We start from the raw sequence: 72089 nt of genomic DNA on the forward strand, positions 1-72089 counted from the left end.
GAATCTCATGAAATTTCATTTCAATTTAATTTGTATGATATTTAGAAGACTTTTGAAAAAGCAGGGGAAAGTCAATTTAATATCCCAGTAAAGTAGTTCAGAAATAAAAATCTGACATTTTTTGGTCATGAGGCAAGAAGCTTATTTAATCGACTAATTAGTTTGTTGGGGAGGGTAGGTTATGTAACACTTATGTCCTGGGTGCCTGTTATGGGGTTGGAGTTGGAGTCCTGGGTCTGCCACTTATCAGCTTTGTGACCTTGGAAAGTTGCTTCACTTAGTTTTCTTACGTGTAAAATATAGGGAGAATAATAATACTTGCCTCGTGAGGTTATTGTGAGTATTTAGAGAAAAAAAAATATATATATATAAAGGACTTAAAGTTGTGCCTAGTACATCAGATGCTCTCTATAAGAGTTTTTCCTCCTCCTTCCTTCCTCCTCCTTCCTTTCTTCCGTTCCCAAGTGATATTTTCATAACTTAATTCTAAGGTAAAACTAACAATGTTAAGCAAAATTGTATTCATCATATGTGAGAAAAAGCTCTGAAGGAACCAAGCAGAGCAATTTTAATTTGCAGCTTTAGTCTGAATTTTATTCACTGCAAAATGGGAGTTTTACAATTTCATGATTGTGCCTGAATTCTCTGTGAAATGGAGTGATTATAGAAATGAAGAGCCCTAAGATTTTTCTTGTAAGGGGGCTTGGTCAGTTATCATTTTAGCTGTCTTCAAAGATGTTATTCATTTTGGCATTAAATGAAATATTAGAGATTTCTATCTCTAGGTTTTAAATTTTTTTTGATGAAGGACATAATATATCGTTTTGGAGTTTGTTCAAGGCTGAAATAGAACTAGTAATATGTTGATCAGTTTGAATTTGAGATAAGCTAGATTTGAGAGATAATTGTTATGTAATTTTTTTAAAGTTCAACTTAGAATGAAAATTAAATTGAAGAGACTTTATCAACTCTCCATTATTTCTGCAATCAGTGTTTTGGGATTAACAGATGTAACATTTTGTAGTGAAATGAACATTTGTAATCAAACCTTACTTTTTAAAAAAAATTATTTTATTGAGGTCATATTGGCTTATAATATTGTGCAAATTTCAGATGTAGTTTATTATGTGGGGCCAGCCCAGAGGTGTAGTGGTTAAGTTTGTGTGCTCTGTGGCCTGGGTTTCATAGGTTTGGATCCCAGGTGTGGACCTACACACCACTGTAGCAGCCTCCCATGTACAAAATAGAGGAAGATTGACACAGATATTAGATCAGGTGCAATCTTTCTCTCACACACACACACACAAATACATTATTATATATCAGTTTCTATATAGACTGCATCATGTATACCACCAATAGTCTAGTTTTTATCTGTCACCACACATATGTGTCCATTTACCCCTTTCACCCTCCCCGAATCCCCTTCTCTGGTAACCTCCAATCTGTTATCCTTATCCATGCGTCACACCTTACTTTTCATTCTGGCGTTAGCATGCTCCACATGAGCCTGTTTTTATTTTTATTTTTTCCTATAAAGGGTGATAGTCATGCCTACTGTGTAAATCACACCTCCTTATTATAAGGATACATTTATATTGCTTAAATGGATGATGAAGATGATAATTAATATTAATTGATAATGATAGTAAAGGAGAACCCTTCTATCATACTATATACTATACCTCATTCTAAGTGCTCTACTTACATTTACAATCCTAAATATGGGCCAGCAACCCCTTGTTAGTAACTTCAGTCCATATCTCTCTTCTAAACTCTAGACTAGTACATTCATCTACCTATTTGATATCTCTACTTGGATGTCTCACAGACATCTGGGACGTACTGTCTCCAGAAACGAACTCCTGATCTTTCCTTCTAAACTGTTTCCATCTGAACAAAAAGTCCCACCTTCCACCCATTTGCTAAAGCCAGAAAACTCGGAGTCATTTTTGATACCTGGCTTCCCCTCATAATCTATATCCAGTCAATTCGCGAGTCTTGTATGGTCTTTTCTTTATCTCCCCTGCCACCATCCTATGTCAAGCCATGTTATTTTTCCTCTTTTCTTCCTTTTCTACTCTAAGATTAATTATGCTCTCTACTTCTACACTAGCTCTCCTTCATTTACTCTTCAAAAAGTAATAATGGTATTTTTAAATTTTTAATTTAAAAAATTTCATTATGGAGAATTTCAACATATTCAAAATGAAAGAGAGCTGATAAACTCCAAAGTACCCAGCTGCAACAATTACCGTAATTCTGCCGTCTTCTATCTATATTTCCATCCACTCTCTGTTCCCCATATGGTTATCTTCATACAGTTCTTTTTTTTTTTTTGAGGAAGAACATACAATATTAAAATGCACAAATCTTAACTCTACAATGTTGACAGTGGGTACACTGGTGTAGCCTGCATCCTCCTTGATATATAGAACACTTCCATTGCCCCTTTGTGCTCTTTTTCTGGTTTCTAAAGGTGGAAGCTTAAGTCATTTATTTGAGACTGCTGTAGATTTCTTTTTAAGCACTGCTTTAGCTGCATCCCACAAATTTTGATATGTTGTTTGTTTATTTTTATTCAATTCAATATCCTTTATAACTTCCCTTATGATTTCCTTTTTGACCCATAGGTCATTTAGATGTTTGCTGCTTAATTCCAAATATTTGCAATTTTTCCAGTTATCTTTTTGTTATTTATCTGTACTTTAATTCTGCTATGGCTTGAAAACATAATTTATAGGATTTCTATTCTTTTAAATTTGTTAAAGTTTGTTTTATGGCCAAGAATATGGTCTACGTTGGTGAATGTTTTATGTGCACTTAAAAAGAATGTATATTCTGCTCTTGTGGGTGGAGTATTCTATAAACTTCCATTAGGTCAAGTTGGTTGATAGTGTTGTTTGGGTCTTCTATAACTTTTCTGATTATCTGTCTACTTATTCTACGATTACTGAGAGAAGAGTATGGAAATCTCCAACTATAATTGTGGATTTGTTTACTTCTCTTTTCAGTTCTATTTGTTTTACTTCATATATTATGAAACTCTGTAGTAAGATGGATACAAATTTAGGATTATTTAGGATTCTCTTCTTGGAGAATTTACCCCTTTCTCATTATATAATATCTCTCTTTGTTTCTGACAATATTCCTGGTTCTGAAGTCTCCTCTGTTTAGTGTTAAGATCACTATTCCAGTTTTGTTTTGGTTAGTATTTATGTGGTATATCTTTTTCCATCTATTTACATCTATTTACTATCTGAGTCTTTAGTTTTTTTGAGGATGGCATAGAGTTGGTACTTTTGTCCAAGCTGACAATTTTTGTCTTTTAATTGATGAGTTTATATCATTGATTTATTTGGTTGGATCAAAATCTACCATTTTGCTAATTATTTTCTATTTGTTTCATCTGCTCTTTTCTTCTCTTTTTCTTTCTTAGGTTATTTTTTATGGTGCCATTTTATCTCCATTATTGATTTATTTATACCTTTTTGAAAAAACTTTTTAATGGTTTCCCTAGTGTTTACAATATACGTCTTTATTTGATCCAAGCCTACTTTCAAATAATATTATATTGCTTCACATGAGGTGTAAGGATCTTATAACAGTATATTCCCAATTTCTTTCTCTCATGCTTTGTGATGTCATTGTCATATATTTTACCTTTATGGAATAATAAACACATAGTACTTTGCTACTATTTTTGCTTCAGTCATTTACTGTTTAAAGCATTTAAAAATAAAAAAATGAATATTTTAATCTTTCATTCCATTTTTAGCACTTTTCATTGCTTTTTATAGATTCAGGTTTTTGTCTGGTATCATATTCTTTCTGCCTAAACAACTTTCTTTGACATGTGTAAGTTTGTTGGCAATGAATTTTCTAGTTTTGTTTGCCTGATAATGTCATTATTTATTATTTATTTTTGAAAGGTATTTTTGCTGGATATGCAATTCTGGGTTGACTTTTTTTTCTTCTGGTATTTCAAAGATGTCACTCCATTTTCTTCTAGCTTGTGTGGTTTCTGATGAGAAGTCTGCTATAATTGTTTTGATTCCTCTTTATATAATGTGTCTTTTTTCCCTCTCATTGTTTTCAGGATTTTTTTCTTTGTCTTTTGCTTTTTTAGCAGTTTGTTTTAGCAGTTTTTAGCAGATGTGCCCAGGTGTGTGTTTGTGTATGTGGGGGCAGGGTAGAGAAGAGGGAAGTTATGCTGTTTGATGTTCTCTGAGCTTCTTGGATCTGTAGTTTGGTGCCTGTCTTTAGTTTTGAAAAATTCTTAGTCGTTATTTCTTCAGATATTTCTTCTGCTCCATTCCCTCTTTTGTCCTCTGTTATTACAGAATTACATTGTAGTAGCCAGCCTCCAAGATCACCCCAATGATCTCTGCCTCTTAGTATTAAAGCCTATGTGTAGTCCCCTCCTCCACCATACCAGGCTCAGTTGACTGCATAATAAAGAGCAGGCATCAGAACTGATAATGTTACTTCTGCGATTAGGTTATAAAAGACTGGGACTTCCTTCTTGGTCACTCTCTTTCTTCCTCTCTCTCTTGGATCACTTCTTCTGGGGAAGCAGGCTGCCATGATGTGAGCAGCCCTCTGGAGAGGCCCACATAGTGAGAAACTGAAGCCTCCAGCCAAGAACCAGTGAGGGCCTGAGGCCTGCCAACAGCCACATGAATGAGTGCCAACTAACCTTGAAATGGCTGCAACCCTAGGCAATACCATGCTCCTGCCTTGTGAGAGAACTTGAGCCAGAACCATCCAGTCAGCTTGCTCCTAGATTCCTGACTCTTAGGAGCTGTGAGAGAATAAATGCTTGTTTTAAGTTGCTAAGTTTTGGGATAACTTGTTACACAGCAGTAGATAACTAATACATGTGTGTATGTTAGACTGTTTGATGTTGTCCCACAGCTCTGGGTTTTTTTTTAACCTTTTAGTCTCTTTTTGTTTCAGTTTGGGTAATTTCTGTTGACTTGTCTTCAAATTTGTTTTTCTTTCCTCACGTATTTCAAGTCTGCTGAGGAGCCTGTCAAAGGCATTCTTCATTTCTGATAACTGCTTTTTTTTTAATTGCTAGCCACTTCCATTTGATTCTTATAATTTTCATCTGTGCGGAAACTGCCCATTTGATTTTGCATGCTATTTACCTTTTCCATTAACTTTTCCATATCCTTTAGCATATTAATCAAAATTATTTTAAATTCCCAATCAGATACCTTCAACATCTGTGTCATATCAGAATCTGGTTCTGTTGATTGCTTCATCTCTTGGCAGTGTGTTGTTTTTTCTAGGCAGAATTTATGTGCAGCTTTTAGGGCTCACCTACTCTGTGGTTTCCTCCCTTCTTCAGTTTCGCCTTTAACTTTCTATCTGCCCTGGCCAGTCCTGAACATTGTCTTCTGACATTTCAAGCCACTAAGACTGTGGCTTTCTGTCATAAGCCGTTGATGAATTGGGGAATGCCCTCAGGCGAAAAGATAGAAACTTCTTGTTTTCACCAGTGTAGTGTCTGTCTTGAGGGTAGACCCTCTTCTAGCTTCTGCCTACATTTTAGTGCTCTCGAGAGCCTTCAGATAGTTTTCTGTTGTTGTTCAGATTTTCTAATTCTCATCTGTGGGAAAGTTAGTCTGATCAAGCTGTTCTGCCATTAACAAAAGCCGGAAGCCTGCTGGACTCCAGAATAACAATTTAACAGACACAGATGTGATCATGTCACTTCCCCATTGAAGCCCTTAAAAATGTCTTTGCATTTGTTAAGGTCCTTGCCTTTCTCTCTAGCCACGTAAATTGGTCTCCTGCACTATGCTCTAATTATACCGACTTCTTTCTGCAAATAGCAAATTTACACCATTTGTCTTATGCTCCCTCAGACTAAATTTGTAATTGCCTGCCCTGTGTAAATTATTTCTCTTACTGTGGCTCTCTATTTATTTCTTTTTGGATGATCGTATTCTTGTGTTCAAATCTGGCTTCCACGTACCAGGTATAACTTTGGACAAGTTACTTAAACTTTTTACACCTCAGGTTCTCATCTGTGAAATGGCGATAAGATTAGTACCACTCCCACCTAGGAGGTTTGTTGTGAGAATTAAATGGATTGATATGTGTAAAGTGCTTAGAACAGTGCCTGGTACCAGGAAAACTTTTGATATATAATAATTATTATTATCCTCAAAAACTCATATGATGTGCCTCTGCTATGTGTTAATTCCTTTATCTTTTCTGTTAAAAAAATTGCTATCCTTTGTTAATATGTATGCTGAGAATCACCAACCTCTGATTAGATCCCATGTATTTTGAGTTGCTGTGTGATTTATCTTACAAAAAATAAAATATTTTTTACTCCTAACCTCAACCTTAGGTATGATAGAAATTTAAGAAACAAAGGCCTAATAAGTGGTGTGAAGTCACTCAGTAAAGAATAATTGAGTGCAGAGTTGTTAAACTTATCTCTGAACACAGATGTATGTCATCAGCCCTGTATATCTAAGCAACAATTGAAAGCAGGTAGTATTCTTACTACAAATAATTAGAAATATATCTTATTTTATATACTAAGATTATTGATAACAATTGGAATTAATAGTAAATTTTCATCTTGTACATTTAAAATAACATTGTTTGGAATATTTGCTGGCACATAAATGGTAGAAATAAATGAATGCTATAATGGTAATCCAAAAGAAAACATAATTAACATTATTGCCTTCTACATACACTTTTACAAATTAATTTGAATTTTTGTCTGCACACTCACATTTTTACATATTTATAATCACTGTATGCATGCTATTTTGTACCTTGAAGAGTATGGCTTTTAAATTAATAGTAGCTACAGGAAATATTCATTTGAGGTGGAGAGAATTTTTTTGTTTCTTTCTACAATTAGCCTTATATTCATAACCTTCTATTAATACAGTAAAAACTCAGTAATAGAGAAACTTGAGGGACTCTAGTAATAATTATTTTTTAATTTTAAACTAATACTTAAAAAAGCTAAAGGCCATACTGTTGTTTAATCTCTTTTTCTTGACCAGAATAATCTGTTCTATAGCTTGTTATTTGATGGTATATTATATTAAATCTGACATAATTTAAAAATACATCCCACCTTTTTCCTCTGTGGGGAGTGTAATTATTGAAATCTCTAATATTGTATGTACCTTTTACATATAATTATAGAAAAATTCATATGTACACATGCTACTTTTTTGACCTTTTTGGTAATAAAATTTCTTTTGTCATAAAATTCAAAATGGCATTTATTAGAGGTAACAGGATATTCCAGTGTATGGTTTTTCAGGGGTCACATACTTTCAGTTTGCCCATTATATGACTGTCATTTTTAATCCTTAGTTTGTATGTCTAGAGATAAACCACTTAATATTTTGAATTTTCCAATAAAGAAATTGCAGTTCTTTTCAGGTATCAAAATAGTAATGTTAATGAAATGATATTAATTAAAATAATAAAAGCTCATTTTAAAAGGAGAGGGTGTAAAGGCAGTTAAGCTGGAGATTTTGGTGCTTTCATAACATATTTCATCCTTCTTGATGTGAGCAGCAATTGGAAAAATATACTATTTTTGGAAGCAAAACATTTTGATCCATAGTTCTTGGTTTTCTATTATAAATATATGTAAAGCATTTTTTGAATTTTTCCTTTTTTGGAAAATAAAAATAAAATTGTAGTTAAAATATCACACTCATTTCTTAAATTTCTATTTTAGTAAAAATATTTAGTTGCCTTTTGTCATAAAGATAAAGCATTGGCTAACATAGTATATTTATCTTGCATCTAAAACAAGTATACTAGAGATACATGTTTCTAAAGAAAGTATTGGTTTGTTTTCCAAGTAATTCAAATACTAATTATATACATAAAGTATTTATTAATTATGGCTTAATACTAACTGTATATGTGAAATGTTTACTATTCGTGTCCTAAATAAAGCCTGTAACTGGTTTTTTTAAAGAAGCAGCACCTTTGGAAGAGAGCTATGAGGAAGAATCTACAAATTCTGGACTACTCATTCTACTTGAAAGCATCATATCTGACCTTGAAAAATCTCTTGGAACAACTTTATCTTCAATATTAGAAACAGAAATGAAAATTGCTTTTGGAAACCTTTGGATGGAGGTGATTATTTCAACCCTAATAGTTGAAAATTTCTCTTTTATTGCTAAAGATTTGTTACCTTACTTTAAGAAATATTTCTTGTATAAAATGTGTAAGCTTCATTGTACTAATCTATATAATATTATGGTTTTTTTTTGAAGTTTTTGAAAATACTTTTTGAAAATTAATTGATGGACATTTCCTAAAGACCAGGACTATATTTTATTCATTTTTTCAGTGAACAAATATTTATTGTGAATCTCCTAGTGTCAAACACCTTGCCTCATGGAGCTGAAGTTGAATTCAGAAAAATTTCTCTCATATGTGAGTCAAAATGTCTTGTATAGGGAATTCCCCTAGCAATATGTATTCAAAGAAGTATATATTTTGGCTTATGTCATGTAAATATGAGAATCAGAGTATAAATTTGATCTTATTAGCAAGATATCTTGAATTTTCTTTAGACTCACATCTTTTCTGCAATCAGTAAAACACAGCATTTGGCAATAGTGGCCTTTTTAGTTTAGTTTAAGGTTTGTTTGCTGTTGACATTTATAGCTGGGAGAAACATTATTCCCCATCAACTATAGACTGTATCTATTCCAGATGTTCACGGAGATGCTAATGTTTGCCAATATGATGTGTTTGCTGCTTGGTTATTATCAAGTGTTGAACCAAGATGAAGAATGATCAGATGCTTCTAGGAGGGTTGACATAAATTAGATATTTCCTAATAGAGTCTAGGAAAATCATTGCATGTGAATGCTTCCAAAAAGGCCATGCTGACGTCTTGAGGTACTAAGTGATCAATCTTTTTTTTTTTTGAAAGATTTTATTTTTTTCCTTTTTCTCCCCAAAGTCCCCCAATACATAGTTGTATATTCTTAGTTTTGGGTCCTTCTAGTTGTGGCACGTGGGATTCCGCCTCAGCGTGGCTTGATGAGCAGTGCCATGTCCGCGCCCAGGATTCGAACTCACGAAACACTGGGCTGCCTGCAGCGGAGCGGGAGAACTTAACCACTTGGCCACGGGGCCAGCCCCTCAGTCTCTTTTTATACATGTCTTTGCAAGAGTGTAGCAAGTGTCGAGCATAGTTGACAACTTTTTCTATATAGATTTTTTCCAATTATATGAAATAACTAGACTGATTTCCTCAAAGAAATGACTGTGTTGAAAAGTAGATTGATGCCCTTTGCTGGTTAAAACTATGCTTTTTCCAATTAGAACTGTGCTTGCTTTTCACACATATAGTTTCTGAAACTATAAGGACTAATACAAATATGAATTTTACAAAAGCAATTTGCAATGGAATTAGCCTTTAAGATTATGATTGGCTTTAATAAAACATCTTTTTAGTTTAAAAAGAATTTAACTATATTTTGCCCAAAAATGTATGTAGGAATTCCTGAATAGGTACTTTTTAATAATAGGAATAATAAATAAATCAATAGATGCTATTTTTTTCTAAATACTTTTTAGATGCTGTACTTGAAACCACCATGGACTCTAATACATTTGTTACAGTGCTTTAGAAAACATTGGTTGGCTATATTTGGATTAGTTATGGAAAAGAACTTGCTTTTAACCATTGAGAGCCTATATGAAAATCTCTACAAAGGTATGAATCTTTTATTTTGTATTTAGCAGTGTTGTGTTAAAGTGAGACTAGGAGATATATTCCATGGGATGTGAAGATGAATTAATAAAAAATTTGTCATTTACTTCTTAATTATTCATTTTTAATTCTAATTTCAAATAGGAATTTGTGACAGCTGGTTGAACAGAGCTTATGACTCTTAATGGTATCATTGTTGATGTTACTGGATGTTGTGAATATATAATTTTTAATAATGTTTAAAACTTTTTAAACCATATTTTACAGTTTATTCAGATATACAAATAGAATTATTTAGATTTTTTTTAATTTCTCATTAGGTTTAACATGCAAACTCTGACCACATTTCATGTACTAATTTTAAAAATAATGTATCAAGGTTTCTATCTAAGCTGTAGGGATAAGGAATAGGAAAGCTTTGGCTGTGGTGCGTAGTGAATTTTAGAACCACCAAAGACTATATTCCAGCACTTAGTTGGTGGCTTTTAAAGTACGTGGTACAGAACCTCTTGCAGCACCTCTGGAGTTGCCACAGACTGGAGGAGGAAAGGTTGGTGAATGGGGAGCCTGGTAAGTGGCCTCTGGCCCTCAACTCCGACTTTAGTCATGCAGCTTCCTTTTATCTGTTTATCTTTGGAAATTCCATGTAAGATTTGAAAAAGAAAGTTTCTCTGCTAAGAAGAAAAAGATGTGAAAAGCACTGATCTAATGTTATTAAAGCCCATTGTTGTATGATGAAGAAAACTAGCCCTGAGAGGGTAAGTGATTTATCCAGAGTCAAACAGGTATGTATTGCTGTACCTTTAAAAAGCAAAGTGTAGGGGCCAGCCCCGTGGCGTGGCGCAGTGGTTAAGTTCACAAGTTCCACTTTGGCCACCCGGGCTTTGCCAGTTCAGATTCCAGGTGCCGGTTCAGATCCCGGGTACAGACATGGCACCGCTTGGCAAGCCATGCTGTGGCAGGCATCCCACATGTAAAGTGGAGGAAGATGGACACGGATCTTAGCTCAGGGCCAGTCTTCCTCAGCAAAAAGAGGAGGATTGGCAGCAGATGTTAGCTCAGGGCTAATCTTCCTCAAAAAACAAACAAATAAAAAGCAAAGTGTAACCATTACTAGGATGTTCAGTTCTTGATTTTTTTGAACTCCTAACATGAAGTGATCTATTTATTCTATGTATTACTTTATTTATTACTTATATCCTGTCAACTTTTAAAAAGTAACTGTGAGTATGAGGGCTATTAAATAACAATCTGATTACAAGAGGGTTTAAGTTAGGTTTAAAGGCACAAGAGCCAGGTAATAAAGAATCAGAAAGATAGCTTTACCGTAAAACATATGCAAACAATTATTGCATCACTTGAATACAGATTTGAACACTCAGCTTCCTGGAAGCTAAGACAGAACAAAAGCAAAAACGTATTCTATAGTAGGTATACCAGTTCTCTCTCTCTTTCCCCTGAAGTGTAAACTCTTTGAAAATTTTTATATTTTTAAAAATTCCTCCAGGGGATTTAAAGCTCCTAATTAGCGACTTATGACTTATACGTGGTAGATGTTGCATGAATGTCTCTTTTTAAAAGTTACCAATTTTTAAAATAAAGATACTTTCCAGGCATTGTCTTTAACTTATGGAACTTATTTATTAGGGGTATTATTATTTAAGGGACATGGAACAACCTACTGGACATGTCTTCAAAGCAGTTTTACAAGATATATAGAAACACTTTTCATATCTTTTACTAGGGGCATAATTTAGTGGAGTCTCTCAAAAGAGAAAATCCATAAACCGTGTATGATCTTGAACGAGATTTGGTTTCAAACAGAGGGTATTTGGTTGCCATCTTCTATCTGTCTGTTTTCCAGCGGTGGGCCGTGTTTCACTCTTACACGCAGCTCAGAGGTAGTGGGCAGCAGCTCTAACTGGCAGTAGGGAGAGAAGTGAAAAGATGGTGACTTTTGCTTCTGCTAAAAAGTCATTTTTGGAATCATTGTGTGTGTAATTTATTGACCCTTGGTCTAGAAGAATCTGATGCCTAATGTTTACTGACTTGTGAAGAATACATAATAGAAGTACAAAAGTGCCTTCTGCTCCAAAATAATTTTGAATTGGAAAAACCACAGTTTATGATTTTGTTTAATATCTTTTTTTTTCTTTAAAGATTTTATTTTTTCCTTTTTCTCCCCAAAGCCCCCCGGTACATAGTTGTGTATTCTTCGTTGTGGGTTCTTCTAGTTGTGGCATGTGGGACGCTGCCTCAGTGTGGTCTGATGAGCAGTGCCATGTCCGCGCCCAGGATTCGAACCAACGAAACACCGGGCCGCCTGCTGCGGAGTGCGCAAACTTAACCACTCCGCCACGGGGCCAGCCCCTTGTTTAATATCTTTTAATAGTATCCTCAGCTGTTGAGTTATGCATATGTGTTTAACTTCAGTATAGCAAACTCGTATCCTTAGATCCATTCATAGAAAATTGTATGGAAAATGACTAATAGTTTTTTCTGGCTTTGTTATCTATATTTACTTTAATCTAAATAATTATTGACCTATATAAGCATTAAACTGTTTAAACCGTGTAGATTTCTTTACGTTGTGTCTAAGTACTGAATTTATGTTTATTTCCCTTTTGCCCAAATCTTAGTAAAGGATTTTTGTATGACAGAAGTCAAATGATTGATTCAAGAATGTAAGCCCTCCTGAACACTGACTGCCTTGGAGAAGCACCCTTAAAAGAAGTTGTGTCCAGTTTCTCCTCCTCAGGAGACTTACTGGATTCATCTAGTCTACATGCTGTCCTATGTGTAGCATCTCTCATCTCTCTTTTCCCACAGGAATTTAAACTCATTGATTTAAAAAATAACTAAAAATGTGTTTTTGGTTTTTTTTTTGAGGAAGATTAGCCCTGAGCTAACTACTGCCAGTCCTCCTCTTTTTACTGAGGAAGCCTGGCCCTGAGCTAACATCTGTACCCATCTTCCTCTACTTTATATGTGGGACGCCTGCCACAGCATGGCTTGCCAAGCAGTGCCCTGTCCGCACCCGGGATCCGAACCGGCGAACCCCGGGCCGCCAAGGAGCAGAACATGCGAACTTAACTGCTGTGCCACTGGGCCAGCCCCCAACTAAAAGTGTTTTGTAAGGAAATAATAGTGTTTGTTTGATAAAGGAGAAGCCAGAAGCTTGGCTATAACCATCAGATTAGATTAGAATTTCTGAATGTTGTATAATTAAGTATTAAAATCTTTTTATTTTCATTTCATCTTTCAGTATTTCATAAACAAATGCTTCTTGTGTAAGTGATACAGAGGAACTCTGGGGGCCGGCCCGGTGGTGCAGCAGTTAAGTGCACATTCCGCTTTGGCGGCCTGGGGTTCGCTGGTTTGGATCCCAGGTGCGGACATGCCACCGCTTGGCAAGCCATGCTGTGGTAGGCGTCCCACATAGAACGTAGAGAAGGATGGGCACGGATGTTAGCTCAGGGCCAGTCTTCCTCAGCAAAAAGAGGATTGGCAGATGTTAGCTCAGGGCTGATCTTCCTCAAAAAGAAAAAAAAGAAAAACAGAGGAACTCTGTTACTTTACCTCACAGTTCCAGTAAAAAAACTATGCTGATGTTTCAGAATATAACAGAGTCTCTGAAACGATGAACATTAAAAGAAAACAAAACAAACACATTGTAGCATGGTTATTCTAAATGCCTTTGAAAACTATGTAGCATTCTATCTTAGTAATGGAAAGAATTTTTTCTGATCTGAGTTTTGGTGACATTAGAAAGTTACTTATCTTCACTGTTCTTAACTTTTTAAATCTTTGAAATTATTGCCACTAACCTCTAATTGGTTTGAGAATTTAATGTAAGTAATTTAGTTTCTTGAGAGAAAATTGTTATACCATTAAATCATTATTTGTAGATTAACTCACTTTACTAATTTACAGGGGACAAAAATTCTGCCAGCTTCTTTTGCCCACAGCTCACTTTTACCCAAATTGTTTATTTTTTGCTGAAGTTGTGTTGTGCAGAGAGAGAGCACACATTATTTTCAATAAACCTAGTATTACATTTCATGTAATGGAATGTGAAGGTAAATCTCAACGTGATAACTGAGTTGATTGAGAGGTACCACATAGAACTTACACGCCTACCACCAAAATGTGACTCTTCCAATGCCTCCACAGTAATTTGTGTATGAAACAACCTCAGTTTTCAAAATCTGTTGTTTAACTCATTTGGTGATTCTCTCTCTTTTCTGAAGAGGATAATGTTCTTTCACTTAACTTTTACTTTGAAGTTGACCGTGTTTAGGGAACTCCTGGAATCTGAATACACAATACCAGAAGCAACTCCAAGAACTTTATCTCCAACAAAGCCTGTTTAATTGTTGCTTTTTACACCAGAGCGATAAATTAGGAGTGGCATGTAGGTGTGAATGCGTACTCTTCTTAACTTCCATAATTAATATTAGATTGGCTTTACAAAGATGTTTTTGTGTTGTATACTCATTCTTATGTGTTTTTTCCTTCTTAATTTTCAGTTTCCAGCTAACAGTGCAGTGGATTTTACAACAGTGGAATTCCTGCTTCAGGATTCTAAGAGTTTTTACATGCTTTCAGCACAAGGTCGCATTGTGATGCTATTCTTCCACAGGCCTTTGCTCAAGTAAACTGCTCCAAACATTTGCAGAGGTAAGATACCTTTGGAATGCTGTTTAGAGTAGCTAATCACATACCTTCTAAAAATGTATTTAGCAGACAACAGCAGGTAAAGGATATTTTCATTCTAACTTATTCTAATGTACTAAAGGCATTAAGCAAATACTAAGTGAATTGAATGGAGAGTAAACAGTTATTATTATAAGTTATAAAACACACATCCTCCTATGGAAGCCGTGTCACAGCAGTGCTGGGATTTTATATTATTTCATTTATGGATGGAAGAAAGCTGTGCAGTGTTGTTTGATTGTTCATTTTCCAGTGCTCCAGACCAGGGGATCAAAACATGCATCAAAATACTCTGGAAATTTTTTAAAACATGCAGATGCCAAGCCTTTATCAGACGTTACTGAGTCAAATTTCTGGCAGTGGTGCCCAGTAATGTTGTTGTTCTTGTTTTACTTTTTATTTTGAAATAATTTAAAACTTAGAAAAAATTTGCAAGAGTAGTACAAAGAATTCCCGTATATATCCTTTACCCGGTTTCCTGATGTTACATCTTAGCACATTTGCTTCATTGTTTTCCCTTTCTACCTGCCTACCTGTCTATCAACTTACCTATCCACATTTTTTTCTGAACTCTTTAAGAGTGTGTTGTGGGTCTGATGCTCCTTTACCCCTAAATACTTCCATATAGATTTCCTAAAGAATAAGGATATCTTATGTAACTAGCATAATTAGTCAGGAAATCAGTGCTGATACAGTACAATTTTTGAACCTGTAGACCTCGTTCAGACTTTGCCAATCGCCCTACCAATTTAACAAGTGTCTTCATGTGATTCTTGTGCAGTCAGCCTAGGAGTCATGACTTTTTACCCCTTTTAAACTATGTAAGTTTTGTCCCTGGTAATACTCTATTTCTACAGTCTTCTAATTTCAAATCTGGGAAATTCTGGGAGTTTTGTATGCCAGAAACTGCTCAAAAAAAACCTCATTATCACAATTACTAGATAAGATATTAATGCTGCTTTCCTCTAACATATATATATATATATATAGTCTGGAAGGGGTGAGATTACGGAGGAAGCTCACTTTTCCTCACATAACCCTCCGGAGTCCTGTGGATTCCAGCTCATACCACTTTCTGGATTTCCCTGAATTGGCCTATGGTTTGCATCAGTGTTACTCAAGCTTTTAAACTAGAAAGCAATATACAAATATTAATCCTTTTAAAAATATCACTCTTACAAACAATGACTTTATTTTAATATATAATCTATAAATTATGTTATATTAACTACATGTAATGAATTAAAATAATATAATTATATAATAAAATATAAAAATTATAAAATATAATTTTAATAATTATATTATTTAATTTATGTGATTTTATTATATAATTAATATTAGGTAGTATGTAATTATTACATAATTATTTTTACATAATTAATTATAAATCTATATAGTAAACAAATGGGTGCACTTTATTACAAAAATATCAACTCGTATAAGCACAGACATAGCTAAAGTATTGATAAATTTCCCCCAAACGATGCTTAGGTCATTTAACATTTAAATCAAGCACATGGTATGAATCCCTTTAAAACACGCTTTTGCTGAAGTAATTGTGCACATACATGATTAGAGTTCTTTCTTTCTGTTGACTGATCACACCAGTGAAATGTGAAATGAGTTGTTTGACTGACTTGACTTTTAAAAATCAAATGGGATAGGCACAGGGTTTGGAGAAAAGCCAGGTCTTACGTACAGCAGTATTCTACAGTGCAGGGACGGCCACTTTCAGATGGCTTTGGGTCTGGGCTGCCCGTGGCCTGTGTGTGATGCTGTCGGTGACAGGCCCTGAGATCCCCCACAAGACCCGGAGCGGGCGGTGCTTCAGTGGACCGGTTGACCCATCTCTACCACAGACACACGGCACAAAGCACACTGAGAGGTCGTGAAGCTCAGTTAATATTTAAAACATTCTGATGCTCAGATAAAAGGGGATTCAAGTTGTCACCAATTAGTAGGAAAAGACCAATTATTATACAGACCTATGATCTCTTATAAGTAGAAACATTAAAGGAATCTAAAAGCTGTCACTTTTTATGAAAGAGCAGATGGCCTGAATTAGACCCCTAACATATAATGAGTGTGAGTGTGTCTGTCTAGGTCTGGATGCAGATGATCCAGATCTAGATCTAGACAACTGAACAGGAACACTTTTAAGGGCTGTTGGGGGAGGGAGAGAAGAGAATGGAAAACACACTGTCGATGTCCTTTGAGTCATTCTATTCAGTACTATCTATAGGGATTGATCCAGAAAAAGCAGTGCCTTCTGTTCCAGACTTTAACTACTTGGAAATATGTTTAAATTATCATATTTCAATAAAATTCACAGTTTAGGCAGTAGAGACTTCCTGAGTCCCTACTCTGGGCCAGACACTCAGCTACTATGATGAACAAGCCACAGCACTGGCTCTTCAGGAGCTGACAGTCCAGTGGAAGGAGCCAGGTATATAAATAGGGCTGTTACCCTACACCCCAATTTTCTACCTTATCACCCCATCACCACTAAATTAGCATCTGGTTCTTGGAAGGAGTAGTCTGTCTCATGTCAGCTCCTGAGTGTTCTCCTTATTGGTCGTGTTCCTCCCCAAACCCCTAAGTCAAAGGCCACCACTGCCTTTGCTGCAGCTCATCTCCTGAAACCCCCCAAAGGGCTCCACATACAATTATGGAGATTGTGTAAGGCACCCTTTGGGGACATAGACTACTGTAGGTTCACAAGGTGACTAAGGGAACTTCATGTAGGAGAAAACATGGCAGGCTAAGTCTGGCTTTTCCCAAAGGCAAAAGAAAACTTTTTGCAAAGAAGTTCAAATCTTTGTAACCCTCCCAAGCATCTCCCCAAGAAACTTGAAGAACACCCGTGTCCTTTGCTAAAGCAATTATCTTCTAGTTGGGACTGGGGACTGGGGTGATGGCTGAGGGAGCCTCCTTCCCCTGAGAGATCTAGCTGGTGCTTTGCCATTTAAGGCTGATCTTTGAGGTCTCTATGGCAGTCTGAAGTGAGAGTGGTCCTCATCACTCTTCCAGGTCTTCTGGAGGAAACCTTTGATTCAAACACACACACACACACACACACACACACACACACAAACAGGCACACACATACACCACCTGTTTCCTTTGCCCTTAGACACAGGAATTCTTAAGCACGGGGTCATCAATGCTGGTTGCCCAGAGCAAACCCCTAGGGACTGGAGGAGGGTGATGAGTGAAGGGAGTAGCTAGTCTTCCAAATAAAGCAGGAACAAGCGATAATAGCCACGGGACTGTGGCCTTTGGGGAGAGGGACTGGATTAAACTGTCTGCTTTGAAGGTAAATTGTCTGACTGAATTAGATAAGGTTTTTTTCCAATTTGGTTTGCAAATATAGTGACAGGAACATTTTTGTTTGAGTTTACTCCACAATCTCAATAGTCATAGATTATCTACAAACAGGTTCAGATACTTAGGAATAAGGATTTTGGGTAATAAAGATTCTTTTCATTGAGTGTGGGGTAGTAACTAGGAACAAGAAGAAGAAGCATGCTGAAGTGGTGGGATGATTCAGCATGGGAGAAATAGTGAACCTTCTGTAAACCTGAGGATCTTTTCTTGACTCAGCAGCAAGAACTGGTGTCTTAGCACTTTTTTGCCAGAGTTACTAATGACCCATTATAAAAGAACAACTGAGGTTGATTATTTATCACGAAGGGATTTCTGTGTGTAGATAGAGCAGCATTTGCTCGATTGAGCCTCTCTCAGTCCTAATCCAGCGCAAAGGCACTGCTTGGCCTGGAGAGGGGTGTGGCGTGCCCTGAGGAAGCTGGACAGAATCTTCTTCCCTCGAACCACGTGTTCATTCATCTAGTTTCTGCTCTGCTCACTCTTCCACTAGTCTGTTTTCTCCACTAATGGCCTGCCCCACCTCTCTCCCTCTCCCAACACTTTCTATTCTCCATTCATATGGCAGACAGAAGATGCTGTGCATAATGGAGCCCAGTTCGTGAACACAGGTCTCTCCTGGTCAGAGGGGAACTTCTCCTGTTTTCTTTTATTCTCCTTTTGTCCCTCTTTTCAGAATTTTAGCCAATTACCTCTTTTTGCTCCTCACCTTCTGTGACAAGTCCACTGAGCTTCTTAGTTTTAAGACAATAAGGGGGATTTGTTCCTGTAAACTCTTTGGTTAAAAAAAAAATGAAAAGAAAATGAAAAACAGTTCTGTCAGAGATGGAAGTACAGGTAAGATCTGAAGCTCGTCACCGCTGGGCAGTTCCAGTTCACTGGGGGCTCTGTAAGTGACCTGAGAGGAGACATATTTAGCAGTTAAAAGTATTTTTAGGAGACCTTAAAATAGAGCCAAAGAATAAATCTAACAGAAACAAGAAAAGGAGAACTTGGATTCTGGGATACCCTGTGGTTCTTGAAATGTGAATAAAATTACTTCCTGAAAAAGCTCAAAAAGGTTGTTAATCATTCTCTTCTCAGTCACCATGTTCAGCAGGGTCTCAGGTGCCTGTCTGACAAATAGCTCCATGGGCGTGAGTGATCCAAACGAGGCACAAATCTTTACACACTTCCTACGTGTCAAAACAGCCTGCAAGATTTTAAAGAAACGTCCTCGCTTGACAGCTCCCGTCAGTAGGCCCTGGGACCATGCGGGGACCCGACACGTTAGGTGGACCTGTTCCAGCTACTCCATTCTTTCCTTTTTCATTCCCTTTCTTTTCCTCTCTCTTTTTAATTGTGTATTTTATATGTTACCACCTTCATAACTCTAATGTTCTTGGTGGTCAAACGTTACTGAAATCAGGATCCTGAGAGTAGTTCAAGAAATAGTGTAAGTGGGAGTGCAAGAAAGGTTCTTCAACGGATGTGTTGAGTCCAGCACACTTTTATCTTATCAGTTGGTTTCTTCTTCCTTGAGAGAAGGAGGGGAATAGCTTGAATGAAAAGTACATAGACCAACTTGCTATAATGTGTCATCTTAGAAGTTGACTTTAGACAGATGAAGTTGAAGTCGTATGTGAACACATAGTACACCAATTCCTTCCCTAACCCTTCTATTAGGGCTCACTGTGCCCTCACCATGTGATGGTCATTGTGTTTTTGTGCTATGCTCCATGAGAGCTATCAGCTGCATATAACCACCTCCTTTTCAGATATTTAAAATCTACCAGTGGGAACAAGTATGTACACAAATAACTTTATTACTAAGTGGAAGGTAATGTCCCTGTAAAGATATAAATAAAGCTCTTGAGTGTTCTTAGGAGAAAAAGATCAGATCTAACTAGAGGAATGTGAGGAATTCATGCAGGAATGGATTTTCCACTCCAAATGATTTCTCAAGAACTACTAAGCCTCCAGCAGCTAGAGATTCCTAAGAGGTCATTCCAAAGCTATGGGAATTGTGCCTGGAAAGCCAATAATGTGGTAAGGTTTAGGTGTATTTGGGAAATGTTCATGTAGGCTCACTGAGATGTTCCAGGAGACATTTATGGATAAAAGACAATGAAGAAGACACAGATCCTGTCCGTGGAGAGCGTCCAGTCTGGTGTGGGACATGATGAATAAAAAACAATGTTTGCTACAGTGTTAGAAGTGCTGTATTAGAGGCACATACAAGGGAGGAGGAGGAGGAGTCAGAGAAGGCAGTAAAGACTGGTCCTGAAAGAGACAGACAATTTTATTAACCTGCATGAATTACAGGGGAAACTAGAGTTTATACAGAGATACAGAGATGTGAAATGCACATCCTGTTGAGCAAATTGTAAGATTCAGTGGCTAGAGCGTGTGGGACAGGACGAGCCAGGAGGGGCAAGAAATGAAAGTCCAGATAATTAGGTTAGGGAAGGACCTTGAAGGCCAAGGAAAAGAATTTGGATTTATTTGCCAGGCAACAAAGGCTTCTGAGTGAGGAAATAAAATAATCATACAAAATTATATAAGTAAATACTTTTTTCTTTAACCAAAATAAAACACAGAACCTCCTCTCCTAAAGACTATGGAATACCAAAGAATAGACAGACATACAAATCCAAATAATCTGGTGAATAGGGCAGTTAAAAATTTTTCATAATGGTCAAGGGCAAGGACAGCCCTGAGCTCCTAGGATTTTAAGATACATGAGAGCGCCAATGTCTGTGTTCATCACCAAGCCCCAAGTGTTTAATTAAAATTTGTTGAAAAAGTGAAGGAAATATCAGATAAGTGAGTGAAACAATGAAAATGACCCCCAAATAATTTCAATCTTTATGAAAGGAGGAAGAACAAGGAAGACCAGTGCCCTCCAGCTTTGCGTAGACAGCTTCTACATGAGAAGGAGGGAATCAATCCTACATCTTGTTTTCTCCTTGGATGAGTCAATAACTAAATGGTAGTAAAAAGAATATGTCCCAAAGTCGGGGGAAAACAAGAGGTACCATTCCTAGTGAGCACACTTCCTGTGGACTTTCAACACATGTGCACAACACATAGGTAGGAATGAAGAGATGACAGGATGCTGTAATTGGTGAAACTGAGAGCAACAAACGTACTCATCTTGGTTACATGATAAAAATGACTATAGGAGGGATGAAAACTAACACTCCATAGCAGAATAAATATTGAGTAGTTAATTAACAGTTTCAGCAGAAGTGACATGTAAATACACATACTTACTAAGGAAAACAAAGTAGGAAATCCTATTATCTGTTTAATATCTGTGACCTCTTTAAAGCTAGAAACCACATATTTGATGTCTTTGGTTCCTAGCACTGAGCACACTGCCTTAGTAGGCTAGCAGGCTCTCAAAAAATAAATACTAAATGCAAATGAATATACTCAGATGCCCCTTCAAGTGTCTGCATCCATCACCTTCCTCCAGGGTGTGAAGGTGGTGTGGTCTACCCACCATCACCTGCCATCACCCAGGGGGACCTCAGGAGACCATCCTTCCTCTGGAGCCCACCTGTCATTTCAAGGTTATGACAGTAAGGTGGCAATTTTTTACGAGATTTTCTCCTTCTTTCCTTTTACTGTTTCGAGGATCACTAGGGTGGCCGTAAAAACAAGAGCCTGATAGCTCTGGAGAGAGCCAGGATGAGGGCAGGGCAGGTTGTACAAGCCCTTCCACAAATGCTCTGCCAGGCCCCTGCCTTGTGTGCGCAACACCTGAAAGCTGACTTAAACGCATCCCACTGTTCCAGGATGGCTGCCTTTCCAGACTGTAGACTGCTGCTGGGGCAACTTGCCAAATGCTGCTCCTGGTCTGAGAAGGTTAACCAGTGTCCATGCTGCATGGGAATGAGCCTGCAGAATCAATGCCTATCGACACTGAGATTTCACTTGGATCTAACTCTGCCAGATAAAGCAGTAAGAGGCGTGAAATCCAGCAGTTTACCTGAGAACAAATTTCATGCCGGTAAATTCTAATCTTTGCTATTGGCAGTGTTGTTCAGCTCTGCAAAGGCTGCCCCGCCTTCTGCCCTTTCCCAGCCTGGAAAGCAAAGCCAGCTTGGGTCACACCTGTCCTGGTGGCAGAATCCATTGTGTGTCACGGCCTCCCCTCCATGTCAGCACAAATATCCTTTAAGCCAAAACTTTCCTCTTACCATTTCCATGACGGAATCATTTCATCTGTAATAATTTTCCATCAGAGGCTGGGGAGGAGGCTGCTGGAGTTTACCTGCTGTTCAAACCAGGCACGGTGGAGAGAGACCATTTTTCTTTGTATTTGAAACCACCAGGAGGATGAAAATGCCCCATCAATACAGCCAATCAGGAGTATTTTATATCTATTGCTGCAGTGAGAAAGCCCACCTGTAACAAAATAGAAGAGGGATGCAAAGAAATAAGAAGCAAAAAATAAAGAAGAGAAGGAAGAAAGATTTAGAGAAAAACGGGAGCAGGAGTAGTCAATCCTTCCTGTCGAAATGCTCTGTGGTTTATAGCAAAATAGTGCTTTGCACAGCGGGGGTTATTTGTCAAGGGTTAAATGTCACTCAAATCACGCCCGTTATGAACTGGAAAGTGTGTACGTGTGTATGCGTGTGTGTGTGTGTCTGGAAGGATCGAGATGCGATGCTACTTTCTTATGCATTTCAAATGGAGCCACGCTGGCCTGGAGATGACCTGCCACACGATTTTTAAATTATCTCTGAGCGCGCTCCGCTTGTTTTGGAAATGCTCTAAATAAAAATAATGGACTGTCTTTTAATAAGTCTCATTGTGAGGATTCCACATGGCAAACCACGCAGCGCAGCTTGGAGGCAAACATCGGGCATGTGTGATCTCGCTGGAAGAGAGACAAATGGTGATGCGAGGAACTCCATTGAGGGACTGCTGACAAGAAAATGGCATTTGCAAACTGACCCATCTGTCAGGGTGGAGAATCTTGGCACCTGTCATGCAATTTCAGTCATGACTTTTAATGAAGCTGCTTTCCCTTAGGTAAAATTGGAACTTGACTGTAATGTTAGCTGCGAGCACGTCTTGTTTTCCCCTTCAGAGCGCTTGTGTACGTGAGGCGGTTCAAATGAGTCTTAAAGCCAAAGTAATGATGTTTACCAGCTTTTCCCCTGTTCTCCCCAGAACTCTGGATTTGAAAAAGATGTTGCACTGAGTTTTCTTTTTTTTTCTTTCTTTCTTTTGCAAAATGTCTCCTTTTGCCAATGAATGCTGGTTTCGGCATAGACTTTCATACGGTTCGGCTCACCCTTCTCCCCACCATCCCTGACCTCCCTCTCCCCCTCGCCTCCACCTCTGACTGGGTTGTTTCAGTGAATTTAGCCCAAGGAAGTATGTATATAATAAAAACTCGATTGGGATTTGTTGGCTGTCAGTCAATAAATCAGTCAGAGTTTAATTACCAGGCAAGTGATGGGCTGTGGTGACAGGCACCAGCTCTGGTGGAGAGGATTTCTTTTGGGGCAACCACTACAGAAAAAAAAAAAAAACCTAAAAATGAGGTTACTTTGCATGTGTGTGTGTGAGAGAGAGAGAGAGACAGACAGACACAAGGAGAAGCTAAGAGACAAAATCGAAAAGCAAAAAGTTGAGTGCAAAAGCCAAAGAGAAATGAAAAGTTAAGGAACTCCACTGCTGCCGTCAACCCTATCGAAACTGGAAATCTCACTTCCTACCAAAACTATCGGAAAGAATTACTGTATAAAAAATGACATAATGTGTTAAATGCTGTTTCACACAGTAGGAATCAAGTGTGTTTTCTCCCTTATTAACTTCCCACAAACAATGAACCATTTCTTTCCCACCCCCCCAGCACCCAAACACCACTTTGGAGCAAGATTCCAGGTTGAGAGACCCTACTACAGATTCAGGATTATTGGGGCAGGGAGGGGAGGGCGGGGGGAATATTCTTGTCTTTTTTTCTAAAGGCAATTCACACTCAACATAGATTTTATTTTTGGCTAGTTATAGGAAATGTCATCTTCTACCTGTCATGTGTCATGAAGCTGTATGTGAAGATGCAGGGTATTTTGACTGAAGGGATGTTCTATTTTCTTTTCACTGTTCTCCAGTGGTATGTCTCAGTTTGTTTATTTGAAATTCTTAGATCATTTTAAGGAATTGTGGGGATCTTTGACTCAAGGTAGTATATCCACTACTCAGAGAACCCCTCTCGGCTGGAGTAGGAGAGGAAGGGAGGCATCGGGCTGTGCTGAGAATCTGGGATGGTGGAGGAGGCCCAGAGTATAGATCCTTTCCTAGAATTTAAATTCCATTGAATTTTACCAGAGTATCCTGGATCTTTTCCTCCTTTCTGGAATTCTTTTAGAATTATACAAAAGCATGAGATTTTTATATCATAAAGGTTTAAGACAAAAAAGATCAGGCAGGATGAGCTGTGAAGATATATGAAAAAAAATTATACACAGCACCAAAGCAAAATCAGCAGGCTTTTGGCTTTTGCCAATTCTTTGTGAAGAAAATATTTGGCATTTTGCCTAAAATCTTAGCAGCAAACATCAGCCATTCAAGCTTAAATTGATATTGAAAAACAAAACCAAAAAGGAAAACAAGACAAAACAAAACCCTGCACCCCTGGGCCAGAAAATTGCCTGTGACCTGAGTCCTGGAAACCTATAAACTAGAGCCAATTCCCCCACTTCCATTTGCCCTGGGTTGAATCCTTTCTAGGCCTCAGTTTACCCAGCTTGCCGCTCAAATGCCAATGCTCTTGGGGACCAATAAATTCCTCTATGGTTTCAGTCCAGGTAGCAAGTGATCAATTTCAATAAACTTAAGAATGAGCAGGCTTTGTTTAAATGTCTGTTAAAACAAACTTTATGACTGCTTCAGTGCTGTATCAGATAGCCCACCATGTCCACATACCCCATAAAACACGTCACCAGGCTTCCCGAATATGTCAGGTTAAGAGAACCAGAATCTTTCCTGGAGCATTTCTGTTTTGAATGTCTCACCCCATATGAACAACCTTTAAGTCCAAACCTAATGGGACATTGTAACCAGAAGAACTAGAATTAGAAGAAATAATAGTGGTATTGTCTCAGAGAAAAAAGGAAGATCATGAAGTGGAAAAAATAAGCGAAATACTATTTTAAATTAGCCAAAAGGAGCTTCATTCTCTATGGTTTGACATTTTGCAGTGTCAAAAAACTGCCTGCGTTTTCAACCCATCAGGATTCTTACCTGCCGCAAAACTGCGATCAAAGGAAAGGCACAGACAATCATCCAGCCACAACTGGATTATAATCCAATGCTTACCAAGAAGGTAAGACAAACCTAAACACGCCTCAACAACAAAAAGACTGGCGGGTCCCTCTTTTAAGCCCACTATTTCTGTTGAGTATCATTTATGTACATCTTCAAATAAAAGAGAAAAGCAAACACTGAAACAGTTATTAAGTGTGGAGCTTTCCACTGCTTCCAAGCGATCACTATCATGGAAAGATGTCTATGGCAACTCTCTGTGCAACATCCCTCATTGCTGTTGTTGTTGAAATAACCATGGGGTTTCAGAAATGAGTAAAAATTAAACTACATCTTTATATTATCCTATTTTTAAAGATCTCCAGGAATGGGATTTTCACAAAAGGAATAACACTCTATTATGGTGCCCTAAAACCCTTCACCACTTTACATTCGAAGTGCTGCACTAGGAGCTTGTTTCCTCTTGTTCTCTTAAGACAGAGAGGAGAGATTTCACTTATGTGCTGTTTTTTTAATTTTTATAGACCAGCTCACTAGCACAGGATGAAAGATTTGCACAAAAATGGGTGTGGAAGTCACTGTTGGCAACAAGTCCCTGCTGGCGGATTGTTCCCCGGCAGCAAGCTCCTTTGTGCCCAGCACTCCTGTTGTAGTTGTTAGCACACGCTCCTTCATTCACTCACACACGGATCCCTCGTTCATTGGGGCAGGCCACGCATTTTGACTAAAGACCTCCTTAAGCTCTAGGGAGATATTCAAAAAAAGGAAGGCAAGGCCCCTGCTTTAAAAGAGCTGGCCTTCTCATGGGGATAGACTGAAAACAACCAAACATGTAAGCAAGAGAAGCATCAGATGGTGATGAGTGTTATGTGGAAAATGAAAATAACACGCACTAGAAAGCTCCTTTGGTTTTCTGGTCAGGAAAGATCTCTCTGAAGAGGTGACATTGAAGCAAAGGAGCCAGGTGAGTGAAGGTCAAAGCAAGAACATTCCGGGCAGAGGGGACATCTTGGAACCTTGGGAAAGGAAATGAAGGCTGGCGTTTTTGAAGTGTAATGAACAAAGGCAATGTGACCGGAGACGAGTTAGGACAGGCAGGCGGGAGGAAGACCATGTAGGGTCTTGTACCCATGGCAGCAGTTTACATTTTCTGCTAGGTTTAACAGCAAGCTATTGTAGGGTTTCAGAATGAAGACTGACATGATTTGATTTGAGTTGAGTTTTAAAAGCATCACTCTAATGTCTATTTAAGTGGCCAAAAGTAGAAACAAGGAGACCAAAGAGGGGATATTGCAATGGTCCAGGCAAAAGATGGCTTGTGGCTTGGGCTGGGATGACTGTAAAGAGATGATGAGAAGTGGATAGATCCAGGACTTATCTTGAATTAGTCAACAGGAACTGTTGATGTATTGCATGATGCTGAGAGATAGTGAAGTATATCCTTCAGTATGAGCAGGCTATACTGTGTGACACACAGCACCAAAATCTTAATGGCTTAGAACAACTTAGATTAACTCCCCCTCCATGCTCCATGTCCATGGAAATTCAGCAGGGACTTTGTTCCACATTGTCCCCACTCAAAGACCCAGGTTGATGGAGACACTGCACTTGGAATGTGGCTGCTTGCTGAATTAGGATTAAAAGAATACAGACAATCATGCACTGACTTGTAAATGCTTCCACACAATGGTGACACCTGTCACCTCTACTCACAGCTCATTGGCAAGGATCATTTGGTCAAGGGGAGGGAAAAGTAGAGTTATTCTCTGTGGAAAACAGTGGAGGGAAACCGGGTATTGGGAAACATAGCTAATGTTGATCACAGGAGATGTCAAGGGCAATGCCTCCATTTTTGATTTGAGTAATGGCATAGATGGGGCCGCCATTTCTTGACTGGGAGATGAGGGGAGGAGCTCTTGTAATCCTTCACCATGATTATAGCTGTTGGTTCAACACTCATCTTGCCAGAGACGGTGCAAGCTCCATACTCCCCAGGTCACTACTGTCCTAGACTCTATGAACCCAGCACCATGACTGGAGTATAATATTTGGTGATTTTATGAATGAATTAATGAAGCAAAGAATAAGTCATTAAGCCTTTTTTTTTTTTTTCACTTTCCAAGGGTGGCAAACGATTGTATTTTCAACCTTCCTGTCTGAAGTCAACCCAGAAGTCCACGTTTAAGCCTGTATTATAAGCCAGGGCTCAGCTGCATGGGCTGATTCACACAGGAGGGGTTAACAGCTACATACTTTCCCCGGCCGACATTTGGCTGTGATGAAGTTTCGTGCTCTAGTTCCTGATACCTCCATGAGTTTTGGCAACTTATCTGAATGCTTCAGATTACCTTCCTGGTCACCAGCTGACTTCTCAGTTTTTGAGTTAGCTGCACTTTCAACTCCAGCTAAGGGACACTTTGGTCAGCCAAGGCATTCTGACACTATCCTATGAGCCATTGGAGGTATGGACCATTTTCAAGTCAAGAATTGGCATGAACTGTGTGCTGACTGGAAACTCCTGAGGGCTGGTGCTATATTCCTTGAATCTAAACATTCCCAACACCAATCAGAGTAATGGTCACACATAGGCACACAATAAAAACTTGACATGTGAATTACTGAGCAAATGAATGAACACATAGATGATTGAATGAGGTTTAAAAGGATTAATGTTGTGGCAGTAGCAGGTTTAATTGGAGGAGGTACAAGCATGTGGCAGAAAAATAAGCCCTGTTGGAAGAGTCTAGAGGTGAATTTATAATGCCCAGATACCGTCTGTCTCAGTTCAGTGAGTCCTTGGCTGAAGATGAGTGATATTTAAAATTGCAACTCAATATTCCTTCTGATTCAATGTCAGTGCGACTTGTTAGAAAGACACAGGGCAAGATTTAAAGAAATAACTTGTAAAAAATTTATATAGAGAGATAAAGTTATGTCATCAGAATTACTAATACCTGACTCCCCATGCAACAGTAACTCTGAATTCCAACACTATATAATTTGATCTAATGAAAACATGCATTGAGTACAACTTTAAGATGATAAGGCTTATGGTTTTCAAACCCTTTTTAAATCTGTGATATCAATTTAGGCACCTGCTCAAGACACCCAAACCACACTTTTGGCATATAGGAATACTAAAATCCACTTAATTTTCCAGTGGTATATTAACGTGGAGTTGTTTACTTGCAAGAACAGAAACACAACTAAACTAGCTTAGAGGAATGCATGTGCTCATATGAACAAACCACAAGCAGGACAGGACACAGCTGGAAAGGTTGTGTGCAGCTGAGCTTTGAGGATGGCTGAGACCAGGTTCTCACACACCATCAGCTTCTCTCCTGGTCTCCTACTCAAGTCCGCTTCCTTCTGTATGTTGACTCTGTTCCTTCACACGACAGATCAGCTTCCTTCACAGTAAGGAAGACACGGCAGCCAACAGCTCTAGACTCTGATGTCTCCTCTAGGGAGGAACTCAATCCCTTTTCCAAGCTCTAATTGGATGGCAAAGCAAGATGCAGATCATCTGTCACCTGGAGATGAGAGGGAAAGTGATTGGCAGCTTTTACTGAAACCACAGGGCTGTGGCTCTTGATCAGTGGTAGGAGCAGCTCTCTGAAGAAGAATGGGGTTGTTTCCAGCTGAAGAGAGCCTAGGCACTCATTCTTCCACCGTCTCTCTATGCTGTAAACCTTCAGGAGGCTGCTGCTGCTGCTGTTTACTCTGCTGGGGTTGTTTATTATTTTTAACCCCCACTGTATGAGTGAGAGAATGAGCGTGTATTTGCTTGTTCAGGCTGCCATAACAAAGCACCGCAAACTGGGTGGCTGCAACAACACAGATTTATTCTCTTACAGCACTAGAGGCTGGAAGTCCAAGATCATGGTTTAAGCAGATTTGGTTCCTTCTGACGCTGTGAGTGAGAACCTGTTCCAGGTCTTTCTCCTAGTTTCTGGTGGTTTGCTGGCAATCTTTGGTGTTCCTGGGCTTGTAGATACACCCCCTTGATCTTTGCCTACATCTTCACCTGGCACTCTCCTTATGTGCATACACATCCAAATTTCCCCTTCTTATAAGGACACCAGTCATATTGGATTGGGGCCCACTCTTGTGACCTCATTTAAACTGAACCTCTGCAAAGACCATGTCTCCGAATAAGGTGCCACTCTGAGGAGCTAGGAGTTAGGAGCACAGCATATCCTTTATGGGGGGAGGGGGGACACAATTCAACCCATTACAGAGGGCGAGGACATTTTTGCTCAATAAAATGGGTGGACTTCTTGAGAGTGAACATCATTCAGTCTCTAACTCAGTTCTTCTTAAATCCCTTTCACTTGCTAATTTATTGTGTTCTTAGCATTGCTATCTGTGTTTTAGGAGGTTTTTTTTTTTTTAACCAAAGTTAATATTGTCTATTTGCATTTAACTTTGGCAATACAAATGTAAACAACTTCACTTTTCTTCACTGTTACCAAATCATAAGTAATTACACATTTTTTATTGTAGACCTATGGACAATCAACATTACAAATTCTTTATTTAGAATTTTTTCAACCAAATTAGTTTTTCTTTAGAATATTTCTCAAAAGGAACATTGGCTTCTTCCCCATATATTTACTAAAATAATTCTCAATAAAATCAATCACTACAGTATAATATGTTAAAACCGTTTCACACATTCCGGTAATTGAGTACTGGATCCCCTTTTGAATTTATGTCTTCCATGTTACATCACAATAGGTATTAAAGAAAGAGGTTAAGGGAAAAAATGAATGACTAATAAGTGGTATTATTCATTGTGATAATTTGTGAAGAGGAGAAAATTCGGTTTTCAAATGAAAAGGTATCAAAATCAAGGATTGATCTGAAATTTTGTTTTAAAATAGTGTCATTTTTTGCCCCGGTCTGTGAAACCATTTGTGCCCTCAGATGAGCCACTGGGAAGACTTGCTGGAGTCTCTGAGCAGAGGAATTCCTGGACACCCAGCTTACCCATTCTGGACTCTCATAAAATGTTCTCAACATGATAAAAATGTGCATAAGTATATTTTTTTCTTATTTTTTAAATTAGTAAAAAGATAACTGAGTGGGACTCTCAGAATGGTGGAATGAGGAACTTGGCAATTTTCCCCAAAAAGCAATGATGAAACTGCATAAAATTATTAAAACAATTACTTTCACACTATGAAAATTGAGCAAACACATAAATCAATCAAGAAGCATTTATTCAAGCAAAACTACTGAACTCCAGGAAGGGACGATGGGAGTGTCCAGAGTTTTAGATGCTCCCATCTCCCTCTGGCTTTGTTTTACCAGAGCTGAACAAGGTATGAAAACCAGCACCTTTGAGCTCTAGGAGACTGCCATGAGTTAGAATGGAGTATGGAAAAACCCCATGCCTGGAGGTGCTGTGCAAAAGGAATATGAACCTCAGTGCAAACAATTGGGGATGGATAGCTAACACAGACGGTCTGAGGGTGCAGTATCATGAGACTAACCAGAGGTTAATCAAGACAATTCTGGAAATGAGAAAGCCAGAGAAGCTCTTAATAAGATTTGACATATTCGTGGCGGTCTGGAAGGTTGGGTGTATGCATAAAGTTGTGAGAACCCTAGCCATCTGTTCATCTCTGGCTGAATATGAGGTCTTGAGTATGCAAAGAGGTGACAGGAGAAGGCCCTGCAGAAAGTAAAAAGTCAAGGATTTATTTTTTTTATTTTCTTGAGGTCATAATAATTTATATCATTGTGAAATGTCAGTTGTACATTATTATATGTCTGTCACTATATTAATGTGCCCCTTCACCCCTTGTGCCTTCCCCCCAACACCCTTTGCCTCTGGTAACACCAAATTGTTCTCTTTGTCTGTTAGTTTAACTTCCATTTATGAGTGAAATCATATGGTGTTTCTCTTTGTCTGCTAAAAGCTGGGAATTTTAATGTGTTTCCCAACCAACACTCAGATCCATTGTCAAGGGGTAGAATGGCAACATCTGGCCATTCATCAGCTGACCACTAAGCTATGGTGACCCAGAAGAGACTCTATGAAGCCAGGCTTAGAAGAGAAAAAAAGAATTAAAAAAATAATAATAAACTGGTCAGAGACATCAGCCTCTCCATGTTGCAAAGGAGACAGATTACATAATTAGTCAAGTCGGTACACAAAAGCAACAATATCAATTCCGGAAGAAGTAGGAGATCTAAATCCAGAGTTGGTGCAATATTATCTAAAATGTCCAGTTGTCAACAATAAAAAATGAGACCTGCAAAGAAATGGGAAAGTGTGAACCATACATGGGGAAAAGTCAACAGAAACTGTTTCTGGGGGAGGTGAAGATATTGGACTCAGGAAAAAAATACTTAAAAAGAGCTATTATAAATATATTCAAAGATCTAAATGAAACCATATTTGACAAACGAAAATAATGTCTACAATGGCTCATCAAATAGAGAATCAATAAAGAGAGATTACTTTTTAAAAAGAACATAACAGAAATTCAAGACATAAAGTGTTGAATATCTGAAATGCAAAGTTCCAAAGACAAGCTCAACAGCAAAATTGAGTCGTCAGAAGGAAGATTTTGTGACCCTGCTGATAGGTCAATGGAGATTTCCAGTCTGAAGAAACAAAAATAAAAGGAATAAAAATTAACAGAATGTCACAACCTGCTGGGAAAACAGTCAAGCATAGCAAGAATACACATGACTCAAGTTCCAGGAGTATAATAGTTACTTTGAAGGAGAGCAGAGAAAAGGGCAGAAAAGTTCTTTGAAGAAATAATGGCCCAACATTTCCCCAAATGAGGAAAAACCAATCTAGAAATGCAAGAAGGTCAACAAAATTCAAGCAGTATAAACAAAAGGAAATTCACATATTAACACATCATAGTCAAGCTACTGAAGGCCAAAGACAAGTAGAAAATCTTGCAAGAAGCAAGAGAAAGAGGACTCATTATGTACAAGGGAACCACAAGCAACTGAAGCTGACTTCTCTTCAGAAACAATGGAGGCCAGATAACGTTGAAAATGCATTTTTCTCTTTCTTTTAACTGATTGCAAAGATGATTGCACAAAACAATGATAAAACTGTATTGTTGGACCTATATAAAGATGTAATATATAGATGAAAATGGGACAAAGGCAGGGAGGAATGGAGCTATATTGAAACAGTTTCTAAACCTTACTGGAAGTTAATTAATATTAATCTTAAGAGTATTATGTTAAGATGTATATTGTCTTCCCCTGAATAACTACTAAGAAAATAATTCAGGATATTAAGAGAACCAGTAAAATGTTCCTCTGGAAAAAATATATTTAATATAAAAAAGCAGTAAAAAAGGCACAAAAGCACATAAAACATAGGAAACAGCAAAATGGGAGTTATAAAGTAAACAATATCGATAATTGAATTAAATTTGAAATGTATGAAGGACTCCAATTGAAAGCTGAGATGGTTGGGACCAGCTCTTTGGCACAGTGGCTAAGTTCATGTGCTCTGCTTCCGTCACCCAGGGTTTGCAGGTTCTGATCTCAGGTGGGACCTATCAGCCCTCATCAGGCCACACTGCAGCCGCATCCCACTAAAGCAGAGCAAGATTGGCACAGATGTTAGCTCAGCAACAATCTTCCTCAGGCAAAAAGAGGAAGATTGGCAAAGATGTTAGCTCAGGGCCAATCGTCCTCGGGGGAGAAAAAAACAAAGATTGTCAATCTCAAAACACAACAATATACTACTGTATGCTGTTTACAAGAGACACACTTTAGATTCAAATAGACAAACAGGTTCAAAGTAAAATCATAGTAAATTGCACCATGCAAATAGTAACAAAATAGCTGAAGTGGCTATATCAATATCAGGCAAAATACTCTTTGATGTCAAAAACGTCACTAGAGACAAAAAGGAATATTTTATAAGGAGGAAAAGAGCAACTTACATAAATATTTAACAATTATAAACATAAACATATTTGACAACTGAGCAACAAAATACATGAAGAAAGTCTGACAGAATTAAAGAAGATATAAACAAATTGTCAACAATGGCTGGGGTCTTTAATATGCCATTCTCAGGCTGGGTCCAATGAAGAAAGAGAAACCTCACAGTAATTTGAACAGGAAACTGTTAACATAAATGACTATTAATTAATACTTACATAAGCAAATTAGAATAATGAGAGATTAGCAAGTAGGTAAACAGAACGCTACAGAATATAAGACTAGACATATAAGGAACACTAAACAGGGCTGAGATTGAGGGCCCATGGGAGATCCACTTGACAGGAATGAGATGCAGACCTTGTGGGAGAGGGCAAGGCATTCACTTACTGAAAGGACAGTGCAATAGGCTGTGAGAATGGATCTTCAAGAAGCCCACCCCTAGGGTGCTGCGTAAAGCTGTCCACGGGACATCTCACCAGAGATACTTAACTGCAAAACTGCTCAATGGGAGACACACATGGAAGCTGCTGATTAGTGTGAGCTGCTGGCACCAGGCACTGGAGAAGCTCTGAGTGATGCAGGAGCCAAGGAGATACTCCACCACAAAATAACCCAAGGATGGGTGTGTGATTAAAGAGCAAAAGTGTATTTACAGAGCAGCCAGAATGAATGAACTTATAGCTGAGTCAATAATTTTTTAACTGTCACACTGTATTCCCAATAATGGAGAGAAAAACTAGATTAAAAAATGAATATGAACAATCTTATCTGCCAATTGGAATGGTGTCACGTATAGAATAGAGGCACAGACCATATGCTAGGCTATAAATCACTCAATATATTTAAAAGAACTGAAATAATGTCAAGTTCTCCTATCACAATATGATTGAATTAAAAATCAACAGAAAGAAATGTGGGAAAATCTCAAAGTTTGGAAATTAAACTACTTGCTTCTAAACCGCCCATATGTCAAAGAAGAAATCATGATGGAAACTAAAAATAATCGGAATGAATGAAACAAAAACAACATCCCACAACTGATAACAAGTAAACGAGGATGCAGAGGAAAATTTATAGCTGTAACACCTATATTAGAAAAAATCATTTTAAATAAATACCTAATTGTTCACCTTAAGAAGATATAAAAGAAGAGCAAAAAAACCAAAAGCAAGCAGAAGGAAGGAAATGATCAAGAAAAGAGAAGACAGGGAGAGGGGCAGAGCAAAATGGTGGGGTGAGCTGACCTGGGACTCTCTCCACTCCAAACTACAACAAAGGATTGGAAAAACTGAACTTCAGCCAATAATCCTAATGCCAGACCATCAGAGAACTACAGAAACAAGACCACGGAGGATGGAGAGGCTGCAGACAGCCTTGGAGGAGCTGGAACGGGGTAGGAGAGAACTTCGTTCCCTCCTCTAGAGACTGGGATCGCTGCTGCGGGTGAGGGAAGGAGTGGGGAAGGGGCCGCACAACCGGGGATCGTCCAGGACTCCAGCCGCTGGTACAGTGGAAACCCACTGACAGGGGAAAGCTTCTGTGCATGGGGACCCCATCAAGCCAAGGCACCGAGAGACGAGAGAATGAGAGCTGGTCAGAATCCAGATCGGTGCGTGAGAGAAAGGGCCCCTCCTCCCCAACCTGCACTGGTTGCTGCCATCTTGCCTGAAGGCGGAGAGCTCAGAATGTGCGGCTCTCAGCCCCCATCTAGTGGTGACAGGCTGTAACTGCAAACGAATACTACCATCATGTGCAAAAACTGCTCCTCTAACATCCAGCAATTTATAAAAGCTCCAGAACAGAAGGAAAACAATAAAAACACAGAATTAAGTCCTGAGGACTTGGAAATAGGTAAACTAAGTGAAAATGAGCTCAGAGTAGCTATCATCAAAAAGCTCAACGAGGTAGAGGGAAAGAAAGAGAAACAAGTCAATGACTTCTGGAGTTACTTCACAAAAGAGATTGAAACTATAAAGAAGAATCAATCAGAAATACTAGAGATGAAAAATACGATGGATCAGACAAAACAGAATACGGATTCCCTGAATGCCCATGTAGACACCATAGAGAAGCAAATTAGCATAATCGAAGATAGATAGGCTGAATGGCTCCAGACAGAGGAAGAAAGAGAACTAAGGATTAAAAAGAATGAGGAAAATATCAGAGAGATATCAGATTCAATGAGGAGAATGAATTTAAGAATCATCGGAATTCCTGAGGGCATGGAAAAGGAAAATGGAGCAGAAAGTGTGCTTAATGAAATTATAGAAGAGAACTTCCCAAATCTAGGGATTGAGGGAGAAATGTGTGTGGAGGAAGTTTTCAGATCTCCTAGATTTGTCAATGTAGAAAGACCTACTGCAAGGCATATAGTAATAAAAATGGCAAAAATGAAAGGCAAAGAAAGAATACTCAGGGCAGCAAGACAGAAGAAAATAACCTACAAAAGAACTCCTATCCGACTTACAGCGGATTTCTGTACAGAAATCTTACAAGGTAGGAGAGCATGGAGTGACATATTCAAAACTTTAAAAGATAAAAATCTTCAGCCAAGAATGCTCTATCCAGCAAAAATATCTTTCAGATGTGAGGGAGAAATTAAATCTTTTCCTAACAAAAGTTAAGGGAATTTGTAACCAAAAGTCCTCCACTACAAGAAATCCTTAAGAAGGCTCTCATACCTGAAAAAAGAAAAAAAAGTGAGAAAGAGGTCACAAGCCACAGAGTAGGGAGACAGATAGATAGAACCAGAATACGATAGCAAATATTCAACTATAGCATTAGGATAAAGGTAAGGAAACCACCAAAGTAAAGACGATCTTATCACTCTGACTACAAACTCATAACACAAGTTGGAATAAGAGATGAAAATAATAATATAGGAGGGGAAGAGGAAAGGGACTAAATCAGTCTAGGCCAAGTAAGTAAGAGACCACCAGAGAATAGACTATATTATACATGAGACTCTAAATACAAATTTGAGGGTAGCCACTAAACTAAAAAACAGAACAGAGCCACGAAATATAAATAAGGAAAAATCTAAGAAACCCAGCATAAGAAATTGCAGAAGTCAATGGGTAGGCTAAAACACACAGGACCAGAAACAAAGGTAATGCAGGGAAACCAGATATGACAGCATTAAGTCCACATGCATCAATAATCACCCTCAATGTAAACGGATTGAACTCTCCAATAAAAAGACACTGAGTGGCAAAGTGGATTAAAGAACAAGATCCAACAATTTGTTGCCTCCAGGAAACACACCTCAGACCCAAGGACAAACACAAGCTCAGAGTGAAGGGATGGAAGACAATACTTCAAGCTAATAGCAAGCAAAAGAAAGCAGGTGTTGCAGTACTTATATCAGACAAAACGGATTTCAAAATAAGGCAGGTAAAGAGAGACACAGAAGGGCAATATATAATGATCAAAGGGACACTTCATCAAGAAGAAATAATGCTTATAAATATCTACCCATCCAACACAGGAGCACCAAAGTTCATAAAGCAACTATTAACAGACCTAAAGGAAGATGTTAAAAAAAAAACAATAATAGTAGGGGACCTCAACACCCCACTCACATCAATGGACAGATCATCCAGACAGAAAATCAACAGGGAAATAGTGGAGCTTAATGAAAAACTAAAACAATTGGACTTAATAGACATATACAGAACACTTCATGCAAAAACAGCAGAATACGCATTCTTCTCAAGTGCGTGTGGAACATTCTCAAGGATAGATCATACGTGGGGAAACAAGGCAAGCCTCTACAAATTTTAAAAAATTGAAATAATGACAAGCATCTTCTCCAATCATAATGTTAGAAGGCTAGAAATTTATTACAAGAAAAAACCTGAGAAAGGCACAAGGATGTGGAGACTAAACAATATGCTACTGAACAAGCAATGGATCATTGAAGAAATTAAACAAGAAATCAAAAAATGGAGACAAATGGAAATGATAACATACCATGCCAACTCATATGGGATACAGCAAAAGCTGTATTAAGAGGAAAATTCATCTCAATACAGACACATCTTAACAGACAAGAAAAATCCCAAATAAGCAATTTTAAATTACACCTAATCGAATTAGAGGAAGAACAAACACAGCCCAAAGTCAGCAGAAGGAGAGAAATAATAAAAATCAGAGCAGAAACAAATGCTATTGAAACGAAAAAGGCAGTAGAAAGGATCAATGAAACAAAGAGATGGTTCTCTGAGAAGATAAATAAAATTGACAAACCCCTAGCCAGACTTACAAAGAAAAAAGGGAGAAAGCTCAAATAAACAAAATCAAAAATTAAAGAGGAGAAATAACAATAGACTCCAAAGAAATACAACAGATTATAAGAGACGACTATGAAAAAGTATATGCCAACAGAATGGATAACCTAGAGGAAATGGATGAATTCTTGGACTCCTGCAATCTCCCAAAGCTCACTCAAGAAGAAGCAGACAATTTGAACAGACCAATCACAAGGAAAAAGATTGAAACAGCAATCAAAAATATCCCAAAGAATAAAACCCCAGGACCAGATGGCTTTCCTGGGGAATTCCACCAAACTTTCAGAGAGGATTTAATACCTATGCTTTTCAAGCTATTCCAAAAAATTATGGAGGATGGAACACTTCCTAAGACATTCTACGAGGCCAACATCACGCTGATACCAAAGCCTGACAAGGACACCACAGAAAAAGAGAACTACAGGCCAATATCACTGATGAACATCGATGCAAAAATTCTAAACAAAACTTTGGCAACCAGAATTCTGCAGTTCATCAAAAGGATCATACATCATCATCAACTGGGATTCATACCAGGGACACAGGGATGGTTCAACATCCACAAATCAACCAACGTGATACACCACATCTACAAACTGAGGAATAAAAACCACACGATCATCTCAATAGATACACAGAAAGCATCTGACAAGATCCAACAGTCGTTCATGATAAAAACTCTGAACAAAATGGGCATAGAAGGGAACGACCTCAACATAATAGAGGCCATATACGACAAACCCATAGCCAACATCATACTCAATGGGCAAAAACTGAGTGCCATCCCCCTCAAATCAGGAACGAGACAAGGATGCCCTCTATTACCACTCTTATTTAACATAGTACTGGAGGTCCTGGCCAGAGCAATCAGGCAAGAAAAAGGAATAAGAGGAATCCAAATAGGGAGGGAAGAATTGAAACTCTCGCTTGTTGCAGATGACACGATCTTATATATAGAAACCCCAAAGAATCCATTGGAAAACTCTCAGAAGTAATCAATAACTACAGCAAAGTTTCAGCATATAACAGTAATTTGCATAAATCAATAGCATTTCTATATTCTAATAACAAACTAACAGGAAAAAGAACCCAAGAACACAATACCATTCACAATCGCTACAAAAAGAATACAATACGTCATGGTGAATTTAACTAAGGAAGTGAAAGACCTATACAATGAAAATTAAAAGGCCTTTCTGAGAGAATTGGATGATGACATAAGGAGACGGAAAGACATTCCATGTACATGGATTGGAAGAATAAACATAGTTAAAATGTCTGTTCTGCCTAAAGCAATTTATAGATTCAATGATATCCAAATCAGAATCCCAATGACATTCTTTACAGAATTAGAACAAAGAATCCTAAAATTCATATGGGGCAACAAAAGACCCCAAATTGCTAAAGCAATCCTGAGAAAAAAGAGGAAAACGGGAGGCATCACAATCCCTGACTTCAAAACATACTACAGAGCTACAGTAATCAAAACAGCATGGTACTGGTACAAAACCAGGTGCACAGATCAATGGAGCAGAATTGAAAGCTCAGAAATAAAACCACACATCTATGGGCAGCTAATCTTCGACAAAGGAGCTGAGGGCATACAATGGAGAAAGGAAAGTCTTTTCAACAAATCGTGCTGGGAAAACTGGAAAGCCATATGTAAAAGAATGAAAATTGACCATTCTTTCTCACCATTCACAAAAATAAACTCAAAATGGATCAAAGACCTAAAGATGAGACCTGAAACCATAAGACTTCTAGAAGAAAACGTAGGCAATACACTCTTTGATATCAGTATTAAAAGGATCTTTTCAGACACCATGTCTTCTCAGAGAAGGGAAACAATAGAAAGATTAAACAAATGGGACTTCATCAGACTAAAGAGCTTCTTCAAGGCAAATGAAAACAGGATTGAAACAAAAAAACAACCCAATAACTGGGAAAAAATATTTGCAAGTCATATATCTGACAAAGGCTTAATATCCATAATATATAAAGAACTCACACAACTCAACAACAAAAAATCAAACAACCTGGTCAAAAAATGGGCTGAAGACATGAACAGACATTTCTCCAAAGAAGATATATGGATGGCCAATAGGCACATGAAAGATGTTCATCATCACTGATCATCAGAGAAATGCAAATCAAAACTACACTAAGATATCACCTTACACCTATTAGAATGACAAAAATATCTAAAACTGATAGTAACAAATGTTGGAGAGGCTGTGGAGAAAAAGGAACCCTCATACACTGCTGGTGGGAATGCAAACTGGTGCAGCCACTATGGAAAAGAGTATGGAGATTCCTCAAAAAATTAAAAATAGAACTACCATAACCCCCAGCTATCCCACTACTGGGTATCTACCCAAAGAGCTTGAAGTCAGTAATTCCAAAAGTCCTATGCACCCCAATGTTTATTGCAGCCTATTTACAATAGCCAAGACTTGGAAGCAACCTAAGTGCCCATCAACAGATGATTGGATAAGAAGATGTGGTGTGTATATATACAATGGAATATTACTCAGCTATAAAAAAGAACAAAATCGTCCCATTTGCAACAACATGGATGGAACTTGAGGGAATTATGTTAAGTGAAATAAGCCAGTTATAGAAGGACAATCTCTCTATGACTCCACCCATACGAGGAATTTAAAAATGTAGACAAGAGAACAGATTAGTGGCTACCAGGGGAAAGATGGGGGGGGGTTGGGCACAAATGGTCAAGGGGTGCACCTACAAAACGAGTGACAAACGATAATGTATAACTGAAATTTCACAAGATTGTAACCCATCATTAACTGAATAAAAATTAAAAAAAAAGAATAGAGAAGAGATGCAAGTCTATTAGAAATAATAAAAAATTACGGCAAAGTTGCAGGGTACAATACAAACTTACAAAGATCAGTTGCATTTCTATACTCTAATAATGAACTAACAGAGAATTGAAGAATACAATCCCATTTACAATTGCAACAAAAAGAATAAAATATCTAGGAATAAATTTAATCAAGGAGGTAAAAGACCTATACAATGAAAACTATAAGACATTACTGGAAGAAATTGATGATGACATAAAGAAATGGAAACATAGTCCATGAACTTGGATTGGAAGGATAAACATAGCTAAAATGGCCATACTACCTAAAGCAATCCACAGATTCAATGCAATCCCAATCAAAATCCCAATGAAAATCTTCACAGAAATAGAACAAAGAATCTTAAAAATTGTATGGGGCAACAAAAGACCCAGAATAGCCAAAGCAGTCCTGAGAAACAGGAAGAAAACTGATGGCATCGCAATCCCTGATTTCAAAACATATTACAAAGCTATAGTAATCATAACAGCATGGTACCAGTACAAAAACAGGCACACAGGTAAATGGAACAGAACTGAAAGCCCTGAAAAAAACCACACATATATGGACAGCTAATCCTCAATAAAGGAAGCAAGAGGGACTGGCCTGCTAGCGCCGTGGTTAACTTTGCTCATTCCTCTTTGGTGGCCCAGGGTTGGCCAGTTTGGATCCTGGGTGTGCACATGGCACCGCTTGGCATGCCATGCTGTGGTAGGCATCCCACATATAAAGTAGAGGAGGATAGGCACAGATGTTAGCTCAGGGCCATTCTTCCTCAGCAAAAAGAGGAGAATTGACAGCAGACTTTAGCTCAGGGCTAATTTTCCTCAAAAACAAATAAATAAATAAAAAATAAAGGAACCAAGAACATAGAATGGAGTAAGGAAAGCCTCTTCAATAAGTGGTGCTGAGAAAACTAAGGAGCCACATCTAAAATAATGAAAGTAGACCATTATCATTCTCCATAGACAAAAATAGACCCAAAATGGATCTAAGACTTGAATGTACGACCAGAAATTATAAAACTTCTGGAAGAAAATATAGGCAGTACACTCTTTGTCATCAGCCTTAAAAGGATCTTTACAAACATAGTGTCCACTCAGACAAGGGAAACAAAAGAAACAATAAACAAGTGGCCACGACTTCATCAGACTAAAGAGCATCTGGAAGGCAAAAGAAACCAAGATCAAAATGAAAAAACAACCCAGGAACTGAGAGAAAATATTTGCAAATCATATATATGTTAAGGGATTAATCTCCATAATATATAAAGAGCTCACACAACTGAACTATGAAAGAATAAATGACCCAATCAATAAGTGGGCAGAGGATATGAACAGGCATTTTTCCAAGGAAGATATACAGATGGTCAATAGGCAGATGACAAGGTGCTAAACATCACTAATCATCAGGGAGATACAAATCAAAGTTACAGTTAGATATCATCTTACGCCTGTTAGAACAGTTACAATCACCAAGACAAAAAAATAACAAATGTTGGAGTGGTTGTGGAGAAAAGGGAACCCTCATCTACCGCAGGTTGGAAGGCAAACTGGTGCAGCCACTTTGGAAAACAGTATGGAGATTTCTCAAAAAATTAAAAATGTAATTACCATATGACCAAGCTATCCCACTACTGGGTATTTATCCAAAGATCTTGAAATCAACACTAAGAGACGTATGCACCCCTATGTTCACTGCAGCATTATTCACAATAGCCAAGATGTGGAAGCAACCCCAGTGCCCAATGACTGATGACTGTATAAAGATGACGTGGTATATACATACTATGGAATACTACTCCACCATAAAAAGGACATAATTGTCTCATTCACAACCACATGGATGGAACTTGAGGGCATCATGTTGAGAGAAATAAGCCACACAGAGAGAGAAAAGACCATATGATTTTACTCATATGTAGAATATAAACAAACTTATGGACAAAGAGAACAATTTAGTGGTTACTGTGGCGGCAGGAGAGTGGGTACAAGGGGTGCAGTGGCACATTGATATGGTGTTTGATAAATATTGATGTACAACTGAAATTTCACAATATTATAAACTATTTAGACCACAATTTTTTTAAAGTGGTTTTTTGTAAAGTTCAAAAAAAGTGAGACAACATGAGTGACATCAGCATCATGGTGGAATTTTCCCCCTTGTCTCTCCCCTCTCAGTTACAGCCAAATGGACATGCACTGACCAAGAGAGGATTTCCTATACAGCACTAGAGGATGCCTAAGAGATCCATGCATCTATACATCTGAAGGTGGGTGGACTCAACCCCCAGTAAGCAGTGGAACTAGGGGAGAAGCCCCCACCACCCTCCCTGAGCAGCAGCAATCCAGGTTGTGGATCCTCACACAGTGGCTTGCACAAGTGGTGAGGACAGCCCAGCTCACATGACTGCCGGTGGAGCATGGATGGTGGCACCCTGGCCTGTGTGACTGCTGGCACAGTGGAGGTGGCCTGGCCCACACAACTGTGAGCAAATGGAGTTGGGGCAGAACAAATAGCCCCTTTGCCCCAACACTGGCAGGTGGAACGTGTGACCAGAGCCTTCAGGAAACACAGCAGAACTGATGACCCAGCCCCCACTGGTGGCACCCCCCCCAACAGCAGCTCAGCAGCAGCAGGAGATACATATAGTTCTCCAGGTCCCTGGCAGGGAAAGTGACACCTGTGAACCCAGCACCCCTGGCAGCAGTGCAACCAGCACCTTCAGACAACCCAGGACAAGCATCACCGGTCATGATGGGGCAGCAGCACCCACGCCTATGGGAGCCAACAGAAAGCCAGAGGGGTCTCAGATAGACCAGCCTCACTATACCTGGAAGACCTAGAAAAAGAACAAACAAAGCCCAACGTCAGGAGAAGGAAGGAAATAATGAAATCAGAGCAGAAATAAATGAAACAGGAAGTAGAAAAACAATAGAAAGGATCAATGAAACTAAGAAGCGGTTCTCTGAGAAGATAAACAAAATTGACAATATCTCAGCCAGATTCAGAAAAAAAGAGAGAAGACTCGAATAAATACAATCAGAAATTAAAGAGGAGTAACTACAGTGGAAACTGCAGAAACACATTGGATTACAGAAGATACTATGAAACACTATATGTCAACAAACTGAATAGCCTAGAAGAAATGGATAAATTCTTAGAACCATATGACCCCTCAAAACTGAATCATGAAGAAATAGAGAATCTGAATACACCAATCACAAGCAGAGATTGAAACTGTTATCAAAAGCCTCCCAAAGAAAAAGTCCAGGACCATACAGCTTCTCTGGTGAATTCTACCAAACATTCAAAGAAGATGTAATTCCTATGCTTTTCAAACTATTCTGAAAAATTGGGAGGACAGGACACTTCTGAATTCATTTTCTGAGGCAAACATTATCCTGATATGAAAACCAGACAAGGACAACACAAAAAAGGAAAATTACAGGCAAAAAGTACTCAACAAAATATTAGGAAATTGAATACAACAATACATTAAAAGGATCATACACCACGATCAGGTGGGATTTACTCTAGGGGTGCAGAAATGGTTCAACATTAGCAAATCCATCAATGTGATGTATCACATTAACAAAATGAAGACTGAAAATCACATGATCATCTCAATAGATGGAGAGAAAACATCTGACAATTTCCAACATCCATTTTTGATAAAAACTCTCAATAAAATGGGTATAGAAGGAAAGTACCTCACCATTACAAAGGCCATATATCACCAACCCACCGTCAACATCATACGCAATAGTCAAAAAGTGAAAAGCCACTCCTCTGAGAACAGGAACAAGACAAGGGTGCCCACTCTTGCCACTCTTCTTCAACATAGTACTGGAAATTTTAGCCAAAGCAGTAAGGCAAGAAAAAGAAATAATAGGTATCCAAAAAGGAAAGGAAGAATTAAAACTATCACTATTTGCGGTTGACATGATTCTATATACAGAAAACTGTAAAGAATCCAACAAAAAACTATTAGAAATAATCAACGAATACAGTAAAGCTGCAGGGTACAAAATCAACATTCAAAAATTATTTGCATTTCACTCCACTACAGTGGCCTGTGGTTTGCCAGTTTGGAACTATACACCGCTCATCAGGCCATGCCATGGTGGCATCCCAAAGAGAAGAACTAGAATGATTTACAACTAGGATATAAACTATGTACTGGGGCTTTGGGGAGAAAATAAAAGAGTAAGATAGGCAAAAGATGTTATCTCAAGGCCAGTCTTACTCACACACACAAAATCAGTTGCATTCCTATACACTAATAATGGACCAGCAGAAAGAGAAGTCAAGACTATAATCCTATTTACAATTGCAACAAAAAAGAATAAAATACCTGGAATAAATTTAACCAAGGAGGTGAATGCCATATACACCAATAACTATGACATTAATGAAAGAAATCAAAGAAGACAAAGAAATGGAAAGATCTTCCATGTTCATGTATTGGAAGAATAAACACAGTTAAAATGTCCATATTACCTAAATCAATCTACAGATTGATCTACAGCTCAATCTACAAACTTAATGCAAACCTGAATGGAATACCAATGATATTCTTCATGAAAAGATAAAAAAGAATCTTAAAATTTATATGGAAAAACAAATAAGACTGAATAGCCAAAGCAATCCTGAGGGGGGAAAAATACACTTGGATGTATCATGCTCCCTGAACTCAAAATATAGTACAAAGCTGTAGTAATCAAAACAGCATGGTACTGGCATAAAAAACCCAGATATACAGATCCTTGGAACAGAATTGAAAGCCTAGAAGTAAAACCACACATCAAGGGACAGCAAATCTTCAACAAAGAAGCCAAGAACACACAATGAAGAAAGGACAGTCTCTTCAATTAACAGTGTCGAGAAAATTGGAGAGCCACATGCAAAAGAATGAACGTAGACCACTGTCTCACATGATACACAAAAATTAACTCTAAATGGATTAAAGACTTGGATGTAAGACCTGAAACCATAAAACTCTTAGAAGAACATATAGGCAGTACAGATTTGATGTAGGTCTTAGTAGTATCTTTCTGAATACCATGTCTCCACAGGAAAGGGAGTCAAAAGACAAAATAAAGAAATGGGACTACATCAGACTAAAGAGCTTCCGCAAGGCAAAGGAAACCATCATCAAAATGAAAAGACAGCCTACCAATGGGAAGAAAATATTTGCAAATCATACATCTCACAAGGCGTTACTTTCCAAAATATATAAAGAACTCATGCAACTCAATAACAAAAAAAAGAATAATCCAATCAAAAAAATGGACAGAGGATATGAACAGACATTTTTCAAAGAATATATCCAGAAGGCCCACAGGTACATAAAAAGATGTTTGACATCACTAATCATCAGGGAAATGCAAATCAAAATGACAATGAGGTATCACCTCACACCAGTCAAATGGCTATAATTACCAAGACAAAAAATAGCACATGTTGGAGAGGATGTGGAGTAAAGGGAATGCTCATAAACTGGTGGTGGGAATGCAAACCAGTGCAGCCACTGTGGAAAACAGTATGGAAATTTCTCAAAAACTTAAAAACAGAAATACTGTATGATCCAGCCATCCCACTACTGGGTATTCATCAAAAGAACATGAAATCAATAATTCAAAAAGATATATGCACCCGTATGCTCACCACAGCATTATTCACAATAGGCAAGATGTGGAAGCAACCTAGGTGCCCATCAAGGGACAAATGGATAAGAAAGTGTTGTATATATATACAATGGAATAGTACTCACCCATAAAAACAGACAAACTCATCCCATGTGAGACAAGATGGATGGATCTTGAGCAAAACAAGTCAGACGGAGAAAGAAATACTGTATGATTTCACTCCTATGTGGAATATAAGCAAACACATAGATGAGAATAGATTAGTGGTTACCAGAGGAAAAAGGGATGAGGGAGGATGAAATGGTAAAGCCACATATGTATGGTGACGGATAAAAACTGAATTATTGGTGATGAACACAATGCAGTCTAAAGAGAAACTGAAGTCTAATGATAGACACCTGAAATGTATACAAGGTTGAAAGCCAATAGGACCCAATAAAATAACTGTATATACAGGTACATATATATATATATATATATATATATATGTAAATACAGACAGTGACCACTAAAAATAGGCACACATAGAAAAAGCAAGTTAAAATGGAATTTAAAATAAATATTATTAACCCCAAAGAAGAAAAAAAGAGAAAGGGGAACAAAAGCCAAATGGAAAAAAAGAAAACATATAGTAAAATGGATGACCTAAATCTAACTGTCAATAATTACATTAAATGTAAAAGCATAAAATTCTCCAATTGAAACTTAGAGTTTGTCATAACAGATAGAAAAACAGCACTAAAAAAAAGCAAAAGAATATCTTAAATACTCAGAGTCTTTGTTAAATTCTATCATATGTAGTTTCGTTATTTTGACAAATATTTTGAATTGCTGCATAGCACTCTAATTTATGGTTATAATAGAATTAATCATGTTTAGATATTACGATGCTATACATTAAGTTGGACAACTTATCTAAGGTCTTTTCAGTTCTTGCTCTTTGTTAATTTAAGACTTATGATTTTATTCTCTTTTATGGCCACTAGCAATCCCTGACTGAGTACTTCTGTGGTTCATGAGTTAGAGGATACTAATGTAGCATGATCCAGAGTTGTGTCAAATTCATTCAAATTCATTGCATCCTAGTTAGCAATAAAATAGTCATACTTATCATTCAGGAATCCCTTACAAAGGACCATGATCCATATAATTTCAAGTCCTAAATCATATTGCTATTCAATTCCAAAAACCTCACATTGGATCTCAGCCTCCAGAGACCGTTCATTGCTGGTCTTTATCACATGTATCTAGAAAACTCAGGTCTGTGAGAATGTCAGAGTCTTTCCCTGCTTGGCCAAATGGGATCTCCATCTCTCCTCCAGCTACAGTTCTGACACGGGAAGCTCAAATAATTTCTTGACAGGACTTAATTTCTTCATTCCTCCACTATAGCTCTTAATATTACTAAGCTGAGCACATAGGAGAGAATAATCTTGTCAGTGAATACATAAACACTGGCTGGAAAAGACTGGGCCACATAAGGAGGACTAGGTGATTTGGAACCATTGTTCAGTTCACTGGAATGGGAGGAACTGGGAAGCACATAATCAAATGGGGTTCTTTTGGGTAGGAAGCTTCAGAACAATTAATGAAAACGTTTGCGTCTCACTATTTCAACGAGAAGGAAACACTAACTTACACATACCATGGTTTTGCACCTACCAAAACTGATCAGTCCTCCTTGGGATTCCTCTACTGGGAAAGAACAAAGAGAATCCAGAGCTGGGAAAGGAAAAAGAGACCATGAGAGCAAGCACAATTTAGGGTTACCATGAAAGGAAGTAACATTTGGCTCCTCCATTCCATTTTGCATAATACCACTAACTGTACAAACACAATATGAAAAGATTAGAAGGAGTGTAGATAACCCCAAACTCTTCCCCTAATCCCCAGGAAACCCAAACACTTCAGCAGACAGTTTTCTGGCCTGTCCTCCACTTTGGGGAAGCTGCTCTGCACCTGAGACTAGGCTGCTCAGCCCTGCCCTGAACAGGTCCTCGTCCCTCCATTCACACCTTCCAGGACTGAAAAGGAGCCACGCCATCCAGCCACACCTTACCTCATGGCCTTGGGGTCCCGTGAGGTTGAAGAGGTTAGAAAAGACATAGAACTGGTCAGGAAGTATTCAGTATTCCAATTCCAGAAAAACTGACTGTGATTAAACACATTACGACATATTCATGTAATAAACGTGAAGTCAGGAAAAATATCGTGAACATGGAAAACATTCCAGAAATACTGTCAGTAGAAAAATCAGGTTATAAAACTAGGTACAATATGATACCATTTGAAGAACATATGTGTATCTCAATATCAAATGACTGAAAAATCATCAGACTTCAATAGACAGAAAACAAGCTAGAAAGTTGTACATTCAAATATTAACAGTGCTTATCTTTTGTTCCTGATGGGGGTTTTGTTTAAGTATGTATTAACTTGCTGATTCAATGGCCATTTCTTAAAATATCTATGCATGTGAACATTTGTTGTGTGTTAAGTGGAAGCTGTTTTCTAAAATGTGGAAAGTTCATTCTTCTAAACAGATTTTAGTAGGTCTTGGAGAAATGTACTAAATTTGGGTTGTTTTACTAAATGTTTTTTGTTTCTTTCAGTTACCAGTGACACAATCTCCTCTCAGGTTTCTAGGCATGCTCATTGTTGGATGACTGTCTAGACAGATGGTCAAGTCCCTGAGTATAGCTAATATGTACTGTTGCTGGTCTCGGGGTTACATCCTTCTGCAAGTTTTCTGTACGGAACCCTTTCCCACCCTGTGAGTCACGTCCTCCAGAAAGCTGCTCAATTATCTTATCCCATCAGTCTCACTCAGCAACCACCATCATCAGAATAAAAAATGTAATGTAGGAGTTACCGTGTGACCCAGCACTTCTGCCCTTAGCTATATACCCAAGAGAATGGAAATATGCATTCACACAAAAACTGGTACACAAATGTTCACATTTCTAACAGCCAAAAAGTGGGAGCAACCCAAATGTCCATCAACAGATGGATGAGGAAAATGTCGTTTATGGATATAAGGGAATATTACACGGACATAAAACTGAAGGCTATTTTGATACCGACTCCTCGTGGATGACCTTGAGGACACTGTGCTAAGTAAAATGAGCTAGTCATGAAAGCATAAATTTTGCACGATTGCTCTACTATGAGGGTCCTAGAGAAGTCAAATTCATAGAGACAGAAAGGAGAACGGTGGTTGCCAGGACTGGGCGGAGAGGGGAATGGGGAGTTAGTGTTTAATGGGACAGAGTTTCAGTCGAAGATGAAAAAGTCCTGGAAGTGGACGGTGCTGATGGTCACACAACAATGTGAATGCATTTACTGTCACAGAACTGTACACTGAAAAGTGGTTAAAATGGCAAATGTAATGCCATGTATACTTTCCAAAGTAAAGTAAAAGAATAATGTGCTTATCTACCACATGGACGAACTTTGAAAAACTCTTGCTAGGTGAAAGGAGCTAGACATAAAAGGACACATACTGCATGATTCCATGTAGACTGAATTTCAAGACTCAGCAAATCCATGGAGACAGACGACGTGTTAGCGGTCTCCAGAGTATGGGAGGATGAGGGATAGGAAGTGACAGCTAACAAGGCCAGGGTTTCTTACTAAGGTGATAAAATGTTTTGGAATTAGATAGTGGTACTGATTTTTACAACCTTGTGAATATAGTAAAACGTTTTCTTTTGAGTACATTTTTACAAGGTGAATTTTGGGGCTGGCCCAGTAGCGTAGTGGTCAAGTTCAGCACACTTTGCTTTGTTGGCCCAGGTTCACACATTTGGATCCCAGGCATGGACCTACACCACTCAACAAGTCATGCTGTGGTGGCACCCCACATACACAATAGAGGAAGATGTGCACAGATGTTTGCTCAGGGCCACTCTTCCTCAAGCAAAAAGAGGAAGACTGGCAACAGGTGTTAGCTCAGGGCCAATCTTCCTCACCAAAAAAACAAAAAAAACCAGTGAATTTTATGATCATGAATCTATCTCAACTTAAAAAGTAATGTAAAAATTTGCAACATAAATTCCTTACCATCACGGTGCTCTCATAGGTCATCAGAGTTTAATCACAACCCGACAGTGGTGACTGCAGTCAGAATGACATCACTGCCGTATAAAACACCAAGTCACATTATCTGAATCTCCCTAGTGGCCTTCGATGCATCTATTCCTATTCAGGGTTTACTTTACTTACCAGAAGGAACGTAAAAGTGTCAACTATGTCATTTGAGTCTTTTTATCACCCCGAATACTAAGATGGCATGGTCTGGCATATCATAAGCACTTACTAAAAATCTGATTATTCTACTCCAAATTCTAGTTCTAGACATTTCTTAAGAAAATACTGAGATAAAGAAATGCACGTACAAGTATGTTCAATACTTAGTTTATGACAGCCAAAACTAGAAACACAAAAATCTAACGGAACAGGTTAATTAACTTGGTTCTGCTATATGATGGCAGGTACAGCATTATTAATCAGGATGATACTGGTCCAAGTGTAAAATACGCACTCATAACTGGGGATCCAGTTGAAACTTAAGACATAGGTTCTGTTCTCAGATTTTCTAAACGTAACTGCTCTTAGAGTTCATGACATTTTAATGCCTTGGGTTGTTCATCAGTAAAACTAAGAGTGTGAAGATCACTTACTAAGCATGAATATCTTGGAGAAATATAATCTACATAAAAACTTAATAACATGTTGTAATCCTATATAAATAAGTTAGATATTTTTACTGAAGAACATTGCATGCCCTCTAATTGGGTATTATAAAAGAAACAATTATTCTTAGATTAAAATTGTGCTTATCAGCCCTGCTCTGATAATGCTCACAAAACAAAGGGAAAAAAGTCAGGACTTTTGCTTGAGAATGCATTTTTAATTCATAAATCAAGAGTTTCTAGAAAAGAGGAGGAGGAAATTTCCCTCCCACCGAAATGCAGCAGAATCAAAGAGACATTTGTGAATCACAACCTGCCCAAAGAACCTGATGTGATCAAGCATCTCATAAGTGAGAACATCAGTAAGACTCTCAGTGCCCTGAAGCAGCAAAGAAAGACGTGGGGAAATACAATGATTCCTTAGTTTCTTCTATTTCAATCAGTATTTGGAAATGTTTTTGGGAAGACAACTAAAATCAGATATTATTGCAAAGTTTTGTTAAGTTTTTCTTATATCAATAATTTAAAATCAATGATTTTATGGAAAAAAAAACTATCCTCAATGTTGACTTTTTTGTGTAAAACAATTATTTTCCCTTTTCATGGTTCTTCTTTTGGGGATGGCAGGACTGAGGAGGAAGTCAGGAGGCACCAGGCTTTTCTTGGGGCACAGAATGACTTCCTTACACGACACTCTCCAGGTCCACACCCGCCCTGCTCATACACATAAACAGATGGAAAAGAGGACAGAGCCTGGACCACGGGAATAGGTTTACAGCACGTTCCTGGGGTCCGAGCTCTGGGAACCCCCAGGCTCTGAGACAGTAGCTGCCCCTCAGAGCTCCCAAGTAGAGAACTCCCCAGGCTATCCCAAACTAACCTCGGTGCCCCCTGGCTGGAAATCTTCCTTTAGGGCTCAATGTCCTACTTCCCTCTTGCAGCCAAGCAGCTGTGAGGAGAGAAGAGGAAGAAGCGCCAGGGAGCCCAGAGCCACCAGACAGTGAAGCCACAGAGCCACAGCCATCACACCTGCACAGGTGAAGGACATGCACCAAATCCCCGTCACCCCAGCACAGCCACGCACCTGTCACAGCCTCGCAGCCACACCCACGGCACGGAGGCGCATCCCACCGCTCATTCGCGTCTCTCACACACACACCCCGCCACACGCTGCCCGTCTGTCCCCACAGACACACCGTCCTCTGCCTTTCAGGCCCGAGAGTCCCGCGAGGACTGGCGTCCCTACTAAGGGCCTCCACGCTGTGAGCGCTTCCGCCGCCAGCCCTTCTGGTTCACGTCGGGCTCGAACTGACTCGCTTCACAGGATTCCCGCATCCTGTGCTAACACATCCACAAATGAGCTCTACTCACCTTGCAAAGAGGGAGAACCGCGCGAACACGGAATGGAAGCCGAAGATCTGGAGTGACCGCTACCCTCTGGGAAGTGTCGCTCCAACCTGAACATCTCCGGGCGCCGCGGCTCGTCCGAAAGGCCGCCGAAGCGCGGAAGTCCCGTTGGAACGGCACCGCGAGAACCGCCCGGAGCCCGGCCCGAGCGCAGGTCTCTCCGCCAGGAGCGCGACGCGAGGGCGCGTGCGCGGGCACGGAGTCTGCGCGGAGGCCGCTGGTGCGCGTGCTCGGTCCAGAGGCGCCGCTGCGCCCAGGAGGCCGAGCAGGGCGGCCCGGCGCCGGCTCCGAGCGTCCGGCCTGTGCGCGCAGAGCCGCGCGGGAGGGTCGGCGGGGCGGCCCTGGGGAGAGAGCGCGTGGCGGGTGTGAGCTCTGAGGGCGGGGCCCCGGGCGAGTCCCCTCAGGCGGCTGCAGCCTGGGGACAGCATGTGGGGCAAGCAACTGTTGATCCCGCCGGGGATGGGCTGGTTTATTCAGTGTCTGTTAGCTGCGTTTAAACAGTGTGTAGGAGTGAAGTAATACACATTTACTTAATTCTCTAGGCTAAGCTATAATAGTCAAAATGGAATGAATAATTAAATGTAAAAGCGATCTGGAGATACACCTGCATATGTTTTTGTAATATTAAGTTAGGGACAGATTTTCCAACCATAACTGAAGAGAGAAATGCTAAATAAATACTGAGATTTGACTTGATAATTATGTGTAAACATCCGAATCATCTAAATGACAATCAATTATTGAAATAAAAATTGATGCAAGACAAAAATTCAATAACTTAACACATGTAATGAACAGACAGATAATCTCAAGGCACTGTGTTTTTGTCGCTCAAAATAATGGTCACTAGTCTAAGAGGAGAGTAGCAATAACTATAGAAATATAAATTATATATGCAAATTATCAGCATTACATGATGATAGTTGAAAATACAAATTACCATTAGTAATAAATATTATCATCAAATACATCAGAATCAGAATTACTTGACCTTTTAGGAATTGATCCTGCTCTCCATAATGAGTAACTAAGAAAATATGGGTCATTTTATTCCCTTAACTCTGTTTATGCTCCTGAATCTCCTGATGCATTTTATTGCTCCATCTTTTTCATAATTATTTTTTGTAGCTTCTTTCTCTTCAGCTGAGACATCTCCTACGTTCTCTTTACACTATTCCATAAATGATCCCAATTTCTTCCTAGGCATCATTGGTGAATTCCATGCTTGTGATGACAATGTAGTGATAAATTATCCATGTGTTTTTTCCTCCAGTTTTGTCTATTCCTCAAGTGACTCTCCTGGATGTAGCAATAGGCCAGTAGCGATGCATGACATTTCGGTCAGGTCAGGCAGTGAGAAGGAAAGAAAATCTAAACTCTCTCTTTGAGATTTTCAATGCAAGATCTGGGTGGAAGCCGACAAATAATTTGGAAGTACCCACGATTAGTCAGTATGAGGATTTTATGCTCCCTCAAGAGTAATTGAGGTGGGGAGTCGGGATGGGGGGTGAAAGGGATGAAGAGGGTTGAATAACAAACTTCCAGCTATAAATAAATGTCTTGGGGATGTAACGCACTTGTTGACTCTATTTATATTTATATTAACTATAGTTAACGCTATATTGTGTATTTGAAAGTGGCTGAATAGATCCTAAAATTTCTCATCAGAAGAAAAAAATATGTAATTATGCATAGTGATGGATGTTAACTAGACTTATTGTGGTGACCATTTCACAATATACACAGATATTGAATCGCTATGTTGTACACCTGAAACTAATATAATATGTCAATTATATCTTAATTATTGTTTTTAAAAAGAGTACTCGAGGTTGTTTGATCAGATGGACAAAAGAAGCTATTTCAAAGGAAACAAGAAGACCTAATATTTAGAGTCTAATATTTAGACTCCGTGGGGTCCTTGAGAAATGACTCTGTGTCCTGGCCACACTACTGGACAGTGCACTTGAAATACCAAGTAAAGTAAAAGAAATAAATGATATCAGTGCCCCACAAACATTTTCACGTAGGATGATGTAGGAATCCCGGGTTCCCTCCTACCCTGTCCCCCACACACAAATCTTGACCAGGGACAGAATTACAGAAAAGAAAAGGCTGAGTAAATTTACACCACAGTCATCACCACACACCCACCAGAAGCCTCAAATTAAAATTTGGACAGTATTAAGTGTCAGCAAGAATGTGAAGATATGGGAATTACAGTGTGGGACTATCAATTGGTTTGTTGACTTTGAAGAAAAAAATGACAATATCCCCAGTAAAGCTGAAGATATGGTTACCCTATGATCCCTGCTTAATACCATAAGTAAATCCATGCGAATGGTAACCAGATATATATATGTGTGTATATATATATATACACACAGAAGAATCGTCTCAGAAGCATCATTTGTAACTGCCAAAAGTGAACACAATCCAGACCTCCATCAACAATCGAAGGAATAAACAAAATGGTGTATTAATAGGATTAACTTGCAACACTGAGTATGAATCTTAAATACTTAATATTGAATGAAAGAAATCAGATGCAACAGTATATATATGTTACCCTAATTACACAAGGGAAAAAAAACAGGCAAAAATCAGACTATGATTTTGGCATAGAAATAGACATGATAAGAGTATAAAGAAAGGCAAGGGAGGGTTATTATACTAATTTGGATATTCGATACCCTGGGGGCAAGAGGAGTCTAGCAACAGTAGGGGGCATGCAGGAGACCTACTGGTGGTAGTAGTACTCTATTTCTTGACCTGGGTTGATGTCACACAGTTGTTTATTTAATAACCATCTATATGTATCCATTTTTTTTGTTAAGATTATGATAGTTTACAACCTTGTGAGATTTCAGTTGTACATTATCGTTAGTCATGTTGTGGGTACACCACTTCACCCTTTGTGCCCTCCCCCTACCCCCCTTTCCCCTGGCAACCACCGATCAGTTCTCCTTGTCTAATATGTATCCATTTTTGTGTTTGTATATTTCACAATGAAAATGAAATAGAAGAAAGGAAGGTGAAAAGAAAGAAATTTCTCTATTCATGAAGTTCTTAAAGTTATAATTTTGGTCAATCAGGTTTTTCTCCAAATTCAGATTCTAAAAAAGTGAAAGCACAAACACTGTTTTCAGGACAAGCGTAACTGTTCTTTGTAAATGTATTTCAAGTCAATGACCAGCTCACACTGACCTCTGAGTCCGTAGGTTACGATCTGATTGCCTCAGTACTTAAAATAAGCTTAACTGGACATTTTCAAAGATTATTTTCACAGAGCTACAATTCACTCAGGCTCTTTTTTCTGTGGATCTCAAAACAGGAATCCTGCCTCAGCAAATCTAGTATTTATTTGTCAGTATGCTTTGGAGGAGAAAGAAAAAAATTCTTAATTTTGTCAACTTAATAATGGAAATTGAATGTGACTGTTGGGGGAGGCGAGCCTCCTTTCACAATTATGAAAGAACACAGGTTTATTAACCGTGGAGGATCCCAAAGTGAAGCCTCTGGGTCTCTTCCTAGGTCTGAGTTGACTTGTGGTGTCTTCTTTTTGTCCTTTTCTTCATATTCTGATGATTAGACCACTTAACCCTCCTTCATGCTGACAGATCACCGTTGGAGCTGTGAGGTTCCTGTTACCCCAAGCTGGTGGCATAGTCTCTCCAGTTCCCGCTTTCCTCATTGCCACTGGAAAAATCCCCTAGGTTTCCTCAGTTTGAAGTTCTGCTTATTTCAAAATAGTTTCATTATCCCTGCTACTGCGAACATCTCGCCCTCTTGTTTCCAAGAACAATGTTTAATGAAAAGACCTCTTCTTAAACTAAAGATGAAATCCCATCATTCTACTTATTGTATGTAGGAAATCCACATCTACAGGACCCTTCAGAGAGGGACCCCTCTTGCCCTGGAGTAATCCTATTAAGCACCTTCATCTCACTGTTTCTAATTATAATAAGAAAGTCAGAAGAAACTAGGTTTCTCCTATAATGAATTCATACAAGAATTTCTGCAAGTGACAAAACGTTGGAGAGAATGACTTCAACACTCAACAGACTGATTTTTTTTTTTTAAATAGATCTGATTATTTCCTACAATGTGAACAGCCTTTGTGTGTCTCCTATGGCTTGACTGACTCACAAAGTTGTCCTTTCTTTTCCTCCAATACCAGAAGTTGGAAGGAAACCCCTCCCAGCTACTGTAACGTATAAGCATGTAACTCATTGTCTAAACACTGTAATCGTGGAGGATATTAAAACTTGGCAAAGTGGAGAAGATTGTTCTGTGCCATGCATCATGAGGTCATGACCATCAGTGAAGACTGTCAGAGCCCTCAGTGGCCAGATGGCCCGCATGCATCAACTGGCGTGGTGTCACTGAGTTGGAGATCTCTCCTTGTGTTCCAGGAGCAAACACATGGAAGATGTCATAGACATACAGAAGGGAATGCTGTGTGAGGTCGTAGCGAGGACTCTCCTCTTCAGACCAGGGCAGGGAACCCAGCACACCAGAGGGATATGGCACCTGCATAACTGCTTCAGTGTTTTTGTTATTATTGTTGTTTTTTATCAAAATAAAGCATTGTTTGCTTTGATTCTCATTCAGAATTTTCGTGAAGATACATTCCATCCTTTGAATTGTAGAAAATTCCTGTATTTCAATGAGGCGAGGACATATTCACAGGAAAATGGAGTTTCCTTATACGTATGAATCTTCTTGTGTCCATTAAGGAGACATGGCAAGACAAAGCTTTCCTCAGCACACTCCACAGACATCCACTGTTAACTCTTCCCGCTTCCAATGTCCTAGTTCAACATGTCAGTTCTGGCACTCCAAAAGTAAGTAATAGTTCTTCTAAGTGATCTAGGATTAACAGAAAAATTTCTCTGCTAGGGACCTTATCCCTATAGTGGAAGCGTAGGCTGAGAAACCCTGAAATCCAGCTTAATAAAGTTTCTCTCTGTTGTCTTATTCATTCCGCTGCAGTAGACATTTTTAAAGAGTTCTGGAACCTACCCAATATCCCCTTTGGGTCTCGGGTCATTTTTTCCAAATCCAGCAGTCCCTGTGGCACTGAAGTCTCAGGGAAGGAGTAATTAAATCAGCTAGCTCAACATGATATTCGTGATCAAGTTGTTTAACACAGCCTGATCACATGTACCCCTCCCAGAAAAGAGAGACAAAGGATGCAGCGATCTGTGAACATCTTTGGGGAGGCCAATGGCTCCATCACTTGATGTTGGATCTTTCTTTTGTAAAAGGGGTAAAAAAGAAAAAAAAATTCATATAAAATAAAAGAAGATCCAGGGACCGGCACCGTGGCCGAATGGTTAAGTTCGTGCACTCCGCTGTGGCGGCCCAGGGTTCGGATCCTGGGCGCGGACATGGCACTGCTCGTCAGGCCAAGTTGAGGCGGTGTCTCACATCCCACAACTAGAAGGACGTGCAACTAAGATATACAACTATACGGGGGGGGGGGGGTTGGGGAGATAAAAGCAGAAAAAAAAAGATTGGCAACAGTTGTTAGCCCAGGTGCCAATCCTTGGGAAAAATTAAAAAATAAAGAAAAGAAGATCGGGCTTCTCTTTGGCTTTAGGCAGAGTTCTTAAAATCTATATAGGAAGGAAACTCAGAATTCCTGTCCTGCAATGGTTACCTTTGTGATTGCATTCCATGTCTCCCTTTCCAAAATTATTGTTTAAAGAAATACTAATCCCTTATGGTAACTCTGTTGACGTAAGAAACTTTATGTAGTGCTGGTGGAAATATAAATTAGGAGCAATTAAAATTTTTCTCAGTTCATGCTCTCTTATACGCCTAGCGTAAGAAAATAAAAAAATATACAGAATGTTTTAGTATGAATATATGTTAATACCAGCATCGTTTATAATCGCATATTATGGAAAACAACTAAATTTCCCAAAGATTGAGATGGTTAAGTAAGTAACGAAACACCCTCAATATAATTTTGTAGCCGTTAAAATGTTTAAGTGTTTATTTTTTTGTATGGGGAAATTATTTTCTTACGATACTGATAGCTGAAACTGGGTTATAATTGTATATTAAGTTATAATACTTTAAAATGCACACACACAAGCAAAATTCTATAGCACACAAACAAATTTTCACATTTCTTTTTATTGTACAAGCATCTTATGGCCATTTGTCTCTCCTTCCCTGGCTTGTGTGATTTCCACATTTCCTCAGATAATATTATTAATTCTTATAATAGAATTATTAAAGAACAGCTATTTCATGTCACTTCCTTCTCTGTTCCTCTTTGAGGTTCCTGGACCCAGGACCCTGGAAGAGCTGGCTGTCCTACAATGCAACTCAATTCACCCAAATTCTGACACTGTTTACCTGGAGACAGCATCAGATTCCACAGGTTGAGGGTTCAGTCCTACCAGACTGTTCCCCCCCCCAACTTCAGATGCCAATCCCAAGCCCCGGTTGTCACTTGCACTTCTGACCAACAGGCTATAGATCACACGTTCCCACAACCTCCTCCTTGGGTTCAATTTAATTTGCTACAGCAGCTCAAAGAACTCAGAGATATGTTTTACTTTTAAGATTACCAGTTTATCATAGAAGAATATAACTCTGAAGCAACGAAATGGAAGAGATGCCTAGGGCAAGGCATGGGGAACCGGCACAGATCCATGCACTCTCCAGGCATGCTACTTTCCCAGCACCTCCACGTGTTCACCCAGAAGCTCCCCAGACACTGTACTGTTGGGGTTTTCTGGAGGCTTTCTCTCGTGGGCGTGATCAATTATTAACTCCGTCTCCAGCCCCTCTCCCTCTCTGGAGGATGAAGGATGGGGCTCAAAATTCCAAACTTCTAGTCAAGACTTGGTCTTTCTGGTAACCCGCTCCCATCCTGGAGTCATCCGGAGGCCCACCAGAGTCACCTGTTGGGACAAAAGATGCTCCTACTGCTCTCACCACTTAGGTTTTTACAAGGGTTTTAGGAGCTCTGTGTCAGGAACCAGGGGAAGACATCAATATATATATTTCTTATTATTTCACAGTTCCCAACTCATGTTTACTCCTATTCCATGAGCTTTCAGTGTCCACAAAACATAACATTTTTTTTAAACAGTTAAACTCTTTATAGAGGTACTGGATCATGTTCTCAGCCTAGTTTTTATCCATTGTCAGAGATTGAAATACCCTAAGTAATCTTAGAAATATGTGTGTGAATGAGATTTTATTTTGCTGAACCTACAAAAGGAATAATATTGCAGTGTTCTCCTATTTGTAGTACAAATGTGGCTAAAGTGACAAATGTGGAATCCTCGCTGAGCCTTGACACAGAGGGAAAACGTCTCTTTGAATGATATTTGAGGTGAGGAGAAAGTAGAGCATTAGCGCAAGAAGAATGGAGAGTCAGAGTAGGAACTGAGGGCTGGGGAAACAGACACTCACACATTGCTGTGAAAACGTAAAATGGTACAGTCACCATGAGAAATTTTTCAAGTGAAAAGACACTCAAGTGAAAACTCATCACAAGTGAAAATGCACCCAGAAAATACACTTTTGAAAATTTAGCTTACATGTAAGCCTACATAGATGAAAACTGTAGTTTATGCAGGTTTAATAATTGGAGCGCTGCTTGTAAGAATACAGGGAAATCCTTAATGCGTGTTACTAGAAGACGGGTTATTTAACCTAGGGTGCAGCCACACATACTGTGACCTAATTTGAAGCTGTGGGAAATGACGACATGTCTAATGTACTGATTTGGAACCACATGTGTGTGAAGAAAAAAATAAATACCTACAAATGCATATATGTATTTGAGATTGCATATTAACATAGTATAGACCTATATATTTATATACGCATATAGGTAGGTGTATGTATTTTCAGCATCTGCCTATTTGTATATGAAAGTAACTTCTCTGCAAGGATACACACCAAAATTAAAGCACTGTTCTCTCTGAAGTGAACTACTGTGTGTCTGAGCACTTGGAAGGAAAGTTTGCTGACCCCTTTTACCTTTTGAACGGTTGTGCTATGTATGCATTACATACTTAAATATGTAATAATGCTGATAACTAAAATGTGGGCCTCCTTTGAGGAGAACTTTACATTTCCCATTTGCTCCAGTTCCTCATGAATCTAACTACTGTAGGGGAGCAGAATTTGCTACCCCAAAATGTGTCTCTTTGGCTTGATCAATTTTAAGAGGAAAAGACTTTGACCTTCCCCATAACTGCCTAAAAGAATTCTAGATGGAAGGCCTGTTCCAGGAGGGAGCTCCTACCATGGAAACTACAGTGTGATATGAACGAGGTGTGACAGACAGCGAGGAACCCAGAGAGGCCGGGTGGATCACAGTCCTCTCTGTCTCCAAAGTCTCTGCCAGGTACGGCAAACAATTATTTACCAAACATTTACTTTCCCATCTCCACATGAATTGCCCCTGGAAGTCCCAAACCCCCACCGCCAACATCCCCTGTGTCTTCAGCTTGAGTTGTAATTAAGGTGGTGGCTTCAGCCGTTTTGGTGAGTTTCTCAGTTTTCCTAGGTTTCTCCCATGCATACATGTTATTAAACTTTGTTTTCTTTTTCTCCTTTTTTCTGTCTTATGTCAATTTAACTCTTAGAACAGCCAGAAGAACCTAGAAGAATAGAGGGAAAATTCTTCCCCCCCATCCTATGTAGGGATTCAGCTTCTAATAGCCCCTTCTTTCCGGATTTTGAGCCTCTGGCTGCAGCTTATCCATGTCTGCATATGCCTGAGGAGCAGAGTATTTGTAGTCAGATACTCATGAACAGGCGTTACAGATTACGGACGCTTCCCCATCTGCGGCCTCTGGGAGCAGTCAAGCCCACCCAGGCTTAATACAGCAGAGAAGGGTGCAAACATGCTGTATCAACAGTCAGTATCTGGAGACAGTAATGTGAAATGGAAAAAATGTTGTGAGCTTATAGGAAATATAGATAGGTCTCTGCCCACAGTTCCTGACACAGCGCTCCTGGAACACTGGTAAATTCCTAAGTGCCAAGAGCAATAGAAGCTTCTTTTGTTCTAACTAGGCGACTCTGGGTGGGCTCCTGTGTGGCTTTTGGATGCAGGCTGGACACCAGAAAGACCAGGCTGTGATTAGAAGCTTGGGATTTCCATCCCCCCTTTCTCCTCCAACTTCTCTAGAGAGAGAGGAGGGGCTGGAAGTGGAGTTAATAATCGGTCATGCTTATGTGAGGGAGCCTCCATGAAATCCCAATACTATGGGCTTTGGGGTGCCTCCAGGTTGGTGAACACATCTGTCTACAGTGGGGGTGATCCATCCCGACTCCACAGGGACAAATGCTCTCATGTTCGGGACCCTCCCCAACCTCACCCTGTGTGTCTCTTCATTAGGCTGTTCATCTGTATCATTCGTCATATCCTTCAATAAACTGGTAAACATATATAAATGATTCCCTGAGTTCTGTGAACTGCTCTAGAAAATTAATCGAACCTGAGGAGGAAGTTGTGGTAACCTCTGATTTGTAGCTAAATTGGACAGAAAATGTGGGTAACCTGGGGACCTACCGCTTGCCATTGGCATCTGAAGTGGGGGGCAGTGTCATGGGACTGAGCCCTCAACCAGTGGGATCTGATGCTATCTCCAGCTACAGAGTGTCAGAATGACGTTAAATTGTAGAACGCCCAGCTGGTGTCCATGGAATTGCTTGGTGTGGGGAAAACCCACATAGATTTGGTGAAGTGAGGTGTTCCTTGTGAAAATTAAGATGAGACACTGGGTAAAGGAGAACTGTAAGGTTTTTTCCTAACACGAAGGCATTGCTTTTTGTTTTCTTTTCAAGGAACTCCTGCAATCAATGATCTTGAGAAAGAACCTGCATTCACTCTTCTCTTTTCTACAAGAAGTCATTAGAGGTTAAAAAGGTCAGCTCTGAAGGAAGCTTGTCTGACCTGGTAACATGGCTTCAGCACTTAGTAAACGTAATAACTTCGTAGATGTTATGTAATCTCTTCTGACCTCAGAATCTTCAGCTCTAAAATAGAAATATAATAGTAAGCACCTCCAGTGTTGCAAGTGAACTGAACATTAGAGAGGGGATACTGCGCATGCTACATACACAAATATAAAAATGATTAGATTATGAACCCAATGTAGCCAAGAATACGGAAACTTCTCAGGAATGAAGTGTCCTCCAAGAGATAAAAGAGATGTAGCTCCTCTCAGAGCTCTCTCTGGTGGCAAATACAAAATGAAAATGCATAATGGGAGAGGCATTGGCTGCCACTGCCACTGCTGGGAGAGGCAATCCAGCACCTGTGGTCTGTGGACCCTCACTGGGCCACTTAGGAAGGAGTTGTGGGCGGGGAACACTTCTCCACCAAGAGGTAAGGAGTCTGCACAGCCTGTGCTGGACTTGTCACCTCTTGTGGGACTATCTTTTCCCATTCCAGACTCAATGTGTTCTCCGTTCTGCTTAAGCTTGGGAGTCACATGGCAGCTGGCCAACTCCACTGCTATACTTGTCCCCTGCAGAGAGGGTCAGGTTCTTTCTTCTATGGCATGAGAGGGGTGTGTGCAGGCCAACTGCCCTGCCTCAGCTGCCAGGAGGAACCAGCTGGCCATGGAGGACCACTGCCTACCACTGAAGCTGATCTTGCTCTGTCTCCTCTATGTGAGTAAAGCATTGTTCCACCCAGTGCTTGGCTGCGTTGTGTTTTCCTTGGAGACTCCAATACTAAGACGCAGTGGCAGAAGTGTTTGGGTTTCTGCCTCTGGTGATAGGCAACACATGCCGCTTGCATGGCAGACACCATCCACTCAAGATAGACTCTCATCATCTCTGACACTGTCATCACCTGCTGTACAGCAACCTATTTATACATAGGGCTTATGGCATCTTTCAGTAAAAGCATATATAAAAACTCAAGCCTCAGTAAGATATATGTGTGCACAACCAGATACTATGGAGTTTTCACTCAAAACTCAATTTTAGGTAGACCACAATTTATCTGACAGAGGGCACAGTCAGTGCCTAGTCAGCCCTGAAGATCATCTCTGCCTCCACCTTCCTGTCATCCCAGCCATCTCTGTTCCTGCAGTTCATTCTGTTTCCGCCCTTTCATACACAGATGGCAAATGAGCACACAGAAAGATGCTCAACATCCTTGCCATCAGGGAAATGCAAATTAGAAATAACAATCAGATACAAGTACAGGCCTATTAGAACGGCCAAAACCCAGAACACTGACAACTGCAAATGCTGAGGCGGACATGGAGCAACAGGAAACTTCATCCATCGCTGTTGGGAATGCAAGACAGTGCAGCCACTTTGGAGGAGAGTTTGGAAGTGTCTTACAAAGCTAGACATTCTTGCCCTAAGATCCAGCAATTTCACTCCTTGGTATATACTTGAATGAATTGAAAACATATATCCACACAAAACCTACAGTTGAATGTTTATGCCAGCTTTATTCATTATTGGAAAAGATGGCAAATAAACAAGATGCCCTCCAAGAGGTAAATGGATAAACAAACTGTTGTCTATTCAAACAATGGAATATTATTCAGCAATAGAAAAGAAATGAATTATCAAGCCAAGAAAAAAACATGGAGGAATCTTAAATGCACATTTCTTAGTAAAAGAAGCCAATTGGAAAAGGCTGCACACTGTATGATTCCAATTATGTGCCATTTTGGAGAAGGCAAAACCAAGGAGATGATAAAAACTTCAGTAGTTACCGGGACTTGGGCAGAAGGAGGGAGGAATGAATAGGAGGAGCACAGAGGAATTTTAGAGCAGAGAAATTATGGTGTATGATACTGTAACAGTGGATAGATGTCCTTATACATTCTTCAAAGCCCATTAAAGATAAAACACACAGAGTGAACCCTAACATAAGCTGTTTACTTTATATTGTATCAGTGTTGGCTCATCAAATATAACCAATGTATCTCACAAATGCAAGATATTGATGACAAGGGAAAGTGTGTGTGAACTGGGGTATGAGGGAGGATATTGGAACTTGTGCTGTCTGCTGTATATATATATATATATATATATATATATATATATATATATATATATTATTTTATTTTATTTTTTTGCTGGGGAAGATTGGCCCTGGGCTAACATGTATTGCTAATCTTCCTCTTTTTGCTTGAGGAAGACTGCTGCTGAGCTAACATCTGTGCCAATCTTCCTATATTTTGTATGTGGGGCACCACCACAGCATGGCTTCATCAGTGGTACATAGGTCTGCACCCGGGATCAACCCTGGGACACCCGAGCCACCAAACTGGAACATACAAACTTAACCACTATGCCACTGAGCCAGCCCCATGCTGAATTTTTCTGTAAACTTAAAATTATTCTCAAAAGTAAAGTCTATTAATAAGAAAATTAAATCCTAGAACAGGGAGTTATTTGTGTACTGATGGCTGTCTCCTTGCTAGAACCTAAGTTTGGTTTGGGTGTTTCCCATCTCATGGACTCAGGTGACATGACCTTTTCTTCTCACCTGAGAACAGTGGGGAAGGAATTGAATGCAATTCTGTCACTGCTCAAAGTGTAGCTTAGTGATGGGCTGGATTGCAACCCTGACCCAGAAAGTTCCCTTGGGGCTTCTGGAAGGAAAGCCCTGTCTAGTGAAAAGGGGTATGACAGGGCATATTTTCTCTCACTGTCTTTGGACATTTGGGGCCAAGAATCAAATAATCTTGTGACAATGGACAGAAAACTCTCACTATGAGAGAAAATGAAAATCTACCACTCCTGGAGTAGTCATGAGGTTGTTGATAGAGCCCTTTCATCCTTGAGCCACAGGGGCTCTTGACACTGTTGTGGGAGCTAATGAACTCTGTATTGTTTTCTTAAAGTCAGGTAAAATTCACGTCATGTAAAATTCACTGTGAAAAGGTGAATCACCCACAATTCAGTGGGGTTTAGGACATTCCCAGTGCTGTGCAATCATCACTACTGTCTGGACCACAAGATTTCATCATCCTAAAGGAAACCCCATACAAATTAAGCAGTCGCTCCCCATTCCACCCTACGCCCAGCCTCTGGCAACCAGGAAGGGACATTCTATCTATTGATCTGCCTTTTCTGGACTTTTCGTATCTATAGAAACATAAAGATTTCTCCTTTTGTGTCTGCCTTCTTTCACTAGCATAGTGTTTTTAAAGATTATACACACATCAGCAGTTCACTTCTTTCCATGGCTGATTCATATCCCATTGCATGGATGTCCCCATTTTTGTTTCTCCCTTCATCAGTTGATGGACCTTGCACCTTGGACTATTATGCACAGGGCTGATGTGAATATTCCTAGACAAATTGTTGGTTGTATACCTGTGTTCGATTTTAGGGGGTAAATATCTAGGAGTGGAAGTGCCAGGTCATCAGGTTATTCTATGTTTAACTATTTTAAACAAACTTCAAATTCAGGTTGAAATTTGCTCCACAAAATTGAGTTTCAGCACCAAAAGTAACAGCCATATTTTCTGTACTATTGGTAGAAAAACCCAAAAACAATTGCTTTGGTAGGTTTTCCAGGTTTTGCTTGTAAAGCAAGATGAGACAGTAGATATAGTCATGGAGAAAGACAGAAGAGAATAGACAAATCAGGTGCTGGTATCCATGACCTCTGACTGTCTTACCCTGAAACAGAGCTGTTCAGCATCCCCGCAACAAGCTTCTGAAGACATAGGCTCAGCACAGGAATGTGAATAGCAACAAGCAGACAAAAGTTTCTGCAGTAACCCCTCAGTGCTTCCTCAAGGGCCCCTTCTAATCATTAAGTTTTCCTCTGTATGAGCCATCCTTCTTTGTCCCTTTGTATGCCCTGAAGCTTCTTGCAGGAGACTGAGTATTTGGAATAGGATGATGTGACAATTGAGGATGTCAGGTTCTCCCCATCCCCAGCGTTTCTTGTTTCTGCTTATTACAATAGTCCTTGTTCATTTCTTTAGTGAATTTTCTGATCCACTCCTGCGAGTTCTGTATTCTTTGTCATGTGTGGTCCCTGAAGTCTTTGTCCTATTAGCCCAAGGGTCAGCTAGGGTTTCTGAGTCTACCGGGTCTTCAGATGTCCTCCTTGGGAAATAGGGTGAGTGAATTCTCTATGTGAGAGGGAAAGCAATCATATCCTTTGGTGAAAAGAAAGAGAGTGTGGTGCCAGCATCCACTTCTGCTTTCACTCTGGCACACAGAAGACTATGTTTCCTAGACCTCTTGGTTTTGGAAAGGATGTGTGGCACCTTCCAACCAATGGCATCACTTTTAAGCCAGAGAAGAAAAGAGGAGGTGTAAGACCCTAGGTGCTCTTTCTGTCCTTTGGGGGCAACTGAAGAAGGCATCAGTTTCAGATGGTGTACCAACAAGATCGTGGGGCCTCCATCAGCCTTGCCCCACGTGACTTAGGAAGCAGGGGTCCCTTCACCTCAACTATCAATGTATGATGTAAATCTGAGGAGAAATGCATCTTTAGTCATGAATTTCTCAATTGTTGCATTTATTACCAGAGCATTACCTAAGTTATCCTGGAGATGACATCGACCTACCCTCTCAGATCATCTAACAGATAATTCTTCCAGAACAGCATTTGCCGAATCTCATGCTGCTGTGTTCAGCATTAATGTCTCCCGATTGCTGCCTGTCACAGATGGGGCCCTGGAAAGAGACTGTGAGGGGGAGGATTCCATGTGGAAGGTTTACGGAAGTGTTCTGGGGAGATATCCCTATGGGAAGTTAGCAAGGCGGAGATAGTTGAAGGAGAAGCTGAAGGCCAAGACAGTTGCCACTGAGTCTGTGCCAACTCTCAAGGATCTCTGGAGCTGGGACAGCCCTTTGGTGTTGTCCCAAATTGAGACCAGGCTTCTTATTCCCTTATCAGCCAGACATGGGCCTCTGGCTGTCCCTCGAGAGGGCTGTGTCCTAAGGTTAGGTGGTGCCCTATGCTGTGGGCATGTCCTGTGAGGGAAAGAGCTGTGAGCTGTCCTCAGCCAATGTTCCCAGGAGCAGTGTGGTGGATGCATTGGCCTTGAGCATGACCCTGGGCTGAGTCTCAATGTTTCCAGGGCACTTCTCCTTCACCATCATATTCCTTCCCAACCCAGTTAATAATCTCACAAACTGAGAAGTCCTTGGGATGACATACGTAGAGCTTCTGCCTTTCCCTATGATTGGATGAGAGAACTGATTGGTGAAGACCGGAATCTCTCTCTCCAGAATCCAGACCCCTTACCCAGGGGCTTTGCTAGATCTCCAGAAGTGTTCCAACCTTAGCTGCAAATGCTGAAGTTGTTCCTAAAACAGTGGCCCCAGTTTTGCTCTAGTCTGGTGGTTGTAGTTAGAGAGAGTTCAATTCCCTAAGGAGAGTCAGAGTGGTCTCCAAGGTCTTGTGGTCACTGGGACAGGCAGTGTACACATCAAAACCTAAGGGCAGGTTGAGGAGTCAAGAAGGGTTCTCATTGGTCTCCTCAATGGTGAAGGAAAGGCCAGTACATCTTGGTACCTCTTCCAGAGCCACCAAAACCGAGGGGGCAGCAGTCGGGTGAATGGGCCAATCATGTCATTCAGGGAGAAATCCTAAGGCGAGCCAAGGGAAAGGCAGTGTTTGGGAGTCAGGTTTCCCATTCGGAGACCCTCATGTCTTGGCAATTGGAGGTGGTATGAATATGGTTCCCAGGGTTCTGGAATACTCTGGCATGAATCCCTCACTGTGATGAGACAGATCACCAAGAGAGGCTTGCGGGACACTGTGAGTGGGGTGAGGTGGCATTTAGCTGGGTGGTATGGCTGTCAATGGGACAGATTTTTTGTTAGCTCCTGTAAATGGAAGATGCATCAATGAATGGACCACGTGGCAAGAGATTCTTGAGGGACGTGAGTGAGGAGTACAATCCCATGTCTTACACCACTTTGGAAAGACTGAGTTCACTCCTAATGTGATCTTGTTTTCACTTACACTGGAAGATGAGATGCAAGCACCCATCCCCATCTTACACCTGCAACAGTTTAAACAGAACCCTGCTTTCCAGTTCCTCAAATATTCTGACGATTTCTCTCTGAAACTATATGCACCTGAGGGATTTCAAGAGATTCACATTGTTATTTTCTCTTCCCTTTAGTTAGCTCTTGGGAAGCCAGTTTTGGTAACTCATACTTTCCTTCAAAAATAAACCTGTCATCCAGATTTTCTCACTGCTTTACTCATGGACTTCAGCAAACAATTTCCAATTTGGAAACCCAAAGATGGGATAAATTGTCCCTCCTCTGCCACAGCTGTACCCACGTGACTTACTGAATGTTGCTACCTGCCGGGTCGGCTCTCAGGAGCATCCCAGTCCTGGAGGAGACACTCGTGGGACACCCGTGCCTTCATCCTGGCCCTGGACTAGCCCTGGGACCTGCCACGACTCTTTCTCCCTGGAGGGACAGCACAGCCTTCCCCACCTTCCTCTGGCAAGTCTCTTTCCTGGGTGGCTGTGCCGCATCAGCAAGGGCCTAGGCTGCCGGGAACCAGGATTGATCCTCAGCTTCTGGCTGTCCTGAGACGGCCTTCCTGGCAGAGTCTGGCCTGCCGAGTGTCTGAGTGACACTTGTAGCCATCAGGAAGGAGGGGATAACTCAGAAGTGACAAGCGATTCATCTGGTCCTTGCTTACATGGTGTTTCCTGGGGATGAAGCTCGAAATGCCGGGTGGTCACCCCGTAGCTGTTGGTTCTCAGGCGGGTTCTCCGATTGAGCCAGACCAGTGTCTGTTGGACACCCACACGGGGAGCATTTCCGGATTATACTTGGTGAAGCTGTGTCCATGCACATCCACAGAACGTTAGTTTGGTGGCATTGCCCGCAGGACCCCCAACTCACACCTTTCTTAGTCCTCATCTTTCCAACTTCCCAACAGGAAAGGTTCACACGTCAATGACAGAACCACCGCACAAGACTGTGGAAAAGACCCTAGTCACCCCAGGGGCTACATGCTTCATGGGCTCGGGCCCAGCTACCACTTTAGGAAAAGCCAGTCAAATTACACCAGAGTGTGTAAACTGGTGATTGTCCAAGACCATGGACCTGAGTACCTCACAGGCCCAGAGGTCACCCTGGGCAGCAAGGAACACTGTGGGGTCATTCCTGGTCAGGATGATGGTCTGTTATCCTGGAAAACCAGAGCTCACCTGGGATCCATCAGGTCCAGCCTGGAAGGAGTGGCCACGATGGACCTGACAGAAAGGCTGGGGGCATCTAGGGAATTTCTGCCCTCAGAGAGAATTGCATGCGGAAGTGCAGGGATGCTGAAAATCCTAGTTCACAGGGAGCACCAGGTTCGTGGAGGGAGACCCAGCTGTGGCGCTAAAAGCTGCCTCCCCAATCTTTCCCCTTGGAGAAAAATAAGCAGAAAGTGGGAATCAGAGTCAAGGACCCGAATCCCAGGAGGACCAAGCCCAGGTCAAAGGTGAACAGGGAGACCCTAGAGGGCCCAGAGAGGGAGAGTCCTGCCCGCCCTTAGTCCCTTTGCACAGGACCTTCCTCTAGCCTCGCCCTCTCCACGCGCACATTTTGAGGTTTTACAGGATTTTCCCCACTTACAGTGGATGCAATTCCAGGGGCTGAATCAGAAAACAAGTTCCTCATTTGGGCAAGAGGAACTGGGAAAATGTTCCCTCGTCCTCCAAGTGCAGCAAGGCAGCCACGGTCCTGGGCAGGAATTGTGCTAGGCACAGGCCAGGGCCAGCTTTTTGGCTATTGAGGAAGGTTAGGTCTGAGCTAACATCTGCAGCCAATCCTCCTATTTTTGCTGAGGAAGACTGACCCTGAGCTAACATCCGTGCCCATCTTCCTCTACTTTATATGCGGGACGCCTGCCACAGCGTGGCTGGACAAGGGATGCTTAGGTCTGCACTCGGGATCTGTACCAGCATACCTCAGGCGGCCAAAGGGGACCTTGGGAACTGAACCGCTGCACCACTGGGCTGGCCCGAAGCAAGTGCTACTTTTAAAGACACCCCCGTTTCTGTGGCTGTTGTTCTGCCAGAGAAAGTCCCTCCAACGTCTCAGCCCCGGGAGATCGGAGGGGCCACTTCTGCTCCAGGACCAGGTGAACCACACTGCAATGATCCTGTCCTCTGAGTGAGGGGGACACAGGACTGTCCTTCAGCAGCCAGGGGCGGCACTGGCACTTCTCCCTTCACCACATGCCCTGAGCGGAGGACTCTGCGAGGTTTCTGAATTCAAGGAGGAATGTGAGATTCTGGATCTCATTTTCATGAGCACAGAGAGTGAAAGAACCACATGTCCACTCCCAGGCTGAGAAAAAAACAGAAATTTAATAGAATACCCAAACTTAGCATTTATCATTGACAACAAAAACATGGCCCCTCCAAAGAGGGAAATAGGCGCTGGGGAAAATGTGTGAGGGAGATGGGGGGATCGTCCACTCCCTTGTTGCCTTCAGGGACCCCAGGAAATGGATCACAAAGTTTTCATTCACATCAGCCTCTGAGAGGTGGCCCCATGCACCTGAGTGTCCCCGCTGTGTCCCTGCTGTAGTTCAGCTGGTCTCAGGAGCATCATCTGCCACCACCACTGGGTTCTTTTTTGGGGGCCTGGTGTCTGGATAGAGAGAGGAATTTCCTAGGGGGCCTCCCCCAGAAACACAGCATACTCTCCCCCCTCCCCGCACCCACTGTACCCTGTGCCCCAGCCCCGGTGCTGAGTGCTTAGTCAGCCAACAGCACCCCATGTCTCTGACACAGGGGCTGATATTTAGTGTCACCCACTTCACAGAGAAACAAACCAGTCCCAGAAATGCGAGGGGAATCACCCGTGACAGGACTGCTCAGTGGTGGAGCTGGGGCCCCAGCACCACAGCTGTCCGACTCCCCTGGCCCAGACTTGGCCTGAATCTGTACTGAGCCCCTGGATTCAGCCACTGCCAGTCCAGACACTCACTCAGCTCTGGGCGGGAAGATGAGTGGCTCTTCCTGTCTGTGAAGAAGAGTCGAATCTTTCTGGTCCACTGGTATCGTGGCTCCAGCTGACAGGACAGGCTGTAGCTACAGGACAGAGTGGAGTTGTTGGCTCCCAGGAGCCACGCCTGAGCTGTGCCTCCCAGAGCCTCCCAGCAGCTGGAGTCCCAGGGCCCCAGGGGTCGCCATGCAGCCAGATCTGAGGCTGACCATGGAGCCACGGCCATGGACACTGGAGCTGGTCTGCAGAGAGAGTCTGCCCTGCCTCACCCAACTCCTGCCCCGCCTCACCTCGCCTCCTCGCTCAGGGGCTCCACGGCCTGGAACCAGGCACCAAAATGCTCATCAGGCTGCACGGTGTACAGATTTGCAGCCTTCTGGACCATCTCGATGTCCTTGATGAATTTGAATTCCTGGGACAGAGGAAGGACAGGATGGAGACATGGCCTGGGTGGGGTTCCCTGCAGGGCTCTTGGAGGGGGTGAGGAGGGGGACAAGGAGCCAGTGTGGGGCCTTTGCCAACTTGGGAACTCTCCTTCCCTGCAATTCCAGTCAGGACGTGCCTGTTCTCACAGTTGGCCCGAAATAGATCCTCTACCAGGAAGGGGTCATTGATGCCAGCCCTTCCCCTACCCGCCAACGCCATAGCATCCCCAGCTCTGTATATCAAACTCTGCAAATAAATGTCCGACCCCAGGGATTGAGTTAGAGGGCTTGTTATGAAAGGGGGGCTCTCTCATTCCCACACACCCATACTCACCACAGTGAGGCCGCAGCTCCTTACCTCATTCCGACAGCTGAGCACATTGCCCTGGAAGGCAGACAGCCGAAGTCCATCAGAAACAGCCCCCTTAGCCCAGAACTAGCCCCCATCCCACCTCTTCCAGTGTTGCACTGCTGCCAGTGGGCAGGCCCTTCCAGAGACCGGACTTGGACCTGGGCCAGGCTCTGGGCTCCAGACCTGGGGGCAGAGGAGCTGAGACCTTGTAATCTAACCCTCTCTGATGACACGTGGGGAGACTGAGGCCTCAGGCAGGAAGGGACAGCTCAGCCAATGATGTGCTTCCTGACTGGGAGGGGCCCGACTTCTCTTCCCTCATGGGCAGGGCCAGAGGGAGAGGCTGAGTCCAGCTCAGACACCACCTCCTGCGCCCACACAGCCAGGCAGCTCTGAGC

The 72089-nt window shown here is 40.3% G+C and overlaps 1 protein-coding gene and 1 long non-coding RNA gene across 10 annotated transcripts in view; both read right to left on the reverse strand.

Moving 5' to 3' along the window:
• Positions 1-11355: 11355 nt before the first annotated feature.
• LOC138923016 (uncharacterized) lies at positions 11356-52271 on the reverse strand. 7 transcript variants are annotated; one of them, XR_011436137.1, is made up of 7 exons: positions 51916-52054; positions 49913-49986; positions 47910-48002; positions 47513-47572; positions 45976-46072; positions 22030-22237; positions 16342-18740 (listed from the first exon to the last, which is right to left on the reverse strand). It is a non-coding gene; the product is annotated as an uncharacterized lncRNA (long non-coding RNA). The 7 variants fall into 7 exon arrangements; XR_011436136.1 differs by lacking the exons at positions 47910-48002; positions 49913-49986 and adding an exon at positions 11356-11660 and having other exon boundaries at positions 18552-18740; positions 51916-52113; XR_011436139.1 differs by lacking the exons at positions 16342-18740; positions 22030-22237 and adding an exon at positions 27724-28641 and having other exon boundaries at positions 51916-52129.
• Positions 52272-70252: 17981 nt separating this feature from the next.
• The window catches only part of LOC102149773 (ral guanine nucleotide dissociation stimulator), a 9236-nt gene continuing 7399 nt past the window's right edge, over positions 70253-72089 (reverse strand). For all 3 annotated transcript variants that reach the window (XM_070259416.1, XM_070259415.1, XM_023637597.2), the window contains 4 exons: positions 71698-71724; positions 71205-71326; positions 70897-71000; positions 70253-70557 (listed from right to left, as the gene is read on the reverse strand). In XM_070259416.1, the coding sequence (XP_070115517.1) occupies positions 70496-70557; positions 70897-71000; positions 71205-71326; positions 71698-71724 (315 nt within the window). In that variant the 3' untranslated portion in view covers positions 70253-70495. The remainder of the gene's footprint in view (positions 70558-70896; positions 71001-71204; positions 71327-71697; positions 71725-72089) is intronic.

The sequence above is a fragment of the Equus caballus genome, unplaced genomic scaffold (genome assembly GCF_041296265.1).
Source record: "Equus caballus isolate H_3958 breed thoroughbred unplaced genomic scaffold, TB-T2T haplotype2-0000437, whole genome shotgun sequence".
NCBI classification, from domain to species: domain Eukaryota; kingdom Metazoa; phylum Chordata; class Mammalia; order Perissodactyla; family Equidae; genus Equus; species Equus caballus.